Genomic DNA, 72,089 nt, shown 5'->3' with positions numbered 1-72,089 from the left:
GGCTACTGCCTGCTTGAGGGATTGGAAATGCCTGGCTGTGTGGAGACCGTTACAGAAAACCACAGTGATCAGTACACAGAGCTATGGAGTTCACGCTCAACTGATCTGTCTATAACATAAGCCCCCCCACACCTACAGCTCGGGGATCACTTTGGAAGACTGGGCTGAAAGACACAAGAGCAAAGGCACAGGAAGTGCGCTCCGAGAGAGAGATTGTGTTTCCTAGAGAGTTCAGAAGCTACACGCATGAAGTCCCACCAACATGGCTGCCTAAACGTAATCTGAACGAGAATAACACCAATAGACATGTCAAGATGGAAAGAGAAAGCTCACGAGACCTCAACCCTACATAAAGAACTGCAGGCAGGTAAGGAATGCTCAGAGGTGTGGAGACAGGAAGAAAATGGTCAGCTTCGAACTCAAACATACAGACTGAACAGGTCGAAAGAGCAGTTGTGCTACACACACACACACACACACACACACACACCACACACATACACACCACACACACACACACACACCACATACACACCACACACACACACCACACACATACACACCACACACACACACACACACACACACACACACACACGTAAAAATAATCAAAGAAAAAGAGGTCATGAATTTGAATGACAGCAACAAGAGAGTGCATGGAGTGAGTTCCAGGGAGAAAAAGGGAAGGTAGAAACGATGTCATATATTGTAAGCTAAAAAAAATATATATATATATAAATATATAAAAGTCTCTTAGTTTGGGTTTTACTGCTGTGAACAGACACCATGATCAAGGCAACTCTTATAAGGACAACATTTAACCAGGGCTGGCTTACAGGTTCAGAGGTTCAGTCCATTATCATCAAGACGGGAACATGGCAGCCTTCAGGTAGACATAGGGCTAGAAGAGCTGAGAGTTCTACATCTTTATATGAAGGCCGCTTGGAGGAGACTACTCCTATGTGGTTAAGAGGATGGTCTCATTGTCCACCCCCACAGTGACACACTTCCTCCAACAAGACCACACCCACTCCTATAAGGCCACACCGCCTAATAGTGCCACTCCACGGGCTACACAAAAAGTAAAAAAAAAAAAAAAAAAATTTAAAAAAAGAAAAGAAAAAGAAACCTGGTTGTGAAGCTTCTGGTGTGGCTTTCTGTGGATTAAATGGCCATTTTTAAATAGCCCATAGCACAATGCTGTTCAACAACAAATGAAGAGAAAAGCTAATTCACGGACTTCATCAGGGCTCTCCACATATGACTTGGGACTTGTGAAGCCCAGCGTTCTGCAGTGGTAAAACCTCGCACTGCCAACCCTGTTGCTCTGGCTGTGGGACTGAGTGAAAGTGAGAGAACAGTGTGGTGGGCGTGACAAGATCCACGTCCAACGCTGAGGTTGCTCCTTGCCGACAGGAAGCACAGGTGCAGTGATGGCAGACTGAAGACCCGGAAGGTAAGTAAGCAAACGCCAAACATCTTCCCCGCTCTATGCTTTGGATGTGAGTGTCTCCTGGGGGCTCTGAAAGTTTGGTCCTCAGTGTAGCTAGCAGTGGAATCAACCCACTGGTGTCTTCAAATTTTGATGGCATTCCTGAACAGGGTATGGGCTTATTGGCAAAAGTAGGTCCTTCAGGGGGACCCCTTAGAGCATGCCTTTAAGGGCTGTGCAATGAGCCAGGTGATAGTGGCTAATGCCTTTAGTCCTAGCACAGAAGACAGAGGCAGGCAGATCTATAGTGAGGGCCAAATGACAAACTGACCCAAAGTAAACCCCTGCTCCTTTGCATGGTTGACTGACTGCAGCAATGTAGCTCACTGGAGATACGTTCTTTAAACTACACCCTCGAGATTTTCTTTTAATTTTTTTTAGTTAAAAAAAAATTTCTGTATACGCACACACACTTATACTGTTCCCTGCCTTTGGGACAGCCCCCATTGTCTTGTCTTTCCATGACGTTCAACAACTCCCACGTCAGTTCCTGAGAGACTCAAACTTCAATGCTTTACCTACCTTGAATTCATTTGAGTTCTCACAACCAAAACAGTCCTTCTCAACAGAGAAGATGAAAAGGTGTGTTTACTATGAAAATTTATACACACACACACACTCACACTCACACACACACCATGGCACACATGTGGAGGACACAGGACAGCTTTTAGGAGTCAGCTCTCTCTTTTCTCTATGGGACTTGATCCGTGCCAAGCTTGTGAAGCAAGCAGTTTTACCTACCAAGCTATTTTATAACCCCAAATTTTCACAGTAAATACATATTTTCCTCTTCTCTGGTGATGACTATTTTGGTTGTGAGAAATCAGAAATGAATTCAGGGTAGGTTAAGCATGGAAGTTTGGGTCTCACAGGGACTGAAGATGAGAGTCCTTGAAGATCATGGAAAGACAAGTCAATGGAGGCCGTTGCAGAAGCAGGGAATGGCTTTTCTTTCTCTCCAGTGGATTTGTTTTTGTCTCTCTGTTGACTCAACACATACACTGGACTAAAGTCTCCTCATTTAAATCTTCCTTTGTTCAAGACTCTAGCCAAAAACAAGGTTGCTAGGTTCTTTTTTATTTTTTCCAAGACGAAGTTTCTCTGTAGACCAGGCTGGCTTCACACTCAGAGATTCACCTGCCTCTGCGTCCTGAGTGCTGGAACTAAAGGCGTGCGCCACCACCACATGGAGCTATATTCTTATTAAAAACCTGAAAGCAAACGATTCTGATGGTGGGCATTTTATCCAGGCACGGGATGGAGATGGCATCAGTCTGTTAACACGATGGCAAATAGAACCTACTCTTGTGGCCAGTGGCGGAAGGATGGAAGGAATGTCAATCACAAATTGACAGAAACATCTGTTTCTCAAATCTCTGTTGCCAAAACTCACACAAAAGCCTCAGGAAATAGACAAACTCCCTCCAAGGCCCTAGACCTCTTTCCCCTAGAATAGCCTAGGAGCACTAGACAATCCGTGCACTTAGCAATAACCTTCCCCTCTCCTCTACACCCACCCCTCCCTTCTGCATGCTCTGCAATTGCTGAAAGACCCTTTCTTATGAAATCAGTCATCATGGTTTGGACACCCAATGTCCCCCAAAAGATCCATAAATTGAAAAGTTGGCTCTCAAATGGTAGGTCCAGTCACTGAGAGGAACCTGAAGGCTCGGATCTAAGGAATGGATTCATCCACTGATGGATTGAAAAACCTAATGTCATATTGGAAGGTGGGATCTTGGAAGAAGTAGGTCATGGGGCATGTCTTTGGGGCTGTCTTATCCAGTGGACCTCTGTGCTGTACTCTCTGCCTCCTGGTTGTCACACAGTGAGCAGCCCTGCTCTTCTCTGCTGTACTGCTCTGCCTCACAACAGGCCCACAGCAAGGGGTCCGAGCCACCACTGGCTCAACCCTGTAAAACTATTAGACAACACAAATCCTTCCTTCTTTTCTTGTGTTTTTGTTATATTTTTCTTTAGGGGGAAGGCTGGGGTACTCAGGCTGAGCCAGGGCCTCACAATTGCTAGGAAGTCACTCTCCCGCCAAGCCTCTTTCCCAACTCTTTTCTTTTGTGATGGAGTCTTACCAAGTTTCCCAGCTAGCCCTGAACCCATTCTTTAGCTTAGGTAAGGTAGGTTTGCTTTAACTCATGATGCTCTTACCACAGCTCCCCCAATTACTGGGAATTACTAGCTTACACTGTGTCTGGCTGCCTCTTTATTTATGTCAGGTACATACAGCATTGAGAAAGGTATTGTTAATATCAACAACCAATGCACATAAGAAAGGAGGGATAGCAATCTAACGACCCTGTATGACCTTTCTCTACATAGACATGCTTTCCTGTTTGCATCCTTACTCCCAGATGGCTGCTGTGGGTGACAAGCGTCATCTCATTTCACCCCATACAAGATGAGGACAGTGAAGTCAGAGGTGTTAAGTGGCGTGCTTTGACTTGCCTGACACCACAGTACTTGTGTGTCTCTCCTTTAGTTCCCCTATGTCAGAGATGATCTGTACCTGTGCTCAAGGCCGCACAGTGAATGTTATGTAGATGAATAGCAAGCTGATAATGGTCTCCAGGTTAGGCTGTCCCACGAGCATCTAGATTTCCACCTAGCCAGCCCTGAATGACTTTGCGGGCCCTGATGTGTCATGGGTGGATTATACAGCATTTCCTCTCAGCCTCTGAAGTGGCCAGGACCAATGGCTTCCTCTGCCCTCTTTCAGGGAAGATGTAGTCCTTTTTCCCTAGGATGGATACCAAGCAATTAACACTAAAGAGCAAAGATTCTTCCTGCTAATCAAAAACTCAGAAGGTGGGCTGTGCCCTTACCACAAGTCACATTGTTTATCCAAACCCTGTCTGTGATATTTGTAAAAGGGCTCCATGCCCTCTGTCTCAGGAGAAGAATTACATGAGTCCTCATGAGCTAGTGTTTTTCTCTCTTCAGCTAGAGAACCCCAAGGCTCGCTTCCTCTTTGTCCAGATTCCGACTCGGGTTGGGGGATGGGGAGGTGGATGCCTCCTCGGGTGCAAAGAAGCTAACCAGGGAGAAGGCCAAGGCCAACAGCATCTGGCATTCCTCACGTGAAACCCAGAGGCTCTCCGCCTGATGCCAGGACTCCGCAATGCCTTTCCTGCCAGAGGATTACGCTCATTTGCACAGGATCTGAGACAGGAATTCCAACGAGATGATACTGGAAACCAAAGGCCTATAGCATATTAATAATACAGACAGGAAGGCTCCCTCGGCAGCTGGTAGCAAACGTCTATTAAATAAAGAAAGGAACCTGGCTCCAGCCCAAGACCCAGCAATCCAGCCAGGTCATTTTAGATTACAAATAGAAACAATTAAACCTTATTGGGTTTATTATAGACTTTGTCTCTGGTTGGCTATTAGGTTTCTGCACTTACGTGCTAATTTCTGAGCCAAGGAATCAGAAATCTCCCCAGATTAGGTATCTACCACAGCCCAGCAGGCAACGCAAATCAAGTGGTATTTACACTTTCTTGAATGCTCGGAGCCATGCGGGGTGCAGCACTGAGCGGAAGCCAGTCAAACGAGGGCCAGATTACAAGCAGGAGAGACTTCCATGCTGGATTCACAGGGGACCACAGCTGGGAGACATGGGAGAGTCAGAACCAGCGTCTGACCAGTTGTAATAGCCGTCTGCCCAAATACCTCAGCACTCACCTTCCCTGACTCCAGATCCCCTTTCCTATACCCACCACTGCTCAGCCAGCACACAGCTCACTACATCCATGTCAAAAGCAACCACGTGGTTAAGTCATGTGGACTCCGACAAGGACAAGCAGAACTTGAGGTCTTTCATGTATAAACTAAGATCAGCGGTGACCCTGCCTGGGCTCTGGGCTCCTCTTCGCGCTCAGATCTCGAGTTGTGTAGTTTAGGTTACTTGGTGTGGGCTGCCCCATCTGTGAAATGGGGACTTCCTTCTGAACAGATGTAATAAGGTGGCCTGACGACCTCCCCTGGACCCCACTCACTGTTGTCCTATGTCCACTTTTATTGGGGACATTTATTTTCTACTCAGAATGTAGAAAGAGAATGCCTGGCTGAAGACCTCGCAGGGCAATAGCACGTTTACTGCACTCTCTTACCAGGTCCTCAGAGCGGTCCTCACGTGGGTCCAGACAGCCATTTACATAAAGAGAAATGGAGGCTCTGACATTTTGTTTTCTTTTAAAAATACAAGTTGGGCATGATGGCACACGCCTTTGATCCTAGCAGTAGGGAGGCAGGGGAAGGCAGATCTTTGTGAGTCTGAGGCCAGCTTTGTCTACACAGTGAGTTCTAGGCCAACCAGGGACATAGAGTGAGACCCTATCTAAACACAATACAAACAAAACGCCAGACAAAACCAGGGCAAAGACCTGGGCTCCTGATTCCCATGAAAGCCAACATTCATTAATTACATACTGGAGCCTGCCTCATGCTGGGCCATTGGCTATGAATCTGGTCTATCCAGTTCCAGGGGTTCTTGGGGTTCCTCCACCTTTTGTTTGCTCAGTAGACCCTGAAATTTCTGAAACCCAAGTCTCAATCCAAAAGGACCCTGGCCTCAGTGGCACGTCTTGGGGTTTTGAAAACATCCCTGTATCATATGTTTAAGGAAAGAGAGCACAAGTCTGCGAGCACTTGAGCCAAACGGCTGGCGACCACAGCCCCTGTGAAGGCTCAGCTCAGAGGCCACGGAGAATCCCCAGTTCATCTGCTAGTGTAAGAGGCTTGTTCGTCTCTGAAATCCCTTTGGTTTCACTGCCCCATTTGAAACCTCTCATACATTTTAGTTCCTGCTAACTCAGCAAGACAAACATAGTTTGAGTTAGCACAGGCAGGGAGGAAGATACTCATATCCTTAAATCTAGTTCACTGGCAGCCAAAGCTGCTGTGCTCTATCTCCCCATCTACCATCTATCTACCTATCCATCCATTCATCCATCCATCCATCCATCCATCCATCCACCCACCCACCTACCCATCTGTCCACCTGTCTATCTTCATTCTTCCCATAAGCTCCTTGCTCTACACACACTTATCTACTTACACCCATTTGCACAAACACCTACCCCACTACAGGAACTATTGAGCAGTCGGTACAGTAGTGAGGTCACAGAAACATACGACATAATGCAGACCAGCAGCTGCATGGAGCTCTGTGCTCAGGACCCCTCCACCGACCTTGGCGCCATTGCCCCAGGAAGTCCTTTGTAGAGCTCCTAATCATTGGCTCTATAGTCACTGAGCTCAGACACTGGATCGGATGTCTGGAGGTCCCCACAGTAAACTGCAGGTCATGTAATTCATCATGATTCCCTCACTCCAGCCTACACTTTATGTGCTTCGGGGGACACCCAGCCGATGGTGAGAGAGATAAGTTCCTGCCAGGGGCCTGGGAGGTGAAGGATTGCTCTAAAATGGAAAAAGTTACTCAGGTCCAAAGAGAAGCAGCTGGTTCAAAACCTCATGGAGGAGAGGGAGCCGCCCCAAGGGGACTCCACTCTAAGTCTCCATTTCTCTCCTCAGTACCCCACTAGGAAGATGCACATGGCCCTTCTCCTTATTTCAGGTGGGCTCCTCAGAACAGTGTTTGGGGCGTCTTGACTCTGAGTTCTCATCTGTGACACAGGAACCACTCTCAACCGAGGAATGAGACACAGGATCAGTGTGCACCACTCCCTGGAAAGAATGACCCGTGAAGGAGTGAGAAGGTGATTTTATTTTTAAATCCAATTGACCGTGCACCTTCAAAGAATGCTTTATTTTATGCCCAGGTTGTGACATCTACTTGAGAGGGATGGTGGCACAGAAGGATGTATTTTTTTTAAACCCAAAGTGCATAGTAGCTCTTTAAGAAGGCAGAGCCCTACACAGAGCTAGCTATTCAGAGAGGGGCTGAACCCTAGCTCCTGTATTGAATAAGAAGTCAAGACTTCTGACCTAAAATCTAAGATGTAAGTCCCCTGCCACCAGCTGACTCCCACACCCTCGAGACCTGAGACTCCACCAGGAGGCTCACCCTTCTTGCTGTGTCCTTAGACCTGAGGGTCATTTGCCCCAGGGGCACTATTCACAGTCACCACAGGGCCAGCCCACAGGCACAGCCAGACAAGCCGATGGTCGAGGGCCACCACACAGCAACATCTAGACATGTCATTAAATGTTTCCAGCTGCCCCAAGGACCCTGTACTATATGAGGTGAGACCCTGCAAGGTTTCACTGTGGAGGCGAAGACAGCCAAAGGGCATTCCCTACGCTTTTTTTCTATTGTCCCCCACTTGATGAAAGACTTGTGGTTAAACCTTTATCTTCTATAAACATTGAAAATGTGGTTACCTTGATTTCCATGTCTCATTTTCGTTTTATTAAAAAAATGGCTTCCTTGCAGTAAAACATCTGATACTCTGGATGTTCCGCTGGAAACAGATGTTTCTCCATGTAATAGACGTCGGCGGCGGGCCTCTGTGTGCCCACCCGCCTCACACTCACACTCAGACACACATGCACACATGTGTGTCTCATGAAGAGTCAGAGCAGAGTTCGCCCCGAAGGGCAGTATTATCTGAATAGCCACCAAGTCCCAGGGCTGGAGCCACGACAGCCAGAACACCTATGAGTCAAGAGGCCAGAGAAAACACGAGAACACCAACCGAAGCACTCCAGAGGCCTGAAACAGCAGCTAGAGCGCATAGCTCTAGAGGTCTCTCCTACATCTGGGTGCCCTGCTGGGTCCTGTCAGACCACGAGGGAAGGTGGGTTTCGTCTGAGTACTGTGCTCTCTCTGTTTCTGTGGGAGATACGACACAGTTTAAAACCAGGCAGGCACAGCCAAACCCCATAAAAACCCCACAACTATTTTCACCAAAGCTTCAAACAGGTCTTCGTCCTTCCTCCCTCCCTTCCACCTCACAGTCTTAAGCTGAAGAGAGGCTTACCTTCGGAAAAGCCCTGCTCTCTTTCCCCATACTGGATACACCCTGTCCACCAGCTTTTTACTTCAGACATTGTTCATCTCCCAGGAATCTGGTTCCCCATTCCCTCCGGAGGCTTCCCTAGAACTTGCCAAATCACCCAAAGCCTATCCCCTTCCTTTCAAAATACGTACTTTACGTACAGATGAGACTGAAACATGAAGGACACACGAGGGACTCACTCACTCACCAACTGCCTTGGGTATTGTGCGAGCTGCTTCTGGCAGGAAGGACTCTTCCGCTGACACTGTGCCCTGTCAGACATACCTGGCTTCTCCTCAGCCTGCTCCTCTCCATTACCTATACTCCCTGCCTTTCAGATTCACTTAGGACACTGCTCGTTGCCCTCTTTGAGCCATGTTTCCTGCAGGTTGATGCCCCATGCAAGGGCTTCCCTGAAATAACCTTTGTTTATGTCCATATAACCTCACTCTCAATATGGTTTGTTAGAGTCTCTGTAAGTTCAAATAAGGCAGATGGGGGCCAACCAGAAGAGGGGCCATTACAGCAAAGGAAAGAAAACTGAGCAGAAACATAAGATGAAGAGCTATAAATTGGACTCTGAGCTCTCAGATGCTCCAGAAGAAAACTAATTCTACCAGCTATGGGACTCACTGCAAAGCTAGGGTAAAATACAAACCATGTCTAGGAAGAATCGCAGCTATTTCAGGGGGTTGGCAGGAACAGGAGACTACAAAGCAGTTTTCACATGGATTTGCAAAGGGAACCCCCAAGGATTGTGGTATGCCAGCGGTTTTCATCTCAAAAACCAAAACCAAAAGGCTCAACTAGATAAGTCTCTCCAGACTATGTTCATTTTAGAATGTAAAGAAATGTGCTAGACAAAACAAGTTTTCCTGGTTGAAGTACTCCATACTGGGCTCTGGATGCCATCCAGACCCTCAGTCCCTCAAATGGCTCAGGCAGAACCACTAGGCACTGCATGAGTCACTGTTTTGCAATCTTTCCAGAGGCTTGAGTCCCCAGAGGGGACTTCAAGGCTGTCAGGGATCCCACAGCCTGAAGCAAACAGACTCTCACAGAATCTTCAGGACAGAGCAGGAGTCTGGTGTGTGGCCCTACATGATATCATGTTCAGGAAAACTTTGGAAAACATGCCACACACCTGCAACTCACTAAAACCTTGCTCTGGGTATATGACCTTCATTGAAAGTGGGAGCCCCTGTGAATGGCTCTGACAAAAGAAACAGTTGGGGAACAAGAAACTCTCTGCTTTGACAGAGAATTCCTCTGCCTCCTTCCCAGCAACACGCCTTCTACCTCCACACAAGCTACCCCAGCTCATCTTGTCCTCCCTGCTGTAGGGGATGTGGGTCTTCTCTTTGAAAAGAAGCAGAGATCAGTGGCAACCCCACTAGGGAGCAGAAGGAGAAGTCCAGCCAACTGGTCTACCATGGCACACTGTCTCCTAGTCCAGCCCTCCCCTTAAGCATAGACCAGCAAAGCTCCCACAGACCCTGCTCTCAGCATGTTATCTCCACTCTGCAAAGTGCTTGAAGGATCGCCCATGGATTCAGCTGTTTGTCAGGCATCTCATGTGTAAGAGCTTGAGGGCCAGATCCTAATTCAGAGCCTGTCACTCCCACTTACAACCTGTGTGTCCTTGGGAAGTTCTTGACTTAGTCAGAGGGCTGTTTTCTTCATTTGTAAAATGAGGTGACACGCCTGTCAAGGGTTCTGCCAGACAACGTATTCAGACGGCAATAATAAGAATCCCAAGGGTCAGAGATTAAAACAAAGAATTATTGTTTTTATCCAGGCAAAGTCAGGTCCCGATCTGGAGACGTCCCCAGGTCAATTGTCCTCTGAAGGAAACCTCTGCATAAGCTGTTTCAGGCATTTGTCTGTCACCCTGTCAACTGCTTGCTTCCCAGAGGCCGTTCAGTGCATCAGCCCAGACACATCACGTCCACACGTCAGTCATTGGCCAAAACTAACCACAGGGTCCTGCCACCAACAGGGATGCATCCAAGGACAATCATAGAAAAGACCCAGCTGTAAGGAAGTGTTAAATATGGTGATGTTGAATGAGGTACTGAGAATAAAGAAAAATAATAAAGTTAATAAAGTAGTAAATATTTTAATAAAAACAATAATAAAAAGAACAAAATAATAAAATAATTTTAAAAGATAATAAAATAATAAAAATAAAGATAAAAGACAATAAAACAATAAAGAAAAATAATGAAAATCTGTAGTCTAGTTTTTGCCAGAGGCCGGGTGAATGTTCATCTCTTGCCTTTTCTTCTGTGCTTAATTTCTAACCTGCTTAGCCTAGGGTTTCTGTCACTTGCTAGTCTCAGACTTGCCATTTCTCCTTTTGTGATGTTTATCATAAAACTCATTATGAGATATACATCAGCCACTGCAAGAACCCTGGATGCTACAATGGCATGAGGCTAAGTCTGAGTCCTCACCTATTACACAACCACACACACACACACACAGCACACTTACACTTGTCAGAGGTTGGTCATTAATGTTTTATCAGTACCACGATCACTGATGGCCATGCAGGAGGGAACACTAAACACAGAGAAAAGAGCACACTTCAGGGAAGGAAGCGATGGATCTTGATCCCAAAACGTTGCTTTCTTGTGTTAAATGGTACTGATGTTCTTGCCAAGCTCACTGGGCTCCAGATGGGTCCCTGAAGAGAAGCAGGATCCTGGCCTTCTGTGCTGTGACATCCTAAATGCAGTGTTTTAGGCTTTGGCTAAACATTGACAGGTGCCAGATCCTTTGGTATGTGTGTCTAGGAAAACTCATCAGCAGATTCCTTTGAAGATCTCAAATGTTTCTCTCTATCCCTCAGGGTTTCTCTCTTCAGAGGTCTGTCTGTCTTCCACCCCCTAATTCTCATTACAAGGATAATGGACATACCAGCAGAGTGCACAAACCAATATCCTCCAGCTTCCAGCTCACTGGGAAAAAGCTGTCGGATGCATTTGGGGGTATACACAGCTTCCCTGGCCTTTCCCACTGAAGCCAGAGCTCTGGGGAACTAACTGCTCATGGCTGCACTAATCGTAACAAGGATCCTTCCACTATTACTCCACTTTAATGCCAGCTTTTATGCAGGCATCTGGGGATGTGTGTGCTTACGAGCAATTTGTAATGAAAAAAAGACTGGACCTGCAGTGAAGCTGGGAGGAGAGGGACCCAGAACACCAGGAAAGAGAGGCCCCTTCACAGAGGCCGCCCCAGGCTCTAGGGACAGGGCAGCTGCCCTGGGATGTTTAAGATACCATTTGATCTCTTGTTAAGTCCCACATGGCTTCAATTTCCATGTGCTCTGAGAGAGAATGGAATTAAGAGTCAACAGATCCATTGTGTCTTTCATTAAAGATGGGCCCTTAATCTAAAAGGAGAAGAAGAAAAGGGAATTCCACTCAGACAAACCTACTGTATGCCAGGACCATGCTGAGAGCTATACCACCTCATACAAACGTCACAGGAACTCACAGAATAGAGTTTTGTTATTATCTGTGGTAGATTACAAAAAAAAAGCCAATGTTTTGAATCATGTCCCATTAAAAGCTGGAATCAGTTTCTCCATGATTTGGGTCAGGTTTGATCATCTTTCTCTGGCCAACAGGGCATCACCAACAACATACAAGTGGGGCTTTGAACGCTTTGCCACTATATAAGCACAGGTTGGCTTCATACAGAACTAGTGACCGAAGAGAGGAGAGTCAGCTAGACCAATCATCACAGTGAGGGCCACAGCATAGGAATAGGCTACCTTGGACTACCAAGACCCACAGAAAGATAGCCCAGGCCTAACAAACTGCCCACTCAACCTACAGAATCATGAGAAATACTCAATGTTTGCTGTCTTAAGTCACTCACCGTGTTTGGAAGAGTTGCTTCTTCATCAAAAGCTATGCGATATAGCCCTTGTGGTTCAAATAGCTTGAGTCGCTTCTCCTAGCTCCCTCAGCTAGGAAGCATCAGACTGAGGACTTGAACATGGGCTATTGCCCATGAACTGCACAGCCTGTCTCCTCCCTCAGTCAGTGGTTGGTTCTCAACCTTCCTGATACAATGACTCTTTCATTCAGTTCTTCGCCCCAACCGTAAAATCATTCCATTGCTACCTCATAACTGTAAGTTTGCTATTGTTATGAATGGTAATGTAAATATCTGTGTTTTCCGTGGTCTTTTAGGTCCCTTCAAAAGGGTCGTTTGACCTTCAAAGGGGTCATGACCCACAGGTTGAGAACCACTGCCCTAGATCATGCTAGCAATGGAGGGAATTCCTGGAAGAAATTTTCCCTGAAAACATGTTAACTCCTCAATAACATGGTGACCGTTCCATATTGAGGAACACTGGATCTCTCATCCTCTGAGGCTTTCTGCCTGAGCGGACTTCCTACACAGAGCACAGCACAGATCTACAAACTTTTCTCCAGGTAGAATTTTCATAATCAGCAACATCTTCTCTACTTCTCCTTTAATAATCCTCTGTCCTCATTCTTCAAAGGGATGTGGCAACCCTGCTGGGGTCTCTGGTCCTCTGCTAAGACCTCTGGTCGGGTGCTAAGTAGTTCAGTTGACCTTCAAGTGAGTCTGGGCGCCCACTTGCTTAACAGTTATTTTGAGGGGAATCATTTTGGATCTATACATTCACCTCCTGAGAAAATCATTTCCCAGCCTGACATCTTAACCTAAGAAAAGCTAGTTGGAGCATAGATTCACCAGGCTCCAGGACCCCAGCGACAAGTTGACTATGTCCCAGCAGTAAGCTCATGGGCACAGACACCCATGGAAAAGTCCTGTTACTCTTGCTGGCATGACCTCAAGCAGCATGTGCACTCTAAGACATGCTCCAGTCATAGGGCCAGCATGGCCCTTATTCTGAAGTGAGTGTGATTTTAAGCAGAACTGGAAAGAGTTGTTCTTAGGTGTCAGCAGGTCTGGGCTCCCTTTCAAGCTCCTGATTTGCCCACTTTTGAGTGGGCTCTGTCTGTTGTCTCATGTCCACCCAAGGGCTGCATGTCCTGAAACCATTTTCCTGTGGCATCCTATCTCCTTCTCTCTTCCATTCTCCTCACGGTCTATATGGGAAAGACCTCCATGCAGCCTCCCTTAGCTGGCCCCATTTTGGGGGTTGGTGAGACAAGGTCTCACTGTAGTCTGGGCTGATGTAGACCCTAGTAGTTCAAGCTGACCCCAAATTCACAGAGAGCCTCCTATCTCCACCACCTGAGTGCTGGGGTTTCAGATGTAAGCCAGCCCACCCCGCTTTCTTCTGTTTTAACTATTTCTCATCTTCCATTAGACTAGACTAGTCTAGGCACAAACATTAGACTGAACTCTAATCTCATCTGGAATTTTAGATATAAACTCTACGCACAGTGAGGAGGAAGACTGTATACTAGTCTATTTCATTGCTTAAACTCTGAAGTCTGAACCTGTTTTCAAATGCATAAGGCGAAAGAAATCTTTTGATATGATTAATGGGATGCATATGGAGCCTGGGATTTATGCTTGAAACCAATTGTGTGAAAAGAAATTAGCAGATACTAATTGCTTTTGGGAGAAAATTGCATCTTATTACAAACTATTGGATTTTTTAAAATGAGCTTCTTCCCAGCAGCGTGAACATCTGGATTCCCAGGAGCCAGTGGCACTGCCAGCCTCATTCCAGCCCAAAGACGGCTTCTGCAGGTTGCTGATGTGCTTTGTGTAAGAGGTCCTGCTGATGGAGACCTGTCTACTGCTCCATTTTCACATCACAGAGTAGGTTCACACAGAGCCGGGGAACAGGCAGTAGAGTCTGAACCTAGCATGATGCTCCAACCCCCTAAAGCCTGGGCCCTGGAGCCTCTCTGCTCACTGCTTTCTATCGAACCCCCTCATTCTATCTGACCTCCATCTTTCTATTGGATCCCAATCATTCTATCTGAGCCCCATCTTTCTATCGGACCCACATCTTTCTATAAGACCACCATCTTTCTATTACAACTGCACCCAGTTCACAATGAAGTCCTCTACCCTGGAACCACTTCCTCCCCATTTCTCTCAGATCTAATCCCTTAGCCTTCAAAGCCCTACCCACAAAGCAACTTCTTCCCTGCTACCTGCATCTCTCAATTGATAGGGCCCAGGCCCTCCCCAGCACTGGCATGGAAGAACTGGATCTCCTAGGACCTGTCTCCTTTTCCTAAGGAAGGAGAAGGCGAAGGCGAGGCTAGAAAAGTCCTCAAAAGCTTAGACACCTTCACAGACAGCACCATCAGGCACCCCTCGCCTCAGTCTGAAAACTGATGTCAGGCTGAGAACAGAGGGGTTTCTGGAACTTCTCCTGGGCTCTGAAACATAGCAGGAAGCCTCAGGGCAGAGCCTCTCATGATCTCTTCAGTAACACTGAACGGTCTCTAATCAGGAAAGGCTCTGAACTTCGTGTGAGGGCCCAGCTAGCTCTGAAGGCTTGGTTTTACTGACAGAAGAGTGTGAACTGCAGCCAGGCAAAGCTAATCTCTCAAGCAGAGGAGAAGCTGAAACTGTGATGGGACGGGGATCTTCTGTGCCACAGCGCCCCACCTCTCCTCCAAACGATAAGTAGCAGCACCCAACACCCGTGGTGTCATCAGCAGATGGGGTAGCTACCTTCTAACCTGGGTGCTGCTGACACAAAAGTGGAAACTCCGCCTCTCCCCTCAGCCCTGATTAAAGAATGGGCATCCCTAGCCTTTCTCTTCTGCTCACAGAAAACACATACTCAAGTGTTTCTCCCTAAAGCACACAGCTCACCAGAAAGGTCCAGGTCACACACTGGAAGCCCAAGTTCCAGCCCCAGTCTGGACAGCTCTGGGTTACCCGGGAGCTCCTAACAACTGCAGGGGAAGATAGGCTAGGCCTCCACCCAGACCCTGTCTGAGCCCTGCCTAAGGCACATCTGACTCTCAGTCACTGAGGAAATGTAGAGATTAAGGGAAGGTCCCTTTTCCTTACTGACTCACTCCTAAGGATAATTGAATTCCTAGGAAATATAGACAGTTAATGGTTAGTGAAACTGGAAGGCCAACTGGTCTACCTTTCACTCTATGGTATATCTTTTGTGCCTAGTGCCCCAGTTGCAAACCTGGACCCAGCAGAGAATGAGCCACAGTTTGGATGCATTTCCCAAGAGCCCACCACATTCATCTAGAAGCAGCTTACCTACCACATGCTCCAACACCAAGGCACCCCTAAATGCCACCAGGCCCCTACACCTCAGAGGCCTCTGTTGTGGGCTTCATGCTCACACTGTATTCTTATCACCAAGGCCAGACTCCTAACAATATTTCCCACCAATTAATGTTTATAATTTTTAAAAGGCCAATTTCTTAAATATTATCAAAGGTTAAAAAGTTCTGTGTATCACACATATGTGGTCTGCATACATATATGTAGGCTCATAGACACAAAATATAAATAAATAATAAATATTTAAAATATTCTGTATCTCAAAAGACAAAGCATGTGGTAACCCCATAATAAAAGATACATTTGTAAATCACAAATTTGATAACTGAATGGTATACAGGTTTTAGAATAATTCAACTACAAGAAAACAACTTTTAAAATGGACAAAGGGCTCGAAAGGCTTTTCTGAATAAGAAGCTACAGAAATGACCAACAAACACATACAAAGATAGAAATGTCACTGCAAAATGCCACCTCACAAGCATTCAGATGGATGCTACTCAAAGTAAGGAAGGAAGTGGCCAGTGTTAGGGAAGACACAGAGTAACCAGACCCTTGTCCCTTGCCGATGCAGACGAAAGTGATGGAGCTCATATGCAAACAGTATGGTGGTCCACATGATCTCAGCATACATGCAAAAGAACTCAATTCGGGTCTCAAAGACGCCCATGATTATAAGACTGTCACACACAGTGGTCGAACGGTGGGAGCAACCAAATGCTCTCACCGAGTATCAAAGACACTGTCACTGTGAGGTTAGAATCCCCAATCTCTGAAACCTGGAGAAATACATTTTTGTTATTTATAAATAATGTATTGTATTTTGTCATAGTGGCCCAAACAGATTTAGATGGGTCTGCATACACAAAGGAATATTATTCAGCTATAAAAGGAAAGTAATTTTGACGCTTGCTACAACACAGATAATCTGAAGGACATTATGAAAAAGACGAACGTTGTATGGTTCCGTTTATCTGAGGTACTTAGAGCAGTAAAACTAACAGGGGGCGGGCGGAGTGTGTTTTCAGGGGTTTGAGGGTAGAGGTGGGGGGAAGAGGAAATATGGGATTTCTGTTTCATGATCATGACATTTCGGTCCTAGATTGCATGAGCAGTAACGTGAGCATACCTAATGCTCTATGCTCGAAATGACTATAAATAATAATCAAATCGATGCTAACTCTTTAGATTTGGGTCTCCGCACCACCACTTCCTAAGAGCCATGCTGACTGCTTGTGTTAAGCTATCCCCAAACATGCCTCAGGCAGCATGATGTGTCTGCAGTATATCCAACTTCTCCCCAGCGTAGTTGTCTACACAAACACAGCAGCACAGGCTGGGCACCAAAACGCAGTCATCGACTAGAGAATACCTGACCACATCTTATGTGAGGGCTTCACACCTGCAGCCATGTCGGCTCTACCTTGGAAATCCCCATCCTATGCATGATTTAACACAGGGTTTAAACGGCTGTTCCACCAGAAGGCTTCACATTTGCATTTGTTTAATTTCAGATAAAGGGTGACTAATTTTCAGTTTAACCATGCCCCCAGTATCGCACAGGACAGCACTAACCCCGAGATACTCTCATGAACTTGACAGTGTCGTAGAATTCCAACTGCGCCCTTTCGTGGGCGTTGGGTTCAGGAGGTAGAGCTGCTGTCTTCTAAGATGCATTCACTCCAAGGAGCCACCAGCTCTGGATGCTAGCCTATCACCTGCTCTCAAGGGTGGGGTCCCAGCCCTATTTTCTAGAGACTTCATCTGATGCCTCTCGTAATCATTGTGCATCCAAGGCTCTGCGAGGATATCAGACTTTCCTCAGAGCAGCACAGACTCACCTTGACTTGTAGCAACAAAGCCTCAGACACCCCGCCCCCCCCCAAAAAAAACCCACGATGTCTGTCCAGAGAGGAAGAGAGGGAGCCATAATCAGGGAGCTGCAATCATTTCAGTAAGTGAGGTCCAACAGACACAACCTGGCAAGCATTTCCAGGCTCTGTGAGATACAGACCACGCAGCTGGGCCGGAGACCCTCAGAGTCAGGGTATGAGGGAAGAAAGGAAATGAGGCTGAAATGCAGGAATGTCTTCCAGTTCTGGGTGACAGAACTTGCTGAAGCAGGCACATGAATAGAAAGACAAACACAAGCTCATCTTACTCTCAAATCCGGAAAGAAAAAGAAAAAGAAGAACAGAAATGGAGACGTCCCATAATCCTCGTCACTTATGGCTCCACCTCCTCTTAAGGCAGAGGAGGAGGAGCCTCATCAGCACCCAGTGCCCAGCGTCCGCTCTGTTAGTAACACACAGTTGCATGTAAATGCACTCATGTGGAGGTGGCTGCCCCACTAGAACGCCCTCCTCACTTGGAGCCAAAACAGTGGCTCAAGTCCACTGTTCCTATTTGTGTTCTCACCTCGAGCAAGTGTTTGCTACCCCTAAACCTCAGTCTCCACTGTGCAACGGTGTCCATAGTTACCAGCCTTACCAGGCAAGAGACAGGAAATGGCATGGTAGAAGATCCAGCTGGTAAACCAAAGCTGATATCAGCCGTTAGACGACAGAAAACGCGATCTTCCCTTCAAACAGTTTACCATCCATTACGGCAGCCACCATGAATGCTGAGAGCCCGGAATATTGCTGACATGAAAGATGTCTATGTTGAGTATAATATGCCCCCCGGAGTCCTGGGAAGATGGCTCAATTGGTAAAGTTCTTGCCCTAAGCATGAGAACCTGAGTCTGGATCCCTGGCACCCTAGCCAGGTGCAGTGGCTTATTCCTGTAGCCCGAGTAGGCGGAGTCAGAAACCCGAGGAGGCAGAGACAGATCACAGGAGCTGGTGGGACAGCAAGTCTAGCCAATGAGCAAGCGCCCCCTCCCTATCTCAAAAAAGTAAGGTAGATGGGTAATGGTGGCACACGCCTTTAATCCCAGCACTCAGGAGGCAGAGGCAGGTGGCTCTCCAGGTTCGAGGCATCTGGTCTACAGAGCAAGTTCCAGGACAGCCGGGCTACACAGAGAAACTCTGTCTCAAAAACAAAAGAAAAGAAAAAAGTGGAGAGCCGTAGAGGAAGGAAGACACTAGACAACGGCAACCTCTGGCCTCCACATACTCATTCAGCTATCTGCACGCACGCATTTGAGGGCGTCTGCAGGCACATCACAAAAAGACATCTTGTTTCTGTGTTTTAAAATAGTAGGAAAATTGTGTTGGATAGCAAGTTACTATATTATTAAAATGTCTCAAGTTCTTTTTGCATCTTTAGTGTGGCCAGTGGGACATTTTAAATTGCATACTATGTATGGTTTTGTCCCGAGTCAGTGTTGGTCTTGATGGACCACAAGACACAGGGAATCAGTAACAAACTATAAAGCGTCCCAAAACACAAAGTCAGGAGCTGGTCACAGCACTTCAGGCCTGCTTGCTGGTAAGAGGGATTTATTAGCATGCAAATCCTGGCAAACCTAGAAATGCAAACTAGCCACACTCCCCAAGCCTCTTTTCACCAGAAAAGCCAGCAAGCATTGAGAATTGTGCACAGCTCTTGGGAAAATCCAATCGAACACTTCCTTTTATTTTTTTTTCTTTCAGAAGAACAACTTAGGGTTCAGAGAGGGTTGGGATTCAGCCAAGATCACATAGCATGCCATACATTATCCAGTGTTTTCCATTGCTTTTTAGACCCTGTTGAAGCTTTTTATAAAGATTCCTAAATCAACTTCTATAACATATGTGACATACATTAGACAGATGAGAAACTGAGACCCTAATGTGACAAAAAGACTCACGTGTGGCATCTTTGGGGCAGTCACAACCCTGTCCTTTTGTTCCCTGCTATCCTCCCAGCCCAGGTTTCCTCCCCAGATTGGAAGCACTGCCCTGCTTGTGTCCTCCCAGCCTGGTTGGGGAAGAATTGCCCACAAGCATTCTTCCACCTAATTAAATAATGGAACCTCACTGATCCTTTCTTCAAGGTCCAGGGGCACTGTTTCCTCTCTGCCCCAGATTTGCTTGGAAATGTTGATTTTGGAAAACGGGATGAAAAACACCTAAGCAGCAATTTTTGAATCAGCTGCAATTTTCAAATCAGAAACAACACCCCCCCCCCCCTCCTCACTTAGTGCAGAGGAAGAAGCCTTGGGAGGATCAGGAGAGCCCGGGGAGAGCCCAGGGAGAGCCCAGGGAGAGCCCTGGGAGAGCCTAGAGCCACTCCTCCCCTGATAAGCAGAACTTGGAGAGATAGATAGATAGATAGTTAGGTAGATAGATAATCAATCTAGTCTAGTCAGTCTGCAAATGGGTACCAGCCAGGGGTCCCAGGATTCATATGAATGAGGCCCAGCCTCATTTCTCTTCATTCCGTCTACCACAGGAGTTGTGAGAGGCTGGACTGCCAGGCAGGAGAGCACGGGTACCATTCTAGGGTCTCAGGGTAGAAAATCACAATCCAAGCAGGCTTCCTAGAGGAGTAGTCCGACTGAGGTCTCGGAAAGTGGCCAAAGCACTGTACGTTATTCCTGGAAAGCAAATGAGGTCATACCAACCTCTGAGAACATGAGATCTGGCCTGGACTCTCCTTCCCTCACTCTCCTTGAGCCCTGCTGTTTCAGCAGCCTTAATAACTCCCTGCCTCTTGTGGATTCTTCAACCTATAAGACGAGCACCCCAGGAGATAAGCCAGGCAAACATCACAACATTCCCTCGGCAGATCAGGAATGCCACCCGTGGGCAAGTTAGTGTCCTGATTGATGTCACCTGGCAATATCAGGAACACTGCCCGAGCTGAACAAAGGGCTCTGTGTCTGCGACTCAGCTCTGCCTGGTACACACTGCTCAGAAGCGCGGCCGGCATGTGAGGCCCTGATTTCCTATGCCACTCCCAGAGAGTACCAAGTTCCCCTCACGGGGCACTTTCCATTACGTGACTGTGCCCTGTGGCACTGATCTCAGGACCTTTATCTTCTCTCCTCAGAACTAAGACACAATACGAACCCCGGTGCGGCGCACACAGTAGGTGCTCAGTAGACCAACAGGCAGACCAGTACAGAGGTCAGAAGGCTGTATTAGAAATGGATTTCAGTCCTTCTGGCTGCCATCTTGCAGGCGCTGCGCATGCGTGTGCCTTATCTCAGCTGGTCTACCCGAGACCCTCTAAGCGTGAACCTCAGTGCAATAAAAGAACTGGGGTTGGGGATTTAGCTCAGTGGTAAAGCGCTTGCCTAGCAAGCGCAAGGCCCTGGGTTCGGTCCCCAGCTCCGAAAAAAAACAAAAAACAAAAAAACAAAAAACAAAAAACAAAAAAAACAAAAAAAAAAACTGCTGTTCTCCTTAAAGACGTTAGGGGTAAACGATCTTTAGTATTGAAGAGGTAAAGTTCAGGCGTCTCTGGCAGCAAACACCTTCCCCATCACAGGAGGACGAAGCAGCTGACAGAGATGCTTCCCAGCATCATCAACCAGCTTGGTGCAGACAGTCTGACTAGTTTAAGGAGACCGGCAGAAGCTCTGCCCAAACAATCTGTGGATGGAAAAGCGCCACTTGCTCCTGGAGAGGAGGAGGAGGAGGAAGTTCCCGACCTGGTAGAGAGAATTTTGATGAGGCTTCTAAGAACAAGGCAAATTCTGAAGAAGGTGACACTTGGAGAAGTTACGTACATTTTATATCATAACTGCTTTTTAAATTTTTTACGTATCTTACAAAATCTAGATCAATATTTTTAAGCCCAAGCCCCCCCCCCACCACCACAGACACTACAGCTCTTTTCAGTTTTTGCTTACACCTAATTCATTCTTGGCAGCAAATTAAGCTTGAAGAAGCCTGGGAATAAAGTTTGGAGAAGGTTAATAAAGTTCTTTGCCTAGTTAAAAGGAAAAAAAAGGGATTTCAAATACCATTGTCACCATGTTAATCCACAGACACTTTCTTTGTCGGTCTTTCCCCAGCAGGGCTAGCCACACTCACTGTACCCATGGTTTTTGAGACAGGGTTTCTCTATGTGGCCCTGGCTATCCTCTAACTAGCACTGTAGACCAGGCTGGCCTCAAACTCACAGAACTCTGCCTGCTTCTGTTTCCCTTGTGCTGGGATAGAGGTGTGCACCACCATACCTGGCCTCATGAAGCCATTCTTTTTTTCTTTTCTTTTTTTCGGAGCTGGGGACCGAACCCAGGGCCTTGCGCTTGCTAGGCAAGTGCTCTACCTCTGAGCTAAATCCCCAAACCCACGAAGCCATTCTTAACTAAGACACACAAGCGTAACACACAGCAGACTTCAAAGGCTTAGTCCAAAACGTATGGCATGTATGTGGAAATGACAATGTTAGACATATTGGGTTAAATAAGTATTATTGCTAAATTCATTTCACCTACCTTTCACTTTTATTAATATGGCTACTAGAAATGCTTTAAGGAACAAAGATGGCTCGGGTGACTTGGTACCACCCTGACCTGTAGAGAGGTGGTGATCTGGAGATCTGGAAGGAAAAGAATGTGAAGAATCTACCCAAGTGAGCCCGATGCATAGGGGGCTGGGCCCCTTCTAGACATTTGTGTGTGTGCCTTCATTTCTTTCTGCAGTGTCCATATTTTATCCTTTAGTCTGTCCAACATGATTACGATTTTTTAAATATCTCCCACCTCCAACTAATCTAAGTCCAAGATTTTCAGAACACAACTCAGGAGCAGCGTTCGTCCACGCCCTTATTCCTGCACAGACGTTAGCAGATCCGCCCAGCTGCGAACCGTTTACTTCACCTGACTGCTGCCTTACCAGCCATGGCAATAACCATGCTGGCTACAGGGTGGTCCCCCAACAGTTATAGGGTGGTCCCCCACAGTTATAGGGTGGTCCCCCACAGTTATAGGGTGACCCCCCAATAGTTATAGGGTGGGCCCCACAGTTGTACAGTGGTCCCCCACAGTTATTGGGCGGTTCCCAACAGTTATAGGGTGGTCCCCAACAGTTATAGGGTGGTCCCCAACTGTCAGGATTCATGGTTGACAAAGCACTAGTCAGACAAGTAAAGAGAATCTCATTCTGATGGCTCTGCTTCCCTTCTTTCTATCTGATGTGATTCTGTTCTTATGTGGTTTGCTCCTTCTGAGACGCCTTCCCATGACTTTTGTTGGACTCTAGTCACATGATTTTAATGTCAGGCACCCAAAGAGTTCTTGATAAATAATTTATTCTTCTCCATGGCAAACCAAGCCTCCTGTCCTGAGCAGGACACACCCCGCTCCGGGATGTCGTGATTGTCCAGAGCCCTCAGTTGCAGCAGACGAGTCTGAGCATCCAGGCAGGGCTCAGTTCAAGCCTCAGAATCTACCTCAATCCATGTGTTCACATAGGGTGGTGTGGACACAGGGCCAGAGTATCCTTTCCACAGCCGACTAGAAGTCACTTAGCAATGACTGGCCCTGGGACATTGATGTGACTTCACCCCAAATTCTGTCACCCCGTGCCACTGTCCTGCGAACAGGACACAGAGAATTTCTACACTCCTGCAGCCTGGTCTCTCCGAAGCCCTTGATTTTGAGAAGGTTGGGACTGCTTCAATAGTGTGAGTTTGCTGACGTGTATGACACACGCCTCTCTGAAGCATTAGAAGGATGTGTTTGTGGTTTTTACTGTCCTCACAGGCCTTTCTACTAAGCTTACATCTTCCAAACATTTTATTGGAAGTAGAAGAAATTCCATGAACGTGCAGTGGGATCACTGACATGTTCAGGAGGTACGGGGGACATTAAAGACACTATTAGAGTTTGATGACAGCTGCCAAGGATCCTTTTAAGAGTTACAAATGAGATAAAGACAAAATAATGAAGACGACATAAATGAAAAACAAAAACCTGGCCAGGACCAGAGACCGGTGTCTCCCCTGTTGGACCTACCGGAGTCTGCTGCTGCTGGAACCATGCAGATTTCCCGAAGCCTGGGCTCAGGGGCTAGGGAGCCACAGAGAGCCCACCCCTTCCTATGTACACATAATGTCCCAGGACCATACACATCCTGGCTTAAAACGCCTTCTCTCCCTGTTCCCAGCATTAGAATCCCTGCCAATCTTCCCAGCCTGGCACCTCTCCCCCATCCCTCCCCCAAAGTGCACCTGGCTCACCCTGTCTCCTTCCCTGTGACTTCTATCCGTGGGTCCTGGATTGCTTGGCCAGCAATGGAGCACCCCCTGGCTCCACAGCCAGGAGCCCTGTTAGTTCAGGGAAATGTCGGTTGCACACTGGAGCTCAGTGCTATGGTTTGAATATCTCTGCCAAGACTCTTAATCCCCGTTGTGAAGAACTTGGAGGTCGGACATATGAGTTAGTAAGTCTCGGGGGCTCTCCCCTCCTGAGTGGATGTCTCTATTTGTAGATTAATAAACTGATGGATTGGTCATCATGAGACCACCAAGAACAAAAACCTAGTTTGGTTCTGCCTCCTGTGTGTGCGTCTCCCACCATGTGATGCCCTCTGACCAAGGCTTTGTAGAAACTCCACCTGCAAGAAAGCCTTCACTGGATGTAGCCTCTCAGCTTTGGACCTCCCAACCTCTACCACTGTGAGATGAGTAAGCCTTTATTCTCTATAAATTCACAGTCTCTGATGTTCAGGTATAGTAACAAAAAATATACCTAGACTCTCACTGGGCCAATAGGCCAGGCCTTGCAGGTACTGTAGCCTCTACTGTTGTTTACTCTCCTACCACCCTCTCTTCCAGAAGGGGTTCATTCTGAAGCTTTGAGTCCAAGTGTTGTTCATGCCACATCCAGACTCTTATCTCAATGGAGGCACCCAGGAGAGCAGACTCACAAAAGCTATGTTGTACACAGAATAGTGCCCATTTCTGTTTTTTCTTCACCCTCTCAGCTTATTCCTGCCATGCCTGATGATATAGTACTTGGGAATAGTAGAGGTGGAAAAGCAAGGGAGAAGGGTTAGTTAGTACTGGTTAGTTATTAGTTAGTGCTAGTTAGTTAGTTAGTTAGTACTAGTTAGTTAGTTACTTAGTTAGCCCAAAGCCAGGTTCCATGGGGCAGAACTCAGATGCCCCAGGAAACAAACCGCAGGGGCATAACTCCTCCTCAGTACCTTTCCCTGCCCTGGCCTGAGGCAGGATGGGAAGGAAGTGAATGTACTCGAGTCATCCAGACCACATAGCCTTCTGCAGCGAAAGCTATCCACACAGAGAGGCAGAGGTTCTGATGTCTGGCAAAGGATAGAGTACCTGGTGGTCAGAACCAAAGGACAGATACAGGGGCACTAACCTATCTGTGCTTAGGACCTCACTTTCTGCCTAGACCCGCTCCCCTGAGGCTGCCCCCCAAAGCGTGCAGACTGAGCCAACAGTGGGGGCGGGGGTGCATTTGAGACTCCAGTTTTGAAAGCTCCTCACTGAAGCACTGATTCATGAGCTAGAGCATTCTTCCAAGTTCTCAAGCACAGCTAGAGAACTCACAAGTACCAGTGTTTGAGAGGAAGACACTTAATGGTGGGAACCCTGGAACAACGCTTAATACACAGGACCATTCTGCACAGAAGACAGCGCAGAAGACAGACCAGCTTTCCTCAGCTTTTCCCTCACTAAAGGTACTTGTGTCTGCCCAAGGGCTGGCCTCTGCCCAGTGGTGCCCATCAACCCTTCTCACTGCCCAGACAACTGCCACTCTGCTGTTTATAGTCAACACCACTCAATGTGAAGGTCCTCAAGCCTGCAGCCTCTCCAGGCTTCTCTCCTTGGCAATGGCAGGATGACTTCCTAAAGTCCTGTGGATTTAGCTAGCAGAGTTGGCCCTTGGGAATATTGGCCGCCATTCAAAATCCCATCTGGATTTTCCATTAACATTTATCTTTTAGGTACAAACGAGGGCCCTGAGAGGCCTTAACCAGCATCGCAGAAGAGAGGGAGGGGACACAGCCTACCTTGCTGCTGCTGGAATCCTGGGCCCCATCTCCTATGCACTGAGGACACACTCAGTAGCAATGTCTGTAAGTTAAGCAGGCAAGAATCTCCTGCAATCTCAGCATAGAACAAAGGCACACCTTTGGTCTCTGTGCACTTCCCGTGAGTACCCAGGTACCATGCCACTGCTGTCCCAGGATGACGCTGTGAACCACTACTGTTGAACAAGGCATGAAGGGACACGAAGGGACTCTTCCGCATTGTCTCAGTATGTCCCTACCACCCAGTACAGTGCCTGGCACCAAGGAGTGGCTAAGAACCCCTGGCCTGGTTTGTGTGTGCCTTGATGCCTCTGTGGCCAACTGGCCCATAGGTCATAGGCCCTGAGGGTCAGAAGCCTGTTACCCTCTGCACCTCAGCAGCCAGGGAGACCACTCAATGGCAGTCTCCAGCAGACACTGCACAAGCCGGAGGACAGCAGCAGAGCCCATCACAGTTAAGCCCTCCCATGTCCAACATCATTAACTGGTCTGCAGTAGGAGAGAGGCAGAAGGTAGGTGGAGAAGGCAGGGCAGTGTAGTCCACAGATGGCTGCTGCAGACTTCCACAGCCCAGAGTCGGCTGCTGCAGCCTTTGCATAGCCCTCCAAGCCTCCTCCCCATCCTCTCTGCCTCCTCTTCATCTCTGTCTGGTTTTCCTTCCAGGATCTTTTGCTCTGTCTCCATCTTCTAAAATATCTTAAACAAGGACCAGGCATCCTCCCAAGTGCAGAGCTTCAGCAGTGCCTCTGTTTGAGAACCAGGCTCTGCAGACCCAGGAGGGTGACTCCTCCCAACATGTGGTCTCCCTAGCGCCTCCCATGCCTACAAAGAACTCCGCCCTCCCAAGGCTTCCTTTAATTTGGCTCATGTTGCATCCAAAACATTAGAATTAGAATTAGACCCCTGCAGACTTCTATCTTGTGCACCCCAGGAACTTTTATTTTTTTAGGCATAGAGAATTCTCTCTCCAGGAGCAACTACAGTCCTCTCTGTGCTAGAGAAGTCATTGGGAGAAAATACTAAGACTGCAGAATAGAATTAGATCAATTTATTATTTTCTTAGATAAAAAAAGTAGAAGGAAGTCTAGATTTATGCACATTAATTAAGGAACCAGAAATGGAATGAAAAAAAGACTACTATAAAGTCTGGGGATAATTTTATTTTACTAATTCTTGTTTTAGAATGATTCTAGATTTGCTGGAGTTGAAGAACTGTGGAGAGAGTTCCCATGAACCTCTCCTCTCCCTCAGTTTCCCCGATGTTAACATCTTATCTAAATAGAGGAACTCAGAGATTTACGTTGTTGGATTGTGATTAATAAAAAATATGGATTTTATTTGATTTGTACTAATATTTCCACTGTTTCCCCCATCCACCCTTTTCTCTAGAACCCACTTAGGCAAATAAATGGCTTTAGAATTCAGTCTAACTTGTACGGCTGTGTCTAACTCTGTGGCTGGTTCACCTCGGGAGCTGTCAGGCAAGGTCACTGAAATGCTGGTCACTTACATCTGTCATGCAGAGCAAGCATTTGTGACTTCCAGGGAGGAACTCCTTTCAGAAGTGTTCCTAGCAGCACAGTGTTGCTCTGTCTGGCTAACTTACCAAGCAGATAATTCTGAAGGCCCATGTCCCTGTTGGGGTGGTGCTCTTCTCCAGATAAATAACATGGTGTGGTTTATACTCAAAGTGTACCCCAACTCAGGCATTAAAGCTTGGTCCCAGAGCGTGGGGTGATAGAGAGGTGCTTAGATCCTGAGGGGTCTTGTAAGAGCCAAGGTTATGTTTTAGATAGTATGCCTAAGAGATCCATGAAGCAAGCCTACCTCTAGCCTGGAAGCCCTTGCCCAAGGACAGATACTGCATGAGCTGCTGCTGGAGGCTGTTGTTTAAGGGAGATAACAAGCCACGTTTTAACTCCCCTAAGCAAGTTTGTTTGACTCGACTTTCCCGGATACGTGGAGGGACGATATCCGGGAGAGAGATATGAAGGCAGGAAGTATGTCAGGATATATGCTTGCCCCTGATTGGACCTGATGGGAAATACGGTGGCCTAGCGCTTTGTCTTCTTCAGCCTGTGAAAACGTGACTCATTGGCATTTTCTGGGAATCCGAAAATGGAGCTGAGTACAGTCCACCATCCTGACCAATATTTATTTAATTAACGCTTACTTCAAAGTTGGCTACAACCGTGAGAGTGACTTATTCTCTCCCGGTGGGATTAACAGTCTGATTTAGTCAATGGATCAAACCCATGATGGCTTTGTAATCTGACAGCATCTGAAGGCAGCAGGAAAAGTAAGGAGGGCCCAGTAAGTGGTTGCTAGTGGTGTCCTGCAAACATGTGATGTCTCTGGCGCCTTCCAGAGACCCTGCTTCTTAGCCACTCATGAGGTGAGGCAGCTCCACTTATCTGTACCCTGTCTGCCACAATGATTCTGCCTCTCCTCAATACCTAAAAGCTGAGCAATCGGTGAGTCTGCCAAACCTCGGAAACCCTGAGCCGAAATACAACTCCATGCCTTCCCGTGGTTGTAGATATTCGTCTGCAGCAACCGCAAAATCACTTCTTCAAACTGTATCTCCTCCTGCCTCCCCTCAGAGACCAAATTTAAAGACATAGAGGCTCAGAGCAGCTCCATCAATGGGTGTTTTCAAGGCACTTGTGGGGTGTGGTCAGTAAGACTTTGCTATTCCCGTCCCTAAACCTTCCATCAGGGCACTTCCAAAGCTGTTCCTGTGGTCCAAAATCTAATCCACCATGCAGTAGTTTCAGGTCATGTGGGCAGAGCTCTTATGCATGGGGTCAGTGCCTTCATTTTATCCTACCACCCACTTCCTCCTCAACTGTAGCTTGCAAGCCCACGTCAGGTCGTGTAACTAAAGGTGGAGGCCTCCAAAGGCTGGCAACAGTAAAAGGGCTTTGAACAAGCAACAACCAAACATTAATTCAAAATAGAATGCGTAATGGATCCAAGGTGATTCTGGAGGTGCTTGCCCATGCTGCATCAGGTGACCTCAGGACGGCCTGGGCTCTAGCGTAGCAGAAGCTGTCTGCACTGTGCATGTCCTGGTGAAGGCTGCCACCTATGCCTCAGCCCAGACTTGACTACCTCACATGCCCAGTTGCAGGGCTTTTATTGTTCATACCCAGTTTTCTGCTCTCACGGAAACACAATACTTAACTACAGAAAACAAAGGCTTTTAATAGTTTTCCACTGTCTTCCCTCAGTCTGTAAACATCCTATGAACATATCTTAGGTTATGTTAGAATGTTTGATGTTAAAAATTTCTGCTTGAGTTTCTGACTTGAGTTACATTTTTAAATATCACTTAAAAATCACTAAATAAATTTTAGCTTGAAATAAAGATAGAATTTCCAACAATTTCTTAAACAGTCTGAAACACACTTCTGCTATTTTCTATTACCTATGTGAAGGAGCACTCTGAACATTGACAATTATAAAATCAAAATATTGATCAACTCTGAAAACTGTTGAAGATTCTCTCCATCCATCTAAGTAGTTTGCAAATTTGATTTAAATTGTTTTAGAATAAACTTCTTTATGATTGTGGTGGTTGAAATGAGAATGGCCTCCATAGGCTCATATGTTTGAAAACTTGGTCCCCAGTTGATGAAACTGTTTGAGAAGGATTAGGGGGCGTGGCCTGTTGGGGAAGGCATGTCACCGACTGTGGGCCTTGAGATTTCAAAAGCCTTATGTGATTCCAGGTTCTTTTTCTTTCTCCTTGTCTTGTGGATGTGGATCTCAGCTGCCCCTTCATTCCACTATAATGAACTATAACCCTCTAAATCCAAAAGGCAACTAAACACTTTCTTTTATAAGTTGCCTTGGTCTTGGTGTTTTACTGCAGCAACAGAACAATAACCAAGACAATGATTTATTATCAGTAAATGATTTTTTTGCATACTCATTTTATTTCTTATATACCCGGGCCTCATACAAATATTCTGAGGTGAATAGGATTCATAAGTGGAGAAAGTTAAGGAAGCCCTGACTAGAAGGAGGATTAACAGAAGCAAAATGGAGAGGCAAGAGAATCTGCTCTGTGACTAGCAGTCTTGAGAATTTCCCTTCCAGTCCACGTGTGAATAGTTACAGTGTAAAGGTGTCCACTCAGTGCTCTGAGTCAAGGCCAAGAAAGGTCAAGGCCAGGGTGTGCTACTCCTTACTGCAAGGCTTTCTCCACACAAAACCGGCTTGTCCAGCAGCCCAAGGCTATGCCCACTAAGTGCCCACCATGGAGGAGTGGTAGGGAGATATTCAACATGCTCCTTCCTGAAGCTCCTCTCTCCATCCTTCCCAGAGACATAACAGCACACCCAGATGTGATGCGATGTGTCAACACCTTCCACCCCCTCAAACCTTCACTGGATGACAAAACAAAGAGAAGCAACAGGGCCTGTGTCTGGCCGGCTCTGGCTTGCTCTTCATAGGAGGCCTGGTTTATTTGTTTTTCTGAGCTGGCCAGCTGCAAGCTGTTTGGTTTGGGGCTGGGGGATTAGCGCTGTTTTTCTTTCAGCATTGGATGGAATCAGGTGAGAGGAAGGCTCCCCGGTTGAAGATGCCCGGGATGTGGACTCCTGCCTCCCATCTCTTCCTACTGCTGCTTAGAATTCCTCTCACTCCAACAAAGGAGCAGGATGCTTTTCAAGGGAGGGTGATTCCTGGATGCAGACAGCTCGAAGTGGCGTCTGCCCCTAGGTGAAAAGACCTCTTGCCAGGGGCTCTACCACTGGCACCCCCACCTCCCCAAGCCCATCACCACCCCTACCTGATGTCCCAGTGGAAGTCTTTGTCTCACTTCAGGGCAAACAGCCAGAAGAGCCGTTCCTCTCTCAGGCTGCTGGGCTTCCAGGGCTGTGGAAGGCAGAGCCTCAGCACTGCCAGGGCATGCAGTGAGCACCGGGGTGGGGGTGCAGGAGTCGGGGATGGGGTGGGGGTGGTGGTCCTCAAAGCCTCTTTGTTCTCAAATCTGTGAACTACTACTGCCCCTGATAACCAGCTCCCCACTGTGATAAGGTCTACGCTTTCATCCCTAACTGAGATGAGTAACAGTTAAGTTCGTTTAAGGATTCATCTGTGTTGGTTTTCCTCTTCATTTGATCAAAAGTTCTTTTAGGGTGGACGCATTTTTCCATAGTCCACAGGACTGGCTGAGAAGTCATCCAATCATACTTGCTGACTGCCGAAGCTCAGAGACAGACAGCCAGGGGGCTAACTGGAGCACGGAATGACTGTGCACACCTTTTACTGCAGGCTCCTCGCAGCCACACTAATACCAATCTTCCTGTGGAATCTCCAACCGATATTCTTCTTACCATGTGCTGGCCGTAGCTTTAGGTCAGTGGAATTCATTCATGAACAAGAGAGAAGGGCAAACATCCTTGTCCTCATGGAGCTAATATGCAAGTGTTGGAAACCCCAAATAATAAACATTTGAAAATAAATAAATAAATATGCATACAAGACGTCAGAGCAGGTGGACCACCGTGAAAACAACAACGTAGAGTAGGGGGAAAGGCTTGAGATGTGGAAGCAGGGATAGCACACAGGGCTAGTACAGTAGAGGCAGACATGGCGACACTGAGCAGAGGCTATAGGGAGGGAAGGAGGGAGGGAAGGAGGGAGGGAGGGAGGGAGGGATGGGAGGGAGGGAGGGATGGGATGGGATGGGATGGGATGGGATCATGGGAATGGCTGGGGACCATTCCAGGAGGGAGAATGCTCCAATGTCAGTTGGAGCATCCCTAGGGTATTGAGGAGCTGCAAGCAGACCTGGGCTTGGGGTGGAGCTGACAGAGGTAGGGTAGGAGACAAGTTTGGAAGTGGAGCTGGATGGCCTAGCTGGATGATCCCATGAAGCCCTGGGGGCATGGAGAGCAACTAGAAGATGTAAAGAAAGAAGAATGGCGTGATCTGTTGTGTGTGTGAATTGTCTCTTGTCTCTCTGTGTGTCTCTGTGTGTCTCTCTGTGTGTCTCTCTGTCTCTCTGTGTGTCTCCGTGTGTCTCTCTGTGTGTCTCTCTGTCTCTCTGTGTCTCTCTGTCTCTGTCTCTTTCTGTGTGTGTCTCTGTATCTCTGTATCTGTCTCCCTTTCTCTCTCCAACAGTCACTGGTCCAAGAGAGCAGCGGTACAGTCCCAGCCAAGATGGTAACCATGGGTAACTAGAAGACTGGAACTGTACCAATTGAGACAGAGATGGTTGTGGATGAAGTCTCAGCCTTAAAGGACCAAGGAAATGAGGAGGGCCAGCAAAGAGGACTGAGAAGCAGCAACTCTGGAGACTGAAAACAGAGACCATTGTCTTATGGGCAAGGGAGAAAACAGCACCAGAGTGAAGGGCAAGGTGTGTGAACAGCAGCCAAAGGGCCTCGGCACTATCAGTGGGCCCAGAAACCCGAGGTGACAAAGGCGTGATAGGAACAGAGATGAGAGGTTGAGCCTGCTTAAAGGAGATAGGAGGAGACCAGGGTAAAAGTGAAACACGGAGAACTTTCTAGAGCAGTTTTGTGGCATTAGGAGCACACATGAAAGTTTTGGGTAAAATGGGGCCAAAAGAAGTTGCTTTTAAAACTAGAAGTCACTTCTGTGTCATACGCTGATAGGGACTACAGAGGAGGAAGACGTAGGAGGGAGTGGGAAATGTGGCTGGAATACTGTCCTTGACCGGCTGAGATCGGACGGGTGATTCACAGGTGGAGAGGTTGGCTTTGCAGAAGCACTTGCCACGTTCTTCCTTGATGTGGACAAGGAAACAAGAGGACACAAGGGCGGGTGTGTGGTCTGGCCATGAAGACAGGAAAGGAAGCAGGGTCATCTATCAGGAGGATCGATGAGGAAGGTGTTAGGGGTCTGAAGGGAGAAGTGAAGGTTCTCTTGGCGAGAGGGAGGGTGATGTGTCAGGCCATAGTGTGTGATAACCCGTGGGCGTGGACCGAAGATGAGAACATTCAACATTGGTGTGGCATCCTCCTGCCCCCAAACAAGCATGGATAAAGGAAAAAGCGGACTTGACCGTGGGTGCGGTTTTACAAGGAGATGAGGGGGGACAGAGGTGTCAAAGGGACCCAGAAGGGAGCAGTCACATGGCTGACCACTGAAGGTAAGTTTCACTCTAGAAAGAAGGGCTTCCGGCTCGGTAAGTGGGAAAATGTGAGGTCTTTTGCTTTGCCAAGACTGACTGTGGATGGAAAAAGTCTGAGCCTCATTGCCCGGAGCCATCATTAACTCGGTGGCTCCCTGATGACTTCATGGAGGTGACCTGGCTCCTGAACCTGCTCTCCTAATCAGCTCGCCAAGAGACGGGACACAGCACATGGGCTGGCAGGGGAACAGAGGTAAGGGGCTGTCATGTTTTATTAAACTTGCCAGTGGGCCACCGTGGAGCACCCCATTCGTTAAAACAAAAGCTTTCCTGCCTCATCGGCCAGTCTGCCTTGGCAGGGGTAACTCCAGCAGCGGCCTGGACATGGGCCAGGTGTCTCCCTGCTTCCACTGAACTGAAGGAGCGCCGCCACACGGTTGTCTGTCCTGCCTTCCTGTAATGGTTGGCCTCCTTCCCAGTCTGACAGCCCCACCTCAATTTGGTCCTCTGAGTTCTTAAAGAGGACAGAAGGTTGGGGGTGGGGGTCCCTGGCTTCTAGGACCAAGCCCTTGGCTGCTCTGCTCTAGCTCGTCTCTTCCTTACCTAACCTGGTCCTCATGAGAGAGGTAGACGGACCTTGGCTGCAAGCCTCCTTCTCCCACATGCAGACCCAGGATGTGCCGGTTCAGCCTTGCCTACCCGCTGGCCGCCAAGCTCCAGAACCAGGGCAACAAATAAATACCACAACGACAGGGAACACTGCAAAGGTAAGATTCTCGCCTCCTCAGCTCACGGTTGTGCTCGGAGCCTGGCACACAGCTGTTGGTCCGTCTTCCTTCTCCTTCTCTTCCATGTATACGTCTGAGTGGGGGGGGAGGGCGGGTATGTGTGAAATACAGACACATGTATGTGCACACGCATGCGGAGGTCAGAAGTTGATTCTAGGTGCCATCCTTCATCGCTGCTCACCAGCCTGCTGGCTCACTGGACACAGAGGGCGCTGTTCAGTTGGACCGGCTGGCCAGCATGCTGTGGGTATCCTGGTTCCCTGTGTCCTCCATCCTCACCCAGTCCCACACGTTCCAGGATTACAAGTGGGCTGCCATGCCGGCTGCCATGCCTGAGCAGCATTTAAGTTAACCCTGGAAGCCCAAACTCTGGTGCTTAAGCCTGGGCAGCAAGCATCTTACCAGTTGAGCCATTCGCCAGTCCCTTGCGGGTTTAGTCTGAAGAATAAGCGCAAGTCTCTCGTTCATATTATGTCATTTAATTCTCCCAACGACCCTTAGTAAAAGCTGGTAGTGCCCTAGTTCTACAGCTAAGGAAAGCATGATAATAAAGAATCACATAGCTAACACATGATCAAAATAGAGGCCAAGACTGTCTGCCTCTGAAACCCACGTGGGAAAGCCACTCTGGACCCATGAAAGACAGGACCATTACTTACAAAGCAAAGCCATTCGCCAGTCAAAACTATGTTTGCATTCGGTATGACACAGAATTGGACAGCCTGTGGCTCCAGGAAATGTCTTTAACTTCCCCAGCACTGGGAAGCAGGCCCAGTGCTTGACGGGCCAACTCCTCAGGTAGCTTTACCTCAGGGATGCCACCTCACTGGCTGGGGCTCTGCAGACAGGTTCAGAAATTCCTTCCGCTAGCAACCGTCCTCAGGTCTCCCTCACGGCACATCCCACGTGTTCAGGAGAATGCCTCAGATACCAAGCAGAGACTCGGAAGTTGTTAGCCTTCCAGAGACCGCCAGCTGAAACCGTATGTCAGCCACTTCCTTACTGATAGAATGCCCGCTCACACTTTGAGGAGAGCGACTGTCTCCTGAGTTCTGAGCATGAGGAGGGTACCAGAATAGTATGTGCTTTTCTGCATCAACTTAACTGCGCGTGACTTTGCTTCCCAGAGCACTTGACAATGTCTGGGGACATGACTCGCTGTCACTTCCGGAAGATGTGATGTGACAGGAGAAGATGACTCCTGTCATCTAGAAGGTAGATTCCAGAGGCGAGACACACTCTACACCATACAAGACAGCCCCTTACACAAGAGTTTCTTGGCATAAAATGTCATTGGCGTCAAAGTCACAAAAGGCCATTCTAGGCCATGCCCAGAAAAGGGCCGCTTGTCTCCTCCTCTGCCCTTTCCTCTTCTCCTCAATGTTACAAGGCGAGATTATTCTGCTAAGATTTATGTATTAGCAGAAAGGACAGACTTGGTGGCACGGCTCACACAGCAGCGTCTCTGTGAAAAGCCATGGGGGTTTGGAGCTGATTAGACTTGGAGAACTCTGATGTGATCGGTGGATGAATTCACAGATTCCTAATTTGACGAGTGGAGGGATCTTAGGCCAGGTCTGACTAGTGGAAGCAGGTCACTGGGGATATGCCTGTTTCTGGTCCCTTGCCTTTCCACTGCTCTGTCCTATGTCCTTGTCACCATGATGTTCTACCCCACCTCAGGTAAAAAGCAATGGGGCCAGATGGTCTCAGACTGAAATGTCTGAAACTGTGAGCTAGATTAAATCACTCCCCCGTTATGCAGTATCATCTATCCTGTCACAGCGATGGCAGGCTAAGGCGCACACCTGGGCATGTCAGTGTCTTCCCAGCAGCCCTGCCCGCTGGCCTGTGTGACGGCGAGGAATGAAAAATGACCTTCCTCGTTTGCGACCTTGCATGTAGTCCTTAGTTATAGTAGCTGAGGCTTCTCGGCTTCGCAAAGTCCAGTATGCAATGGTGGGTTCTGAGAACTGCAAACGCCTTCTGTGTCCTCGTGTCTTAACTGAGGCAGTGGGATTTAGGACAGCAGCATTGTGGAGTCTCTAAATGGCCTCTAGAGTCATCAAGCAGTCCCTTTCCCAGACCATTGGGTAATTGTCTGAGATCTTTTATCTTAGGTGCAATCGGACTTCAGATGAGGGTAACTTGGTGTAATACTTTGTCCTATTCTTTTTCTTCCTCTTTCTCTCTGCAATAGCTCATGGTATGCAGAGTAATGCCTCTCACCAATATCTACATCCGAGTCTCTAAAACCTCGAAATTCCTAGCACTTGAAAGCAGGCCCCATGATTGAGGAGCTAGACCCCTCAGATAGCTCTTATTCCGGGAGGCCAGCTGACCGCTAGGGCAGTGCTTCTCAACCTGTGGGTTGCCTTTCACAGGGGTTACCCGAGACCATCAGAAAACAGATATTTCCATTCATAACAGTAGCAAAATTTCAGGTATGAAGTAGCAACCAAAATAATTTTGTGGTTGGGGGGTTACCACCACATGAGGAAATATATGAAAGGTAGCAGTATTAAGAAGGTTGAGAAAGGAGGGTTGGAGAGATGGCTCAGCAGTTAAGAGCATCTGACTGCTCTTCCAGAGGACCCAGGTCCAATTCCCAGCACCCACATGGCAGTTTGCAACTGTCTGTAATTCCAAGATCTGAAACCTTCACACAAACATACATGCAGGCAAAACACCAATGCACATTAAAAAAAGAAGGTAGAGAACCAATGACCTAGAGCTCCAGAACTTTGGAGAAGGCTTCAGAAATGCCTGCAGCCATCTTCAGGCTCCCCCACAGCACAGCCACGGTGTGTTCTTGGCATCTGAGCGTGACTCCTATCTTGTCAGTCCAACTGCCTGGAACAGGCACAGACAGCACCTAAAAGCCATGACTATGCTGTATTACTCAGCAAAAGCACCAGTAGATCCCCCGGGTAAGCCCATAATCATCACAAAGGTGCTGGTAAGTAAAAGTTGGAAGCAAGAGAAAAGGTCAAAGGAGGTGTGAAAAGACTGAGTGGTCACTGCTGATACTTAAGAACAAAGGGGCCACAAGATAGCTTCTGGGAACTGGGGAACCAAAAGGCACTCGCTATTTCCAGAGCTTCTAGAAGGAATCAGCCCTAGGGAAAGCTGGACTGTTACCATTTAGGACTTCGGACCTCACAACAGTAGAAGAACACCTTTCGTGAGGCACCAAATATAACTTGTTACAGCAACCGTAGGAGAAAAGATTCACTGGACACCCTTCTCCCTACACACACGCACAAATGCACGCACGCACACACGCACAAACGCACGCACGCACGCACGCACGCACGCACGCACGCACTTTGTTTTCTACCCTTTCTCTGGGGTTCTATTTCTTTGTGAAGGTGTGAGCTGGTGTGTAGGAGACACCATAGCTGAGCTGGCACTTGTCCGAGGCCTCTGCAAAAGCGCTACCGGCAGAAAGGAACTAACTCTAGACAGCAGAAACTGCTCTCACTCGCTCAACAAAGGCCTGGAGCGCAGCGAGTCTTCTTAAGATGCGCTTTCTGAAACACTGCACGGTCCCCGGGGTTCTGCAGCAAGTCTTTCCGTTTGTTCGTCTGTTCCTGTGCAGTAAGTCTTTCCATCTGCTCCTGCGGAAGGCCGCTCATCACAGGGATAGCCTACTCTGCAGGGATGGCCCGCTCCTCAAAGGTGCTCAGCCCAAAGCCGAGGGGACCAGGCGGCATGGGCTGGATGGAGGCGGAATTAGCCAACCGTCTAATTCCGAAGTGTTTAGCTTTGGAGCACAAAAAGTTAAACACCTTCTTGCAACACATTGTAAACATGTCAGTGTGTTTAACATGTTAACCGTGCTCTGTTCTCCTGCCCATGTGTTTAGAAAAGAAACAGGTTATAATGTTTAACTAGTAAATGGATGTATGTGCTCATAGCAGCTAACACTTTTTAAACACTTGTGGATGCTTAAAATTATGATGTGTTTAAGATTCGAACACGTTTGCTTTTCTACACTCTTAATCCAATGAGTACTGACTGCGCTCTTAGCTGCTCGCAGGGCCCGTCCGTCCACCTTGCTAGGGCCGGTCTGCAACAACTCCCTCCTACTGCTGACTGACCTCTCTCTTAGCATTCTTGTGCACACACAGACCTCATCTCAGGTGACAACATCAAGGACCAGAGGATAATTAACAGTCGTTCTTCAGTGGATGTCTAGAACCCCCTTCAAACGGGTTTTCCTGGAACCCTCTATGGGGCCCTGCCAACTCCACTATATGAGTCAGGAAATGAAAAACAGGAAAAGGACTCAAGTCCCCTGGCAGGCCACACAGTGTGTGCAGGAGCAGGGCAGGGGTGAGGCCAGGCCTCCAGGCTCTATGCAGGTTTTGCATGCACACTTGTCTTCTGGACCTTGTCTTTCCAAACTATCGTCCAGAGAAGGGTGTGGCACTTAGCTTTGAACTTCCTGGTATGAGCTCATACCGCAAAGTGCCGTCCTGGAAGAAGGCAGGAGTGGGTGGGTGCCTCCTCTTTCCTCCTCTGTCCTCTCACCTCAGGACTTCTCCTCTCTGAGGACTGCAGGTATCTCCCCATTTGTCCCCCCACCTCTTGTTTGTCACTTCTTCATGGGTCTCCTGCCTCTAGGTCTGCCATTACACATGACCATAGGCCCCCTTGTTTCTTGTTACAACCCCTAGGCCTTCTTTCCTTCTCTGGTATTTCCTGCTCTGGGGCATTTAAACTGCTATTCCCAGGGCCTGAAAACCGTTCCTTTCTTGGTTCTCTCCCACAGGCATTTTTGAATAGTAGATCCTCAGGAAAGCTTTTAGTCCAGGTCAGATGGCCTTTTTCTATGCTGTACCAGCCTAACACCCCTGCAGTCTCCCCTAGAAGCACCTAATTACCATTCATTTAGATTTGTTTTCCACCACTGAGCTCAGTTTCCAAGGAGAGCTGGTCTGTGGCTGTCTCGGTCACCACCGCATCCCAGTACCCAGTGCCTGACACCTAGTTAGCACCTAATGAACACGTGTCCGATGGCCAGTGGGACTTCCAGCTATCCGGTTAATCTTGAAGAAATGGAAAGAAAGGTCGCATTATGTGTTGGGGGCTGCGGGCGTAGTTTCCCACCTGGAGTAAGCTGTTTAATTTCTCCAACTCTCAGCCTGGCCGACGGCCAGGTGGGAGCAAGCTCAACTCAGCAAATGTATATGAAGCTGGCCAAGTGGATGAGGGCTCTGCTGGACACTCTGGGAGGGGGTGACCCGGACAGGAACAGACAGGCCGGAGGCATTTGGAGCAGCATAGAGTCACCTGGGATAAGCATGAGACAGTGACACTGGGTGGGTGGACTGGAGCACCAGTGGGAAGATGTCCTCCAAACCCAGGGTAGTCGTGCCTGGTGGCAGGCTGTGAGCGGGGAGGGATGGGTGAGAGTCAGGCGTTAGTGCGGATCCATTGCTTCCACACTGAGAAAAATACCTGAGAGAGACACACTTGGTTGTATCCAGGCAGTCGCACAGTCAAGAAACAGATGAATGCTGATTCCCAGGTCCTAGCCCATTGGCTGCTGCTGCCCACACAGCGCACTTCCGTACAGCGTTGAATTTATCTGAAAACACCACAGATGCACTTAGACCTGTACCCCCTAAGTGATTCTAAATCTAGTCAACTTGGCGATGAAGACCAACATCTCGGGGTGGTTACTGAGTAGGGAGGGGTAACCGGCTGAGTAGTAGCAATTATTCCATTGGCATGGCAGATAAAAAGGCAAGAGGGAAGCAGGACACGGCAGCCTATGTCTACAGTTCTAGCACTCCTACCAGGACGAGTGGGGACAGAGACAGAAGAATTCTTGAAAGCTAGCTAGTCTGGCGGAAGCAGTGAGAAACAAATGGAAGACAAGGTTACGCCAAGATTGACCTCTGACCTCACACAGGCGTGGGCACACACATGGGCACACCCAAGCACACAGGAAAACACACACACACACACATACACACACACACACACAGATGTAAAAACAGGAAGGCAGGGAGGGGTTGGAGGATGAGATCAGGAAATGGTTAAAGACACAGAGGCTGGTTAGACATAAAGGTAAGAGACAGAGAGGAGCCCAACAAGAATGTCAGGGCTGCACACCTAAACCATCAGAACACGATGCTGTAACATGATGCTGTAACACGCTAAAAGGCGGGGACAGTGAGGGCCAGAAGTGGCACAGGTCAGACAGGCTCACTGCAAAGCTCTGACAAAGCCACACAGACACCTTGACAGGCAACAGGAAATGCAGGTCTTGAAACCGGAACCTGGGTTGACAAAGAAGCAGACGCCCTGGACCACACCAGCCAGTGTGCGCGGAAAGGCAAGGCGGCAGTGCGCATGTGTATTACTGGAACAGATACACGTTTTAATGTCTAAGTCCAAGTTGAGGAAAGTGTGTCTAATTGCTTTTTTCTCTCTGCTCAGAGATGAGAGTTCCAACATGTCGAGGTGGCCTGCTTTCCTGAGAATGAAAACAGCTCAGGAGCAAGCCCCGTGAGGTACTAGACTAAGACAGAGCTGCCTTAGGGCCTGGGGGTAGTGACAAAGAAATCAAAGAATCTTACTTGTGAAGGACGGGAACAGGTGATCTCACCTACCCATATACTGTCTAGGGAAACTGATACAAAAAACATCCAATCTCTATAGTGATGACTTCTCTCCCAGCACAGGTCCTCACACCTAAGCAAGGTGCAGGCCCTCACCCATGCAGGCACACACACACACACACACACACACACACACACACACACACACACTCCCACACCCATGCAGGCACACACGCACACACTCCCTCACCCATGCAGGTACACACACGTGCGCGCGCGCACACACACACATACACACACACACACACTCCCACACCCATGCAGGCACGCACGCACACACTCCCACACGGCTGCTGTTTGGATGCAGCCTGGACTTCTAGTCTCACAGCAGTGTGTGAGGTTGGCTAATGGGAGTTCTGCGTGTAGACAATACACTCATGACCAGCAAAAGTGAGCCCCAGACCGACTACTAGGAAATCTGCCCCATGAATGGCAGTGGATGAGACCCAGGTGAGAGAAAGGAGTGAGCCCAGGAAGGGACTCTTACAGCAGTGCAACCTTAAAGGCGTCAACACTTAAGAGAATACAGCAGGCACTCACTTTCCAACAGTAACCTATCTTTATGATTCTTACCAAGACAGAGCCTCAGAGTGTGCCACCAACACTTTAGCCTATTTGAAACGGGCTTTTATTTTCCTCATCCCTAGGAAGTGTACAGCATCCGTCCTTCACACTCAGCGGCATCTGGGGTAACTTCTGTGGACAGCAACAAAGCTGTACCTGAGCATGACTTAGATGCCATTTTCCCTACCTTTCATTTTCTCTGTCTTTCCTTTGGCACCGGGGGAGTGGGAGGCTGGCTCCCTGCAGGAGGCTGGGTGGGTCCCAGAGGCACTTGGCTTTTGCACACTGTGGATTCCCTGCACTTTTCTGAACCAGGTAACGTGTTGGGAGGTACATTAACATGTTTAAACTTTATATTGAAAATAAATAAATTATTCATTTCCTGAGAAGAGCATCACTCTGTGTGTAGTGTGGGTTCAGATCTCAGCTGATGATGCTCATCAGCGTGGGGCATTCATTAGCTGGCAAATCCTCACCTAAGGGTCCGGTGAGGACCTCCTGCTAACTTGTAACTGTGAGGTACCACAGGACTCCAAGGGACAGCCAAGGGCCGATGCTGGGGAAACTTTACCACAATTGTCAAAGGGACCATGTCTGAGAGAGCACTGTAGCTATCTGAAGTATGCTTATTACATTTTAATTTGTTTGTTTCATGGGAGGGGCATATCAGCACACATAGAGAGGTTAGAGGACAGGGTCAGAGAATTCAATCACAGGTATCTTAGTATATATAACCTATATTTGCTTATTCAGTTGGTCTTTGTGGGAATTGGCCAGCGGCAGATAACCTCCATGTAATGGTCTTCCACACTGCTTACAGGGAAACTATCACGTCACAGAAACCTCTTTCTTCTGATACATTTGTAAAACTTTGTACACCTTTCTTCTGATACATTTGTAAAACTGTGGAAGAAATACTCTACATTACGGAGCCACCCAACTGTGTAGTGAATGGGAAATGTGAAAGGAAGTTCTAGAACATTTCATATGTAAATAACTTCAGCCACTGTGAATACGTGAGACATAACTGAGTAGCTAAACTTTAAGATCATTTTTAACAACAACTGCACATTTAAGAGACCTCAACCCTGAGGCAAACACATCAGAGAGAAGTAGACATGTTTAGCCCGAATATCCATGTGGGTTCCTTACTCCTTTCTTGGAAGCCACATGACTCTTTATTATTATTGTTGTTGTTGTTAAGCCACATGACTCTTTATTATTGTTGTTGTTGTTATTGCACTTTTTAAATATCTGCAAAGAACAAGGATGTCTCTGACATCAGAAAGCTTGCCTGGTGAAAATAGAGGGTCTCTGGGGTCAGAGTGACCCTGAGGTCAGGGGTAACTGTTCCTTGAAGAAGGGGCTGTGCTAGTTGTCTGTGGATGCCTATGACTGTCAAGTCCTGCTGCCCTGTGTGCTCAGGCCCCAGGTTCCCCTTTTTCTGTGTACCTTCCCTGACAGACAAGTTGGGACCTCCGAGGGAGGGAGATGGACCCACTGGGCCATCTTGGAAATGAGGCTCAAGCTCCATGGCAGCCCAGTGATAATTGGTTACCCATAGGCTCCTGTCGAGCAAGAGATGATGAAGGCAGAGTCTGGACGGGAAAAACTACCCCATCTTCTCGTGAGGCAAAGGGGACATGTGAGAAACCAACGTTTGAGGAGCTCCAGGAAATGAAGCAGGGCAGGTCTGAGCCCACCCATCTTGGGATGAAAATGAGTGACAGCTGGCTTGGCACACAGAAGCAGTGGGGAAAATGGGCTTATTCAAAGATGGCCGGCCAGTCAGAACCTTGTGAACAGCAGGAGGGAAACTATCACATCACAGAAACCTCTGACTAGCCGACTATTTGCAACAAAAAGCCACGGAGCTAGGAAAGAGCCATGGGGAAAGAGCCATGGGTGGCAGTGCCTGAGGGAAGGTCGGGAGAACACATGTGAATGAGAGTAGAGTGAGGATATACTGGGGCTGGAAAGGGTTAAACAAGAACGGTGATGTCAACCGACACTTAAGACACAGGGAAAAACCAAATAGAAACATACTAAATTATGCGGCAACCACGAGATTTAATTAATTTTTAAAAACCTCTAAACATAGGTATGAATGGACAGTGCTGCCCTCAGAGTCTGGTGTCAGAATCCCTGTGCCGAGGGTGGGATAGCTTCCGGTGAGTTCCTGCCCAGAGAGCACCCCCAGCACACACCCAGAGCTTTTCAGAACAATGAAGGCTATTGTCACGACTCTCGGATCATCCACCAGAACTGGATGGTAAGACCTATTTTGACGACACACATTTGGAATGAACGTACGGATGAATCAGTCTAGAGCTAAGACGGAGGCCTCCTTTCTGCTGGCTAGCATTCATGGAGCCACGGATGCTAGCAGAGAAAAGGGGTCAGCCATCTTGGCCAGCTGTGGATGCCGAGTGCTACGCTGTGGACCTGCCAGGCAAGGTGCAACCAACCGCTCTCTCACTGGGTTAGAGGTCCTCTCCATAGGAAGAAATACGCACCTGGCACTGTAACCAGAACAGACCTGTGGCTGAGGATGTTATAAGCCCTCGGATAGAACTACTGGCTGTAAGCTAAATACTCACCAATCTGCCTTCCAAACATTTACTCTGGCCAGCGACGCTTCGTTCCGCACTGGATGACGTTGTTAAAACAGAGTCCTAACTGGTCAAATGCAGAGAATATATGGCTGCCGAGAGGCCTGTCCTAAACGGGACCCGGGGGACATCACAGAAAATGATAGAAGGATGGCAAGACCTGGAGACTGCGGACAAACCTTCTGGAACATCTTCAAGCTGTGTGGCACAGCTGATTTCAGGATGGACACGCCTATCCACACAAGACACTGCACATAGAGCACATAAAAGCAAGCCATGAAATTAAAAGGGGGTCTGTAGGGCTGCCAGGTGGGTGAGAAAGGTTACCCCGGGGTATGTCTATTCAAATTATAGTGTGTGTGTGTGTGTGTGTGTGTGTGTGTGTGTGTGTGTGTGTGTGTGTGTGAGAAACTGCCAAAAACCTGAATTTTTAAAAAAGGGAAAAATGGTTCTAATGTCCAGATTTATGAGACCCATTTGGTGAAATACCACCCATTCTCTAGCCCTGTGTTGGAGAGAGCATTCAAGCAAGAGAGGCTCCTCACTGTTAGGTTTGAAAAGCAGGATATCAAAAGCAGTATGTACGATGACGCACACAGTATAATCTAAGTCCACAGCAAGTGAGTAAATGTGCAATTGGATGTCCCTAGGAGAAAACTCTACTATTTTGTTTCCAAAATCTTTACTCAAAGCTGCTCACGCCTTTGGGACCCTCACCCACGTGCACTGTCTTTCCTGGCTACGTCTGAGTGGTCAGTGGAGAGCACTGCCCAGTTTCGCAGGGTCCTTCCTCCGATGCAGCATCAGATGCCCAGGCAAGAATTCAAGACTTAAGATGATTATTTTAAGGCCAGGGTAACAGTTCCTTCTGCTAATTATTTTTAAAAATACATTTGAAATGTTTCACCTTTGGGCCACCCCATGTATAAGACAAGACAAAAAACTACCACTGAAGTTCATATAGAGCTGGGGTGTAGCTCAGTGGTTAAAGCGCTTGACCAGCATTCACAAGGTCCTCGGTTTGAATCCCAGTTCTACAAGGAAAGGATCCCCACACCTAAAGTTCTCACATATTCATAAGCCTCAAACCCACAGACTGTTCCCGAAGGTGCTGGCTGCTGGCCTCTGCCAATGCTCTCGGATTAGCAGCAATTGCCTTCAGCCACCTGAAACTAGCTGTAGGTGGGAAGGAAGCCCTCAAAGCCCTCCTCCCCTGTGGGCTCACCGCCATTGTGGCAGAACCCAAGTCCAAGCCTTTGCTAAGTCAACAGCTACTTAAATACCACCAACCCTGCGCTTCAGTTTTGGGAACAGAAGTGGTTGGCTGTTTTGCAATCCAGCCAGGTTCCAAGTCGAATGAACTTCCACCCCCATTTATCTCAGGCTTCAGGAAAGAGATCAGTGTAACACCACACTCCTGCCCTCTGCTCTCCCAGGTCAGCCAACCTAATGCAAGATCGACTTCACCTTCCTTTAGGATTCAGTAAATAAAATGAAATGATTCCCACACGTTGAGCATCTCCCCAGATGCTCCAACCTCAGGCAGCTTACGATCTCTCTTCTAAAATCAGGGAGTCCCACTGACTGTGTCTTTAACATTTAAGAGAGCAGTAACGGGGCTTTACTGACCAGCACACCAGGGGAACAAGGCAGAGCTTCGTGCAAAGCTCACAAGTCCCGGGCAATGCTGACTTGGCGAGGTAACTACTTCAAAGGAAACAAGTTTCCCCTGTCCATGTATGTTTTTTAAACTTAGATTTAAAGATGTCTGCCTCGCTGTCCAATTAGTCATACTTAGTAATTTACTGCTCCCTGTCCATTAAGGCCTTTCTCATGTTGGTTGTCACATGGGCCTCTCAGTCAAACCCAGAACTTGGCAACGTGGTAGGTTTTACTGACTAGCTCGCTCTGGAGATCTCTGCTTTCCAAGGCAGGGATTATGGGTGGGACACCATGCACGCTTGGCATTTACGTGAGTTCCCGGGGATCTGAACTCTGATCCCTGCACTTGTGTGCCAGACGCTTTAACTACTGAGCTACCTTCTCAGCCTCCTCTATCCCTTTGAGATAAGGTCTTACTATGTAGCCCAGGCTGCCTCAAACTCAGAATCTTTTGACCTCTATCCCCTAGTGGCTGGCATCACAGGCATGCACCACCACACCCAGCCTGCCACATATGAGCCACACCCATGCCCACTCTGTCCCCTTCTCCTGGCCTCATTGCCTGGCAGCCCCTCACAGCCCACCCTGGACTTGCCTACTGCCTTTAGCATGGCCCTGTCCTGCACGGGAATGGGCCTTAGGTCTAGAGCCCCATTGTGAACTGTTCTTCTCACCTCACTGTGGTAACTAATGGGCTTTGACTGCAACCTTGATTGATTGGGTGACAGAGGAGGCAGGGTTGGAGGCACCCTAGTGACTCTTTGCACAAGAAAGGGGAGCCCAGGGCACATTCCAACCCTGTCAGCATTGGCTTAGCCCCTCATGGTGTAAAATCTCACGCCTGGAGCCCTGGGAGCTCCTGGTACCAGCTGCGATTTTATTGGTGGTCTGTGCCTTCAAAGGCCTCTCTCCTTTTGCGTGGTTGGGCCAGGCAGTCTGCGGAGCAGAAGGCCCATCTGTGGCAGGGCACTGGTGATCTCTGGGGATCAGACCTAGCTTACCCTTACCTCTTTCTTTCATATGCAAAAAGTCTTTCCCAATTCACTGTGGCCAGGGCACAGAGAGGGTACGAAGTCTGCCTGCCTAGGAGACTTAACATAGACCAGTGTGCCCTGAGTTCACAGATAAAATTCTTCTACTCAGAGATCTGTTCGCTATTGTGACTAGCGAGGGCTCTCCTTTCATATTAGAGAAAGCCCTGTGAGGGTGTGGTCTGCATAACTCTGGATTCTCACCTGCTGCCTCTATCTTTCTCATCTATCAAAGGGGGTGACACCAGAGCCTGGCCATGGCCTCACAGCTGTTAAATATGACGAGGCAGGGGGCAGAGCTCCTGTCAGAAGGCATCAGTCATCCATACTGTTGGTACCTTTCTCTAGCAGATCTGAAACTCAACCAAGTGTTGTAAGATAGACCCAACGTCTGAGTCTCCAACCTGACCCCTCCCCCCAGCCATGCTCCTTTCCTGGAGTAGCCCGAGCCCTCTGTGCCTCAGTTTCCCATTGGGGATTAGTTAACCCTGGTGAAATACTTCTGTAATCTGTAGTCTGTGGTAGCGCTGGTGTTTAGGAAGTGTCTGCTGTTACCGTCATATCCACAGGCCATCCCACCTTGCTTACTTGTCCCACAGGAATGAATATGGGTGACCTGCCATGAACAAGATGGCCACCTTTTCTTTCTCCACTGTTCTCTACAATACAGACAGGCACACAGATCCCAGGCTGGCATGGGAAACGTGGACAGCCCAGCCTCTGTCCGTCTTCGCTCACTTGGTCAATGAATTTGGACAAGTTAGTAAGCCCCATAATCCAGTTTCCTCCCCTGGAAAGGGAGCCAAGAGCAACTGGTTTTTCCAAGCCATATAGGACTTCCACGGAGTTACGGTAAAGCTGCCATGAAATATGAACTGAACAGAACACCCAGCCTAGAGTGGGCATCTAGTAAGTATCCATGCTCTCTGTGGCATGGAACACAATAGCCCAGTAAGCACTTGGTCAGTTGAGGTCCTTTTCTGAACGGTATGTGTTCGCTGGGGAAGTGGTCTCAGCAGCTGGCCCCACCCCCATCCCGGCCACGCATTGACAGTGGCCTCGCTCAGGTCCCCTGATGGGCTGATTAGTTTGAACTCTTTGAGAGCAAGAACTATATCTCGTCCTTCACACCTGCGGGCATCTGGTGCAGCTCCGTACACAGCCCCTAAGACTCGACTCCACAGAAGCAGCCCTTGGCCCTCTGAAATCCTGTCCAAGGGGAAAAGTGAGAGAAACCAAAGTCAGAACTGCCTTCCCTCTGCCCAGATGCTGGGGATGGAGACTACGGGGATGGAAACATGACAGCAGGGGGAAATACACACCATTTTGAAGTCTGCCCACCTGGGAGTCAAGCCACATTGAAAATCAATAAGGCATTCAAGGCTAGGAGCCCAGAGAGCTGACTGGATACCTGTTTGGGGCTCCTTTAAAGGAGGGAAGCCTTTGAAGTTGCAGATGACCAATAAAAATGCAGCTGGCATTTACAACTTCAACCCTTCTGTGTTTGCTTTCTCCTATGTTGCTAATGCTCTGCATGAGGCTACCCCAGGGAGGAATCTTGGCCTGGGACCACAGCGCTCCTGCACAATCTGCCAACGAGGTCAGGAAGTCTGTCTCCTTGGCTTCACTGGCTAACAGTTGGTGATTGACTACACACCTTCTCAGGGCAAACCTGTCAAGTTCAAGACATTAGAAGCAAGGCTTAGTCTCCCCCAAAGCATGCAAGGTAATCTCAGGTAGAAGCCCTCTAACTCGTGGCCGAGATCCTCAGGAATGCTCTCGTCCTGGAGACCATTCCTCCAGTGTGCATTCTCACCCAGTGTCTCCTTCTGCACTTGTATGAGACATGGAACAATAGAGACCCAACACACGATGAGAAGTGTCTACAGAAACGGAAAGAGAGAACAGAGCTAGCTCCCACTTCCCAGCATGAGCGGAAGGATGAAGGAGGGGTACTGGAAGCTCTCCTATTTTCTCTCGTTTTCCCATTCACATCCCCAAGAAGTTCTGTGACCTTACTTTTCACTCAGTAAGCACAGCACAATTTCTTGGAACCAAGGCCTCATGGCCCAGGCAAGAGCCGGAGACTCAGAGACATAAAACACGCAGGGGAAATGTGCAAGGCTGCCTGCCACAGGCTGAATAGATGTCACACTACACGGTATATATAGGCGATGTCAGGGCTAATGACCCAGCTGAGCTAATGTCAATAAACAGAGAACTATTAGGAAATTCATTTATCAAGATCTTGTATATACTCCTATTTGTCAACCAAATTATTTGTTTGACTTGTGGCCTCCTCGGTTTCTTACGGTCACTTCTGTCATCGGCAGGGCAGAGCTCCTAGAATTTCTCACATTGCCTCAAGGAGCCGTATGGTCAGCACACGGGTTAGCAGAGCTGCGGTGGTCAGCCTTCTCCGGGGTCTCTCTTCAGTCAACGGTCACTCTTTATAACCCGACGACCGCCCGGACCTTAATCGATCTGCTAATCGCTGCTTCCTGCTTTCTGAAATCAGCCGGACACACTGACCTCCCGAACACCCTCCTGCTCTTGGGGGCTTGTCAACAAGAAGCAACTGTGGGGCTGAAGAACACAGCAGTCCAGGGACCAGCAACTTTCTGAGAACGCCAGGGTCCTACTCTAGCCCATTGTGACCTCCGTCATGTGGCCTCTCACTGGTCCTCATATTCCTCAAGCACCAAGCCTTTCCCTTTGTCTCCCCACACTCCCTCAAACCTCCCCCACCCCTAGAATCCAAGGAGGATTTGTCTCTCCTCAACCTTTTTGGATCTTAATGACCAGTTGCTCTACTAACACCTCTCAGTCATGGCTTTGTGCTCTATTCTGGTCAAGAGGGCAATGGCGGGTGAGTTCACGGTGTGGGGGATGGGAATCCCTGTCTTCCATGCCTCACAGCCCTGCGTTCTAATCCGCAGCCCACCGATACACACACATCTGTATGTTCACTTGTGATGAGGGTCCAGCAGCATGTCAGTCAGTGCAAATGTAACTGTCCCGAGGAGGCTGGGCCCCGCGCCCTCCCCGTTTAAGGCCCTGCCCGTAAAACCCAGGCAGGCAATGGTGATCAATCACCTTGGTACTACGTAGGTCTTCCCCTCTTTCTCTCCTCCCTCACACTGACTTCTGGGGTTTCTACCTCTCTGAGCCCATGCTTCCTGTTCCTTGAAATGACTTCTCCATCCCTAGTGACAGATCACAGTAGGCTTCTGAGTAGCAGGCAGGGAGCCCACCTCATAAAAAGTCAACATCCTTGATTACTTTGACGGGGAAAGGGTGAAGGGCCTTGGGTGGGGAGAGACCAGGGATCTGATTCCTCTTAGAATCACTCGTGGTAATAGCTAGCTAACCTCGGCAGCTATGGAGGCCGACACATCTCAAAAGGAGAGTCTGGAAAAAGCAACGAGAATATTTTACCTTCTGCGAAGGGCTACTGTGCAGTGTGTCCCTTTGTAGTTAGGGGAGGAGTGGGGGAGGCATCTTGGAAAAATTAGAAAGCAGATGCGCCCGTAATTGAACTTGGCAAGGGCAATAGAAACCTCGTTATGGGTGTTACAGGCACTCACACCTCAATTAACCTGGGGGGCTGAGAGGCTGTTGGCTGCTTTGCCCAGATGTCTGGGGTAAGATTTAGGTGCCAGAGACTCCACGATATAAAGACCCAGGACCCGTGCCCAGCCTGCAAGCAGAATCCCTTCACCAGGTTTCATAGGCTTCGGTCTAGGAGAATGCCTGGTCCCGGGTGCCTCTCAGGTGAACCCCCAGTTGCCTGGGCCACCAGGCCCACCCCAGAGCAGACCCAGCTTAGCCTGAGTCTGGCTCTGCTCCCACAGCCACGACCTGTGCCGAGTTTTACTGTCCGTCATTTACCATTCTGACGGGGCAAACAAATTTAAAACACCTGGAAATTTATGTCTCTGATGGGTCGAGTTGCACTGTTCCATTATATTAAATAATCCAGGCTGTGCGCTTCAAAGGAGGCCGGCCTCCTGGAGGCCGCCTGGGCGCACCGCCTTTGTTAGCTGAGCTGGGGCGGACGGCCTCACCTGCGCCTGCGCGGAGCCTGGAGCAACTGGGCCCACGAATCCCTCAAATGCGCCTGCGCCCTGGCAGCTGCAGGCTTGGGCCCAGGTCGAGGGCCAGGCTGACTTTTGGGTACTTTTTCATCCTCTCTAACACTTGGCAGCCCTTTCCTCTCACCTGAGCACGCTCAGGACTTGGGCAGGTAGGACCTGCCATTTACACTCGCTTGAGTTCAAAGTTTGAGGTCCCACTTCTCAGGAAGGCGTTTACTGGCTCTGACTTGGAGAAATGGTTTTCGTACTCACTGTATAGACCAGACTGGTCTTGAACTCACCAAGATTCACCTGCTTCTGCCTCCTCCCAATGCTGAGATTAAAGGTGGGCGCCACGTGATGTGGACACAGCTTGCTCCTCCTAGATGCAGTTTTGTTTGTGTTTATTTTTATCGCCCCCCTACCTCCCCTCGGGTGAGATCCGAAGAACTTAGAATGCCCTAAACGTGCTACGTGGCTTCAGATTCTGGCACTGTGGTTAGGTGGTCGGCAGGTGTAGACACGTCACAAGTGAACCAGCACTGGCTTAGATGTTGATTGGGCTCACTAGCCACAGAAAACTCTGGAGAAGTTAGCGTCTAGAGGCCACCTCACCCCTGCACTCAAGTCTGCAAGTTGGAGGGGCCGTTTGAATTTCACACCACCCAGGACAGTGTCCCTGGCAGGAAATGCCCACCTCTGAAACAGTCTCTCCATGTCTCGAGCAAGCCTTGGAGTTTTGAAGTGGTTTGTTCTGGTTCCAGGCGTGTGAGAAAAATCTCCCCAAAGTCATTGTATAGACAACATGGGAAGGACCGTGAGAAGTACCAGATGCTTTCTGCCAGGGTGTTTAGAATCTAGAGACCCATGACTAACCCATTCTGAGGCATCAAATGGCAGTAGTTAATTAGCGCTGGAAAAAGACTCCACAGAGCTTCTGACTCAAGCCTCCTTGCGGGCAGAAAGGTGTTCAAACCCAGGGAAGGGAAGAGCATGTGCAGCCCTGGCGTCTACTCTAATTAATGAGGAGTGTCTCTCATTAACCAGATTGTACAGATGTGTGCAGCTGACAAGCTTGGGGTGTTTTCCAAGTTAAGTCTTGATCACATGATTGTCCCCAATACTCTTACACAGTGTGACTGCGCACAGGATTGTCCCCAGTGCTTTCACGAAGTTTGATTGCATATACGATTGTCCCCAATGCTCTCCCACAGTGTGACTGCACACTTGATTGGTTGTCCCCAATGCTCTCCCACAGTGTGACTGCATACATCATTGGTTGTCCCCAATGTTCTCCCACAGTGTGACTGCATACATGATTGTCCCCAATGCTCTTACGCAGTGTGACTGCATTACGTGTGGAACAGGTGGGTGGGTATTTGTAGTAGTCTCATAGATGATATGCCTGGCTTACTATAAGCCGTGACACTGTTCAGTGTGCCAGGTCTCCATTATCTTCCATGGCCTTCTCTGCACCCAGGTTGTCCTTAAGCAGTTCTTGCCTGGAATACACATGAGGCTTTATCATTTGCCTCGTCAGCAGTTTTATCTTTATTTAAGGCACGGATAATAAAGATGAAATTCAAAATATAAGATTATGTTTGAAGTATATTTTTCAACTTTGAAAACATTTAGGTCACACCCACGTAGAATAAAATAGAAGAAAACCCGCAGCAAACGTTTAAGGTATCATTACCCTTGCGTTATGAAAATGTGGCTGACTTTCACAGTCATCCTTCACCTTTCTGTGTCTTTTAAGGCCTTTTAAAATAGCATGTGCTAATTTTGAATTTTAAAATAAGGTATTTTTACAAATTGAGCTTTGGCTTAGCAAAGCATGCAGGAGTTAAGACTCGGCCTGGCCCCATCTGCATCATTGTGAGTTCAGAATGGCAGCAGTCCAGTTGGGGGGTGGCAATTACCAAGGGAGAGCTTGTACTTTAGCGCCCCAAGGAAAGCCCCAAACTAATGGCCGTTAGCCATCGCAATGGCTGATTTCTCAGGGATCACTCCAATTAGGATCTTCTCCACGACTTACAGCACCAGCCCTCCAACTTCAGACAAGGAACATGTGTGGCACAGCTGGAGCAGCTGGGCTGGAAAGCCAATCACTGCCTAACAACTGTGAGACTGATGGTCCGTCAATCAGAAACATAAGGCATCCGCTCCGTTTATAAAGCACACACATTTGCTTGCAAATCTGCAGATGCACTCGGCAGCACCGGCACCCCCAGCCCCAGAGAGAAGGCAGCACCAGCCACTTCTATAAAGTCTATAAAGAATCAGCCTGGCACCCCTCTAAGGAATGCTCCCACTTCAGGAGACTGCCTGGCAAGTCTCTTTGGTCCTCTCCCCACTGGCCCCCAAGTCTCCAGCCTTCCTCCTAGGCCTCCTGATACTCTTAGGGTTGGCTCGAGGGTTTTACAGACCCTGAAGCCTGCCCACTGCCACTCTGCGAGAAGCTCTCTGCATGTGGAATCGAAGGCCTTGTAAAATGGCTCTCCCACCTGCCTGTATCCATTTCTCCTTTTACCTTTGAAAAGTCCCACTGTGAAGGTGCCAGCACACACCTGTGATGCCACACTTGGAGGCTCAAGGAAGGAAGGTGATGATTTTGAGAGTAGCCTGGGCTAAAGTGTGACCTATCAAGAGACCGAGAGAGACAGAGATGAGAAGCTCAAATATCTTTTCTCAAGATCATGGTTGGGCAAAGAACAGACTTAGATGTCTTAAACGCCCATACATGAGCTGACTTCTGGGGTGGGTTATTTTCTCGGGCCCACAGAACATCGCTTTACATATTTCAGAGGACCTATTAGATAAACTCTGAACCTCATGTCCAATTCTGTCCTCTTGAGAATATCATAGCCACCTCTGCCTTTCTGTCCCCTCACTGGCCTCTGGAGGAGGTTGGCAGGCTTGAGGCGTTGTCTCCACTGGGCAGGAAAGGTAGCTAATATCAGCCAAAAACATTTCATATATGTCTCCTAGTAGTGATGAAGACAACTACTGTATACTGTTTGTGATTTCTAAGTGATCGTGTTTGATTGGAAAAGGCTGTGAAGAAACATTGTCATCCCTGGACAGAAAAAAGAAGGAAAGGTGAAGAGGAAATAAGGGAAGAGAATATCGGATAAATGTTTACTGTTGGTGTGTCCCACAGTATGTTAAGCACTTTTCGAATGTGAAGTAATCTGCCCTTTGTAGCAGACTTGAAAAAGTGAACCATACACACGCATGCGCGCGCACACACACGCACACACGCACACACGCACATGCACACGCACACGCACGCACAAACAGGATTAGATCCATTTTACACAAAAGGAATTAAGACTCAGGAAGGAAAAAGAGTCAGAGAAATTGTAGATTACATTGTAAGTTGATAGTATGTGGTGGATGAACTGGGATTTAAACTTGGGGCATCTGATTGGTAACGAAATCTGAGAACTTTCCAACTGTTGGGTTTTTTTTTTTTTTCAACATTTTTGTCAGCATAATATTTTTTTTTCAACATTTTTGTCAGCATAATATTTTTATTGATTCTTTGTGAATTTCACATCACGGATGCTGACCGCACTCATTTCCCCATCCTTTCATGTTTGCCCCCTACCCTTGTCCCCTCCCCCAAAAAATTAAATAAAAACGTCCAGTTTCTGCTAACTTTATACTCACTGCGGCATGGTCAGACTCTCAGTGTCTCAGTGGTCTCCTTCCCTCCCGTGGCCCTGCAGGGAGTAACGTCGGCGTCCTTGTCACTGTTGGGAGAGTATAGGGTTATCACAGAAGCTGTCCATGTTGCTCTCTGTATGCGTCTTCAGCCATTGATGTCACTGCACAAGGAGCTCGCTTGCTCTTGAGTCTGCAGGAACAAGGATCATGGGATTCCACATGGTTTATGGTGACAGTGCAGACCACAAACATGGCCTCTGGCTGCAGGGAGTCCACAGACAAGGCCTTGGAAGCAGCCCAGACCACAGGCATCACCATGGCCTCAGGTGGCAACACAGGCTACTCACACCAATATGGCCCCCGGCAGCATTACAGCCCACAGACATCCACATGGTCTTTGGATACACAGTCCACAAGACACGAACATCAACACAGACTCCAGCTACAGTAGAACTATGGGCCCTCAGCGGCAGCAAGGGCCGGACAGCCCCATGGCCTTCACATGGCCTTAGGTGGCAATGCAGGCCACTCAGAAGTATGGCCCTCGGCCACAGCACAGCTCACAGACGATAACATGGCTTCAGGCGGCAGGGAAGACCATGGACAACCACATGGTTTTGATGCTGACACAGGCCACGAACACCAACAAAGACTACGGTTGCAGCAGGGCCCCAGACCCAGGCTTGGCCTTCTGCAGCAGCCCTAGTCTACACTTCACCACGGCCTCAGGTGGCAGCAAAGGCCACTGAGATCAGTGTCTCCCACCCTCTAGCAGGGCCCACGGAGATCAACACGGCTGCAGTGCAGACTTCAGACATCTGCAGGGCCTTTGATGGTGAAGTGGGCCACGGATGTCAGTACAGATCCCAGCTGCAGGAGTATCTATCTCAGACCCAGACGTGGCCCTTGGTGGCAGCATGAATCTGGACATTACCATGGCCTTCGGTGGCAGTGTAAGCCGTTTGCATCAGCCTGGTCCTCAGTGCTGTTGTGTCCAGTCATGTCTCCCGTTGCACCCGTCTCCACAGGACACACACCGCTCCGTCTTTCTGTCTTTCCCATCTCTCCATCACACATTTGTAGTATCCTGCCACCCTCTCCAGGAAGGCAGGGGTGGCCTGGGTGTCTGCTGTCACCTGAGCCACAATGGCAGGGTGGCCTGGGTCTGGTTTTGTTTCTAATTGACGTGCAATAACCAAAGAGATGTATGGGGTTCACGTGACATGTCAACACACATTCACAGTGCACACTGATCAAATCAGTGTGATTCTGGATACAGTTCTGCGAGTCAGAGAGACTTACCTATGGAAGGGCTGGCAAGACGGCCCAGTGGGTAAAAGCACTCACCGTGCAATCCTGACGACCTGAACTTAGGGTAGAAGGAGAGCACCGATTCCCAACAGTTGCCCTCTGACCTCTGCACATGCACTGTGGTGTGCATTTGTCCCTGGTCTCGTCGCACACACATCCCCAAGGCTAAGTGGAACTTCAGGATTCTGGCGATGCCACTCCACACATTCCAAATACAAGGCCAAGCCACCTCTCAGTCCTTGCCCACTCGGCCTGGAACTGTAGCTGGGTTTGCTCTAGAGGGGGTGTTTCTGAACCCCAAAACTCCCCGACTATGCTGGTTTCAAAGAGCTGAGTGATCTCTGCTATTGGTTTTAGCAGGTCTTTCCTCAGTGGGCAGGAAAGAGGGCACAGTGGGTCCTGTTCCCATTCTGAGAGACCCCCAGAAAACTCCAGGCAGGAGAAACAGACTGACAAACCATATTGCTTCTGGGGAAGATCGGTGAAACCGTGGGATGAGCTATGCTCAGGCAGGTTGAGTGTACTGACGGAGCTCAGAAAGAACGGCAGAGGACAGGGGTTGAGCTTTTACATGTGTCGAGTGGAATAATGACTGAACTGTGTGGTACCTTGGCAGGACCTCAGGGGGACAGACTTCAGGCTGTTAATGGAAGAACAGAACTGCAGAAATGAAGAAACCTGCATGTGTAGGGTCCTTCCCCTGGAGAGCCCTTCTGAGTGTGGACGTGCCCTTGTCCGTGATGTTGTGAAGAAGCATGAGGCAGAGGAGCAAGGGGTGAGATCTGAAAGTCTTTCCTTCTCCTCCCACCAATGAAGTTTCCAGAGTCCCTCTTCTGTTTTAGCCACATGCCTTTTCTCTTCTGTCCTTCAAACCAAGTACTCGCTGACATTTTCCAGCAACCCCGGCCAATCGCCGTGCCCAGAACCTCCTGAAGAGATGGGAACATGAGAATTCTTTTTCCTATGTCTTCTTCACACAGAGATTTAAAGCTGTTATCCAGAGCTTCCCATCGACACGCCGTTACTCATGCCTGCAGCCCTCTGTGCTGTAAAAGACAGTGACTTTAGGTAAAATAGGAGAATGTTACAAGGATAGAGCCCAAGAGCTCGAAACCCAGGTAAATACCACTGAGAACACACCACATAGAAAGATAACCTAGCGGACAGACAGCAGGGAACTCTTGCAGGTTAGCAACCCCTGAAAGCGGCCCACGGGGGTGAAAGTTCCGTTCAAACCCACGATCTCAAAGGCGAGGAATTGTTCTGAGGCTTCCCCACTCGAGAAAGAGGCAGAAGCAGTACTGAAGACTATAGCTGAAGGCTCTGCTCTACCTGGAGAGGACGGGGAAATAACATATTCTTGAAACAGGACGCAGGCCCAGCCTACCACGGGATCAGGCTAGGAAAGCCCACACCATAAACACCAGGCCTGCAGGAGACACCTGGACCACAGGACCCCTACAAAACCACTCAGCAGAGGTAAAGGCAAGGTTGGAAAGGGAAGGAAGGAGGGAGGGAAAGAGGGAGGAGAGAATAAGTGGGTGGGGAGAGAAATTGCATTCAAAATAAGCTTGCAAACACAAATTCCAGAATGTGAGGAAAACTGGCCCCCAGAAAGTCATTTATGTCAAATGAAATAAAAACAATAGAGAATTTAGAAAGCAATTCGAGTAAGTACATTCGGGTAAAGAGATAAAAGGAAATTGACATTTAAAAAAATCAGAGACAGATTAAATCAGGATGGGACAAATACCGAAATTAAGAAAACCCAGAGCTTTGGGGGGAAATATAATTAATGACAATTTAAAATGGATAAAATAAATTCTACATGGGATGGATATGGTTAAAGAGAAAAATAGTCAATTGCAGGGCAGAAGTGAGCACGTCCTCAAAACACAGCATGTAGCCAGGTGTGGGTGCTTACCTTCAGTCAGAACTTGAGGGTCAGAGGCAGGCAGAGCTCTGTTAGAGGCCACTCTGGTCTACATAGTGAGTTCTAAGCCAACCAGGGTGATGTGGTGTAAGAGATAAATAATAAGTCAGCATGAAAAGAAAAATAATTTATATAAGTAGCTTAAGAGAGACCCAAGGAATAGATTGGATAATGCAAGCATACTTAGAGATGCTTTGTGCTGTTAAAAGGAAAGAGAAGGAAAGAAGGAATGGGTGGGGCGGGGAGGGGGAGAGGGAAAGGACGGAGGGAGGGAGGGAGGGAGGGAGGAAGGAAGGAAGGAAGGAAGGAAGGAAGGAAGGAAGGAAGGACGGAAGGACGGAAGGAAAGAAGGACAGAGAAGCTATATTCTGAGAGAGGAGGTGCTAGGAACTTTCTGGTAGGATGGCGGTACATCTCATAAGATTGAAAGTAGCCAGAGTACAGACAGGCTAAACCTGGACATCCCTGTGGAAACACAGGCCTTTGGTCAAACAGGATCATAAAGATGTCTTAGACCTGCTTCCAACAGAGCTTAGGAAGGGACTCTTCAAGGAACTCTGTGCCTAGAACCTAGAACCTCTGGTTCTTTTTACTTCTTAACATTTATTTTGGGTGTGCACGGGAGAGGTGCATATGCGTGCCTTCATCTGGTTGGAGGACAACTTGCAGAAGTCCCCCTCTACCACGAGGGCCCCGGGGATTTAACCCAGGTTGTCAGGCTTGGAGTGGGCTTTACCCACTGAGTCATCTCACAGGCCTCAGAATTTCTTTCATTTGCTCTTCCGTGAGGAGAAAGATCAGGCCCAGTACCAGGAAGGAGCAGGGCCACCAAGCTGCTGCCACCACGCTGGGTAGGGTGGTGGTCCAGGTGCACAGGGAAATCTATCACCATGACCTGGGCCACATCCGTCAGGCAGGTAGCTCTCTGCACACCCAGTCCTCTATTCTCCTTACAGAAACGCTCAGATTCCTGGGAGCTCTTAGCACTATTTGCAATGAACGGATTCCAGAACTTTCTCTTATAAAATAAATCCTGATTCCTAAAGAAACAGGTCTTGGGGAGGTGTCCGGTTTCTTTTCTTGCCAGTTGGTGTTTTTCTTAACTGTAACTTTCAGTTTTTCCCACAGTTGGTCAGGCTGGAAAGAATGTGGAAAGAGGGGTTTTACATGTTTGAGAAAGAGAACAGACTCCTGTTGGAAAAATGAAATCTCCAACCTGGAGCCCTGAGCATGAGTCAAACTTCCCACAGTATCAAAATCTCTACTTGCAATTTGAGAGGCAAAATTAAGTTGTAATATTCCAGAAAATAGCTAGGGCCATTCAGAATTCTACTCCTGGCTTCTTGGCTGGATCGCAAACCAATGTAGAGGCAAAATTTAATTACCTGTCAGGAACTAAATAAAAAGTCTGTTCATCTAATACTCCCAGTGTGCGGGACAGCTATGAAAACAGTTCTGACACTCAATCGATTGGCTGTTTACAGAGGCCTAAAGAGGCACCAGGACACGCGAGGGGGACACCTGGGACTGGAAGCTCTGGACTGTTGTTTAAATGCAATTGGCAACAGCTCTCTGTCTTGCTGACCTACACCCAAAGCCACTGCCTACCCTCAAGAGACCTTGCATTTATGTCTTTAAAATACACCATAATCTTCCCTTTCAGAGGTAAACAATGGCCTCTAAGGTGAGGCCCAGGGCACTAGGTTATATAAACAAGAGAACACCCGGCTCTCTAGGGAGAATTCTGCTTTGTGAGGTCCAACGGTTAGCATCACACCCCCAGGCTTCCCTTACCCTCGGCGGCAGCAGCTACCCGTGAGTCTCGATAGAAAGACTATGTTGGTACCAGTCTGGGAAACAAAGTTAGTTCACGTCCATTGCTGTAGAATTCACTTTTCCCAGTGCTGGCTGGAGAAACCTACTCTGCCCACTCACAGGACACTAGTGAGCCTGAGGGCGAGCCAATGAATTAATTGTAAAATGTCCCCATCGGCCTCATGTGTTGCATGCTTGGTCTCCTGCTAGTGCACCGTTTTGGGAGACTGTGAAACTTTAGGAGGTTGGCCTGTCTGGAGGAAGTAGGTCCCGGGCAGTGTCCTTGTCTCTGCTTCCTGACCTTGTGAGAGGAAGACTAGCTCACCGTCATGATGTTCTGCCCAAGCACATGGCCGTGAGCTACCTCAGTCTGAACCTTGTGAAACTAAGAACTCAAGGAAACCCTTCCACCCTTAAGCCACAGTCTTAGGAGTTTGTTTACAACCACACACGTCTCATTAGAGAGGTATGAGAGGGCGGGGTCCTGTAGGGAGGCGTCACTATGCTGGTGACTGTTACTTTACTGTCTGTCGTTGAGGGTTAGAGGTCAGGAGCTACTCACCATCTCAGGAAGGCGGTGCCACAGTTGAGAACAGAAACAACCATTTGGACGGTGAGGTGGGGCTAGCAGGAGGAGCCCACTAGTGCTTTGCAGACAGCAGCATGACCCAGAGGTGAGCTTGACACAGCTCACCTCAGCTTCAGGAGACCCAGAGGGGGTTTCGGAAGCAGTAGTTGGTTGGAAAGAAAGCTTAATTTTAAGACTAGGGGGAGCGCTTTTTTAAAAATCTTTTTTTGCCCAGCCTAAAGTCAGCATCACTGGTTTTTCAGAGCTTGGGGTGTTGCTGTTACACCTGGACGCACCTCTTCAGTTCTCTGGGCCTAAGTCCCCTTATAGAACAGATTCTGAAAACCACCATGTGATCATTTGGATCGTCACAGTTTTAACTTTCTACTCAGGAACCTGAAGGACTTCTGACTCATCAGTCTCTCCACGCTGGCTCCCTGGCCCAAGCGAGCACATGATCCCCTTAAAGGCCTCAGCATCCCAGCATGAATGTTGGTAAGTTAACGGTTTCCCCATCCTCTGCTACCCCTGATGCCCAGGCACTCACCACCCAGAGCAGAGCTCCGCGGAGCAGAAGGCCCTAATGTACCCATCCACACATCCTAGCAGGCCCTGCGCATGCAGGGCACACCTGAGACTGCTCTACCTTTGCTGTCCACGCATCGTGCAGGGGCTCCACCCACATCTCCACGCCCTGGCCCTTCACAGACCAACTTCATGTTTTTCCCTCTAACCACCAAAGAAGCATCCTACTGTCCAGTCGCGCTCAACCTGAGTGCAGAAGGCCCAGGCGGGTGTTAGCTGCCCGGAGTAAGAATGGAACTGCACCGAGCCTCTGCCTGCTTGCTCCCCGAGCAGAGTGAAGGAAGAGGCTTCCCACACGTCTTTAAGGACCTGATGATCAAGAAGATACAGAAACTCTGAATTGCTCTCCTTGGTGTTTTTCCTAAACAGTGCTAATAAAATCTTAAACCCACGTGGCAGCCCACTGCTCATCAACCATCCACTGCCCTCAGGGTGTACCAGTCTGTGTAGATTATAAATAAAGACTAAAATATGCAGCGTGCTCCACACAGGTTCCTTGGGGCCTGTGGAAGGGGACCCAGCCTCCTCCCTGCTGCCTGCTGCCCCCAGTTGGGAGAAGGCTGTCCTTACAGAGTTGTTGCCTAGAGGAAGCTCCCCTGGACATTGACACACCACTACAAGGACCTGCTATCCATCCCTGGAATCCTGGTTTAATTATTTAGGAGGAAAAGAGTGTTTGCTTCCCCCAAGCTCTTCAGGCCCCCAGAGCCCATGAAACCATTGTTCAGTGCTTATTACCACGGCAGGGCCCCCAGGCCCAGTGTTGCAGAGAGCTCATTTCAATATTTACCACTTAGATCACTTAAGGGGCTGTCAGCTTTAATAACATTTTATCAATTGGATACTTATATTATTCACGGCTTCATAAAAATAGCAAGACCTGCCTTGCCATTTCAATCATACCCCCGCTAATTTCCGTGACTGCTCAGGGATTTCATTTTTATTAACATTTAGATCCAAAGTGGCTCGTTCCCTTCTGCAATGCAGTGTCTGGGGCGGGCAGGCTGTGGGGAGCTTCCGCAGAGCTCTTGCAGTGAGCCAGGATCAACCAGGACTCCTGACTAGTGCCCAGTGCTAAGGACAGCTTGGGGGTCCTGTGTGTGTGAGTGTGTGTGTGTGTATGAGAGAGAGTGTGTGTGTGAATGTGTGTGTGTGTGAGAGTGTGTGAGTGTGTGTGAGTGTGTGTGTGAGTGTGTGTGAGAGAGTGTGTGAGTGTGTGTGAGTGTGTGTGAGAGAGTGTGTGACTGAAAGAGTGTGTGAGTGTGTGTGCGAGAGAGTGTGTGTGAGTGTGTGTGTGAGTGAGTGTGTGTGAGTGTGTGTGTGTGTGTGTGTGTGTGTGTGTGTGTGTCTGTGAAGATCTGATCCCAGCTTCTCTCTCCTTCCCATTTTTCTGCAGAGTTTACTGCAGGATGCAGTCTACACAGCCTGCTTCAGCCCTATCCATAAGTCACCTCTGCCATAAAGTCCTCCCTCCCCTGCTCCCTGAGAGCCTGCAGCCAGGTAGATGCTCGATATGTGTGTGTGTGTGGCAGGACTGATGGCCCTGGCACTCTTCCTCAACCGTAGATTCCCATTCCCCCCTCTTCCTCAGGCATCAGAGCTGAGGCCTCTCCCAAGCTCCCCTTCTTCTGCCAAGACTCAAAGTGCACTGAACTTCTTCTGCGTTTTGCTTTTAAGATAATCTGGCATCTGACTTGTCGCTCAGAGGCATTTGCTGTTGATGGTCAACCCCAGCTTGGTTTCATCGCGTTTCAGCCTTGACCATCTTGGCCACAGCTCCAGAGATGTCCTTTCAGAGGACACCACTTCCTGCAGCGGCTGCTCCATCTCTGGTGGCTCCTGATGCCCATCGCTGATTCATTTTCTGCCTGCACACTTAAGCGCCTCCATCACTCACTCTCACGGTGTTCTTCAGCTCCACGGAGGAGGGAACTTCTCCATGCTGTGCTCCCTGCTGCCCTCTCAAATCCATTTGCCTCACCGAGGCCACGGCTCTACAACCTGGCTTAAATCTATGTACTTCAGTTGCTCTAGGAACCAGTCCTGAGTTCCCCATAGAATGAGCCCAATGTTTGCAATCAGGACTTCAGGGAAGCCAGTTTCTCCCAACTGCCCCCAGTAAAGGGTAGCCACATCCCACCAACCCCATGGCACAGCCCTGCAGAGAAAGGGCAGGCTCTCTGCCTCCCCTCTGGGAAGGTGAGCACCTCTGGCTTGTGGCCCTCTTTTGCTAGAGTCCTTTGACCACGGATGGACCCTCTCCCTGCCCCCCAACTCAGTTTACCTCTCTGAATGGCACTGACAGTAAATGTGTCTGTTGCTCTGATTTCTATTACAGAGATGTCAGGTGCCTCCTAGGGTGTGTATGCCTTCAGAGTTTGTGCAACTGTGTGTGTGTGTGTGTGTGTGTGTGTGTGTGTGTGTGTCTGTGTCTGTGTCTGTGTGTGTATGATAGACTTATTCCTGTGCCACCCAGGTTGCTGTCCCCCCAAAGGTTACATGTCCCAGGAGCACTCACTGGACAGACCCTCCCACCCACAGATGTGTCTTTTGTTACCAGCAGAGGTGTTGATCCTCCCTCAGTCAACGGCTTAATTAAGTCCTTGGAGATGAAAGAGACATTTTGACTTTGGGAGCTGATATTTATAGACGAGCCTCTCCCCTGCCCTTGCACTGGAGGTGTTAACAACCTGAGGGCTAGATCAAATAAAAATTATAAAACTCATTTCTTCACTCTACAAAAATTACCAGCAAACACAGAACTCTCTGGACTCTGAGCTGCCCAGGAAGCAGTTTCGTGGAAGCTGCAGTATTCAGCACAGGTTTAGGCACACAGCAGCCTACTTGGGAAGTATTTGCCGAATTAAAAAAATTACAGTGTATTTCTTCACTATAGGAGAAGGGGGAGGCATTCATGCCTCCGTCCATGTGAGCTCAGAGAACAGCTAAGGGGATTGGTTATCTCCTTCCCCCAGGTGAGTTCTGGTGATCAAATCCAGGTCACAGCCACCCTCCCTGCTTAGCCACCTTGCCAGCCCCATTTGTCGAAGTTGTCATGGTTTGTTTCATGGTCAGATATCACTGTGGCATCATGGTTAAGAGCCTGGTTTGGGAATTGGCTTGTACTCACCTTGTCATTCAGATCCCTGTCTTTGGGTAGGCTGTTTAACCTCTCTAAGCCTCAGCTTCCACACCTGTCAAATGGGACAACAGCACTACGGACCCTCCCCAAGTCTGTAGCACTGCCTTTGGAACGCAGAAACATATTTAGTATTGGCTGCTTTGAGCAGAGTTTGTGCTAGCAAATAAACTCAAGCCTTTCTGTTTCTATAGAAGCCTTTGGGCTGCTTTGAGGATAGTCCCTAGGCATCTCAGCTCTGTTAAGATTAAATATTCAAGGCCCTGGTTTTGATCCCCAGATGGCACACAAAAGGAATGCACTGACTTTGAATAGGTGTGGTAGCACGCAGCTATAATTCTTGCACTTAGGATTGTTCAAGGCCACTCTGGGCTACATGGTGAGAGTTTGTTTTAAAGAAAGAAAGAAGGACAAAAGGGAGAGAGGGAGGAAGGGAATGAAAGTAAAGGAGATATTTGATTCCCTCATTTGGGAAATGAAAATCAAAATTAGAATTAGAATCCACTTCATCCACTAGGCCAACTATGTTAAAGAAGACTGAGAAATAGCAGTGTTGGCATGGCCCTTGGGGGCTGTGGTTTACCCTGAAGTTACTTTATTTTGATGCTAATTCCACTGCCCCAAGGACAGCTGCCTAGTCAAGGACTCAGAACTCCGGTGACTTCACCAGAACCACCTCTCCATTGAATTTGTAAAGTACTGGTGAGGGGCAGGTACAGGATAGAAGGAGGCCTGTCATTGGAGGAGAAGGAAGGATGGGCGGGAGAGAAGTTTGAAGGAAGAGGAGGAGACTAGGGGAGAGAGGAGGAGACAGGAGGGAGAGAAGGGAGAAGCCGTGGCAGGACAAGATGGCAGGTGATGTTAAGATTCTGCTCTGTGTATTCACAGGTTGTTATTAATGTTCTCAAGGGATGGACGGTACTGGGCTTTGTATGTTTAAGTGGGCAATTATATCTTATCAATTGGATCTAAGATTATTGTGTTGTGTGTTCTTTTATGTGAGGGTTTGAGTGTAAGAAAGTGTGTGGCTGGGATGTGTTTCCACCAAGATACCTAGCAGATATCTTGGGACACTGTGGTGCAGACCTAGCAAGGTAAAGGACACTGATACTTTTTTTATTTTTACATTATTACAACACTCAGGTATTGACTAGGTATGGTAGCGCCTACTCAGTGGAGCTGGTGAGTGTGCTCCGCGGCACGGCCACTGTGAGAAAGCCCAGTGAGTCCCCAGGAAGTGAATGTGGAATGGAGCATGGTGCCACACACGCTTGAACCTGTCTCTGGTGAGGATAAGGGGAAGGACTGTGAAGTCAAGATCGGACTGGTTGTCCAGCAAGTTTCTGTCTCAAAAAGAAAACAGTTGACCATCTTAGCACTCTCCATCCAGCAATTACTCCATGTGCATCTTAACCGGTTCTGACTGGAGTAGCAAAAATAGACTGATAGATGGGTGACCATGTGTTTGTGGTTCCATTGATGTGAAATGCCCAGAAGAGACACATCCGTAGAGTCCAGGCTTTGAGCTTCTGCTTGGGGAGTCAACACTTCTGGAATCAGTGCTGCACTTCAAAGTAATTGCCCTCAAAGTTACTGAAATACATCCCCTAGAGCAGTACGTTTTGCACTCGGTTTCAAAGAGAATGCATTGTCCTCCCAGTGACCCAAACCCAGCCTTCACTCCTGCTCTACCCATGTGAGCATGCCTGGCACAAAGGCCCCCTTCATCACCTTGCTGCCTGACACAAAGCCTATGCAGTATGAGACTTCTCCTAATGCTTTACAATTTGCAAATCACCTTCTCATTTGGTCCTTAAAGCAGCCACAAAGGCCTCTGTTTCTGCTACTAGTCTGCAGGGGTGGAAGCAGATTTAGAAATATAAAACACCACAGCCGGGGCTCTCAGCTAAGTGGACAAGGGTGAACGGATACTCTGGCCTTCAAACTCCGGCATCTTTTAGTTCTCCTCTAGTCATACTCAATCTGACCAGTGGAGCTGCAAGCCATTATGGCCAGAAGCCATTTCCAGAGTCCTAACTTTCCTCTGATTTCAGCCCTTAGCTTCATCCATATGCACAGCTCTCCTGACTCTGTGGGCCTCCAGAGACGTGTCCCATAGGTCAGAGACACAGGGTGTCACACACGGAGATTCTGAGAAATGGGTCTCCTCATTTTATTTCACCTGCCGTGGACCTTGAGATTAACCACATCAAATACTCTGGGATAGCAGTCCCTGTTTGTTTGCATCCATCTCCGGCCTTTGACCTGTAGTCTGTTCTACTTAGACAAAGGCTTCTCGGGACGGTCGGTAGCTATTACACATAAAGGTGAAGAATGGCATGCTGGGGGTACCCAGCCTGCTGAGTCAAGAACAAATTAAAGCCAAATGTAAAGCTGAGAGATGTGAAGGGGGCTCTCTGTTCTGGGGGTTAGGATGGGGGCTGAGAGAAAAGGAGGAAGGAGGAAGCCAAAGGGAGGGTGTCTGAGGAAGCCATGAGAGTATAGACTGCTTGGGACAGAGATACAGCAGGGGGCCACAGAATTGCCAGGTCATAAGCAGCATGCTAAGGAGTAAGGACCATCATATGGGCAAGTCACCCAGTATCCTGAATAGAGATCTGATAGGAGAAACTCAAAGGTACAAGCTGTTCGTGAGGAGAACCAAACCAAAAACCACTTGCTCATAGACCTGAGGTGTAGTTAGTACGAGTGGCCAGGAGGTATGGAGGTTGCTGTCTGAGGAACAGAGCCAGCAGCGTACACAGAGGAGTTCATACTAACACTTGAAACTGGGACACAGATGTTAGAAAAAGGCTAAAATCTCATCCACCCTCATCCCCGCTCATTATCCAGATAGAAGGTGACCTCATTTGGAACTCAACAGACTGAAAAGGCACAACAATAATGTCTTCATCGCTTGCTTCTGCAATGACACCGAGTCATTTCTGGCCAAGGCTGAAAGTGATGTTCAAGTCACCAATGCTCTCCTGTAGCCACCGGGATACCATGGCAAGTTCTTTGGTGAGTCACGACAAGCGGGCAAGCAAACCAATGCCAGGGCCCCGTCCACTGTCAGTGGGGCCATGTTTACATTCTTTCTAACATCACACGTCCTCTCATGTGTCTGCTTCAGCAAAACATCCTCTTACCTGTGTCTGCCCCGACAAAACATGCTTTCACCTGTCTGTCCCAGCAAAACATATGAAATTTCCACTCCACCCCACCCCCCTTAGTTAGTACCAAAGTATGGGCACGGTCTCAAGTCCTCCTCACCTTGCAACAACCTGGGAGTAGAGGCATCAGCTGTGACACAGAGGCTTCTGGGAGAAAACCAGGTGAGATGACAAGATGTGACATCTACACCTCATGGGCCTAGGAACAAGGAAAGCGTTCGACAATGAAGACTACAGCTGGTGTTATGGTTGAGAAGAAACACTCTTGGCCAAACAACCTTGGGCATCAGGGGAGCCATTTTCAAGGGTGGGCCTCTGAGAGGTGATTGGATTATGAAGGCTCCTGTCTCCTGAGTGGATTTGTCCACCAATCTGGATAGGTATACGGGCTATTCAGTGTTGGTGATGCTGAAAGGGGAGGCAAGGTTGGAAAAACTGTCTGATTGAGAGCATGCTCTTAGAGAATACAGTTCGCGTCTTACTTCTTCTCGTCTCTTGCTACTTTCTGAGGGAAGCAGCTTTCTCCTCTGTGTACTTCCAGGCCTAATAACCAGGCACTGAAACATCTAAAACTCTGAGTCAAACTCTTCTTAAGCCTCCGTACAGCAACAGAGAGCTAACACAGAACTCTCCAGACATGGACTGGGCATCCCAAACGACCCCAAGACAGGCCCAAGCATCAGAGGGGCACTGCAGCAAGTGACAAACAAGCTTCAGGGCCGGGATCTTTATTTTGAGATTGGCGTTCTGTGAAAGCCATCAGAAACAGGAAAAGGGCACAGGGAATTGAGACTAGCATCTGCACTTGGACAAGGGACTTGGACTGGGCCAGGATGTGTGCCACTGTGACCATTGGTAGAGAGTTCTGGGGCACACCTTCTACATGGTAGAACGTCCTTCCAGTGGCTCTGGTGACCCTTTTGCATTGTGAATGCTGGTTCCTCTTGCAACCAGCGCACTCCCCACACTGTCCTCCCATTCTTCTTTTCCCTCTCTCTTACTCTCCATTCCAAATCTGTAATGGAAAGTCCTCTTCACGCTCTCCACATCTGTATCCTCCTCCTTTTCCTTGACTGTTCGGTCTCCCTGACACTGTATCCAACTGGTCCTGTGATTCCAAGCTGCTGAGCCAGTTTCTAGAGCGGAGTTTTATGGTTGATTCCAAAAGTCACTCCGGGATAGGAGGTAGAAGGACTACCATGGAGGTCAGTGTTTTCAGACCAGTAGCCAAGGCTGACATCAGAAGGGGAAGAGTATCAAAAGGTACTTGAAGCTGTTGAACTCAAAATTGGACCAGAGCTGCCTCCCTCAATCCCTCCCGCCAAAGCCTGGGATGAAGGCAGCCTGTAGTATGCAAGGGAAGCGTTGCCAAGCCTGAAGCAAAGGCAGGGCTCACACAAGATCTCCATGCTAGTGCAAGACTCTGGGCGTTTACAGTTCCCCCACACTGCACTGGTCCCTTCCTTCCCTCAGTTAGATGGGAGACTGACAGATTCAGGAACTGTTGGATCCCTAGGAAGGGGTGCCTTGGAAGGGATCTCTTTTCAGTGTCAAAAGGAGGATGCCACCTGTCTTGAGTCTCTCCAAACCGAACAAATACAGGGGCAGGAGATGGCGCAGGAGTGGATGTTGTTAGCCAAGAGATTGACTTTATAATAAGCAACTGGAAAAATGTAAAATTTCACCGTGTATTTAAAGAGCTCCTAGCACAACTTGGACGTGATCCTGCATATGAAACCTTGTAATAGAAACTGGCTGGACTAGCTCTGTGTGTTCCTATTGTAAAAAAAACACCACACCCTAATGAAGCACTAGAAAGTCCAACGAGGTCACCCGGAGGGACCACAGCCAGGAGGAGGGCAGAGTATCTGGAAAGCATTGGAGCCTATCAAGGCATCTGAGCAGGGTTTTATGCAAATACAATCAGCTCCAAAATCAAATCACAATTATTTAACCCATTATCTCTGGCCCTTGGTAATGTCAGTGTGTTGCCCTCCCCAACCCCTTGCCCTGTCAAGAAGACGATAAAATGGGAGTGTTTACTTCTGTTATTGCACATCCTGTTACAAACCCCACTGTTGCTAAGTATGTGCGGAACCTTTAACTAAGGAACTAATTGCAAGCCACTTTCAATATCTCTTGTTTTTAATTTAATGCCCTCGGAGAGACATAATTGGGCTGGAGGGAAGAATTTTCACTGAAGTCATGAATTTGCTATATAAATACAAACAAGAAAGAAAGCTAATACAGTAAGGGAATATGGGATTAATTTTGAAATTGTCTGATTAGTGGATTGCTGCCCATCAATAATTGCCTTATATTTTCCCAAGGCCCTCTCTTTATTGGAGTTTGGCACCGCATCTGCCCACAGCCTGTCAATCAGCCTGTGCAGCTGGGAGGGCCTGGAGACGCCACAATTGGAAGCCTGCTGGGGCGCCTTGTTAGACAAAGCAATATATCCCAGACGTGCAAACGCTCCCGTCTCAGCTCAGCTGCTAATGTCTTTACGCTCGGTCCTCCTATGCTGGAGTCTGGCCTCTGTGGGACCAGGTCTGACTTTTTATTTTAAGGAGAGAAAAAAAAAGTTAACAGTGGCCCATTTGCATGTATTTCGTGGGCCTGGGCTGTGGTGGAGTCTGAGGTTAGAAACTCTTCTTCCCCACCAGCAGTCAGGATGTTCAGCGCCGTCATCAAGCTGGACAACAGCTGGAATTCCTAAAGTTCCGTTAGCTTTCTGGGGGACGGCTAAATGTGCTTCCTACATCCACAAAGTCAGAAAGACGACCGGGGGATAGGAGTAAGTGTGGAGATGGCAAGTTTCTAACTTAATGAATGCTGGAAATCTGGAATGTTCTTCCAGCCCCTGAACCGTTTCCTGACTCTCATCCCCACGCCTGAAGCTCCAATCACTAAAGACTCTTGATCAGAGGGAGAGGGGTTTGTTGACGGAAGACACCGTAAACATCTCTTCAAACCACACTCGATATCTCTCTCTCTCTCTCTCTCTCTCTCTCTCTCTCACACACACACACACACACACACACGCACACACACGCACGCACGCAGAGTTGCAGCCTGGCTAATGATATGTTTATACCACGTCCATTTCCAGAAATATTTACGTCTCTCTATCTTGCCAGCAATCAGTCAAAATATACAAAAGCAACTTGCACTCAGGGACGCTTTCTTTGGAGGACAAGGCATAATGAGACAAAGGTGGCTCCGACCTGGCTTGTTTGTGTTTGCTTTTCTTATTATCTACTGTTTGCCTTCCCTGTTTGGTAAACCGAACATTTGTTTTCAACGGGGAATTTGTTCCTGCTAAGTAGGAAACACTAAGGCCTGCAGCAGGGTCTTCGTGGCAACAGCACGGGTTGATTAGCTACTCAAAGGCAATGTCCTCTCCAAGTCTTGGTCCCTGCCCTGTTGGGTGGCCTTGACCAGTTTTGAGTAGCATCCTTCATCTTGTACCGTGGACACCTGCGGTGGGGACAGCCTACTGGGTACAGGGTCAAATTCTGGATGTCCTGCAGCTCTACCCCTATCTCTCGCTTTGGAGGAACTGGTGGCTTCCAACTGCATTCCCTCTGCAGTTCTTAACACCAGCCCTTGTCACCTCCTCCTCCCTGGTCTGTATCATTTGTGACTAGTAGGTACCACTGCCCACAGAGACTGTTCATTTTGGATGTGTTGAGAATCTCCTAGTGTTGCATACAGTGTTTGCACAGATCCACACAAGAAATACACGTGTGTGTCATTAGCTGTTATGTCACTGCAATCTGCCTGGTACCTGGGAAATGGTCCACGAACACTTTCTTTAAGTCGGGGGTAGGTATACGGGGCTTACAGGACCTGAAACATACTCAAGGGGTACTTTCTGGGTTGTTTTGTTTTGCTTTTAAGACATGATCTTGCTATAAGATCCTTGGATGGCCTGGAACTTGCTAAGTAGACTGAGTAAGCTGACCTTGAGTGTGTGGTGATCCTCCTACCTCCACCTCTCAAATCCTGGGATGACAGGCTTCTGTCCCCAGGCCTGGCCAAGGAGCAGCTGTAGAATGAGTAAATTAATGTGCAAGTGGGTAAGTAAGTTGGAAGGAAATACAATATTGTTCTCATAATCACAGACACAATAACTTCCATGGGGGAATTGAAAAAAAACTGTGTGTGTGTGTGTGTGTGTGTGTGTGCGTGTGAAACAGTGGTTTGCCAAAAGAGAAACACACAGATTCATATCCTAGACCATAAAGGGAGCCCTAGCTCCCACAATAGAGCAAAACTCAGAAGAACTAGAAGAGTGTGTTGGGGAGGAAGGATGTTGAACCTGACTTTCTGGTTCTCTTCCTGCAAGTCTTGAGGGGATTTGAATGTGAGTGGCCCCCATACGCCCATAGATTTGAATGCTTGGTCACGAGAGAGTGGAACTACTTGGGAAAAATTAGAAAGATTAGGGGGCATGGCCCTCATGGAGGAAGTGTGTCACTAGGGATAGGCTTTGAGGTGTCACGATCCCATGCCAGGCCCTGTCTCTGTCTCTCTGTGTCTGTCTGTCTGTCTCTCTCTGTGTCTCTGTCTCTCTGTCTGTCTCTGTCTCTCTGTGTCTGTCTCTCTGTGTCTGTCTGTCTCTGTCTTTCTGTGTCTGTCTCTGTCTTTCTGTGTCTGTCTGTCTCTGTATCTGTCTGTCTCTCTTTGTGTCTGTCTGTCTCTCTTTGTGTCTCTGTGTCTGTCTCTGTTCTCTCTCCCTCCCTCTCTCTCTCTCTCTCTCTCTCTCTCTCTCTCTCTCTCTCTCTCTCTCTCTGCTGCCTGAATATCCAGATGTAAAACTCTCAGCTCCTGTTCCAGTGCCATGCCTTTCTACTCCCCGCCCTGATGACCACGGACTAGACCTCTAAAACTATAAGCAGTGCCCCAGTTAAATGGGTTCCTTTATCAGAGTTGCTGCGGTCTTGGTGTCTTCACAGCAATAGAAGAGTGACCAAACAGTCCCATCCCTCCTCTGGTCCAGCTCTGCGTTTGCCTCAGCTCCAGTTTCTTGCAGTAAGACTGAGACAGGACTGCCCATCTGCAAAGGACTTCACCAACAGTCCTGGGCCTGAAGGAAAGGCTTGATGAAGTCCCAGAAATTGTGTGAAGGGCACAAAAAGCACACGAAAAAGCTTTGAGTGTGGCTTTCTTGGTGATCAGTTTTCTTCACAAAGCTGGGTCACTCTGGGCAAGGTTAGGTTGCAAAGGCACAAGGAAGACTCTGAAGTGGAGTCTGGATGTGTTTACCCATGTCGGTCTTAGTATTGACTCAGGTTGGACACAAACACAAGTAAACATTGGGCATGGAGGGAGAATCACCATCAGGTCTGCCAGACAGGAAGGCTAAGGGGCCTGGAAACAGGCTGCATCTCTGCTCGTATAGAGCCCATCGCACTGAAGTCTTCCCGCAGCTGCCTGAAGAAGATGGCGCGAGTCCACTTACATTGCAAACACGTGTTATGGCTTGTCGTAGAACAAATGGTATCACCCTTGAGTGCCCCGTGATTATCAATCCAAAATGAGAGCGCGGAAAAAGTTCTGAGGCAAAGCTGCTCCCTGACGATCAGGCCCAAACCCCGCACGCACGTGACTGATGGAGTGATAGGAGGTGCGGACCGTAACAAATCCCAGGGCAAGCCCCAGGTAACGGGCCGCACTGACAGAGCTGGGTGCTGTCTGCAGATTAGAAACAGTTTGCACTTACCCGTGTGGAACAGAACAATCTGCAGTGTAAAAGGAGAGCA

At 48.4% G+C, this 72,089-nt stretch overlaps 1 long non-coding RNA gene across 6 annotated transcripts; it reads left to right on the top strand.

Moving 5' to 3' along the window:
- Window positions 1–31,911: 31,911 nt before the first annotated feature.
- Window positions 31,912–60,303, top strand: LOC102551210 (uncharacterized). 6 transcript variants are annotated; one of them, XR_010052461.1, is made up of 7 exons: window positions 31,913–32,775; window positions 33,426–33,524; window positions 55,725–55,883; window positions 56,089–56,226; window positions 56,478–56,587; window positions 59,817–59,919; window positions 60,133–60,268. It is a non-coding gene; the product is annotated as an uncharacterized LOC102551210 (long non-coding RNA). The 6 variants fall into 6 exon arrangements; XR_010052460.1 differs by having other exon boundaries at window positions 60,095–60,232; XR_010052459.1 differs by having other exon boundaries at window positions 31,914–32,775; window positions 60,167–60,303.
- The last annotated feature ends 11,786 nt before the right edge of the window (window positions 60,304–72,089 follow it).

Source organism: Rattus norvegicus, chromosome 6 (assembly GCF_036323735.1).
Source record: "Rattus norvegicus strain BN/NHsdMcwi chromosome 6, GRCr8, whole genome shotgun sequence".
Taxonomy (NCBI): Eukaryota; Metazoa; Chordata; class Mammalia; order Rodentia; family Muridae; genus Rattus; species Rattus norvegicus.
The sequence above is the reverse complement of the archived record's forward strand: the minus strand, read 5'-3'. Positions and strand labels throughout refer to the sequence as shown.